The 60948-nt window shown below is 50.2% G+C and overlaps 1 protein-coding gene across 2 annotated transcripts; it reads left to right on the top strand.

Annotated features, from left to right (window-relative positions):
* The first annotated feature begins 3852 nt into the window (after positions 1–3852).
* On the top strand, positions 3853–54526 carry LZTS1 (leucine zipper tumor suppressor 1). 2 transcript variants are annotated; one of them, XM_054690047.1, is made up of 4 exons: positions 3853–4016; positions 45668–46006; positions 47594–48397; positions 50818–54526. In XM_054690047.1, the coding sequence occupies exons 2-4, from the start codon at positions 45800–45802 to the stop codon at positions 51469–51471; spliced, it is 1665 nt and encodes a 554-aa protein (XP_054546022.1). In that variant the 5' UTR covers positions 3853–4016; positions 45668–45799; the 3' UTR covers positions 51472–54526. The 2 variants fall into 2 exon arrangements, with proteins under 2 accessions (XP_054546022.1, XP_037351656.1); XM_037495759.2 differs by having other exon boundaries at positions 45668–46144.
* The last annotated feature ends 6422 nt before the right edge of the window (positions 54527–60948 follow it).

Raw genomic sequence — 60948 nt, 5'->3', positions numbered from 1 at the left:
GAGCCCACATTCCTGAGGCTTTTATGAACACACACACACACACACACACACACACACACACACACACATAAACACACACTATTCCATCACTCTCCCCACTCCTTACTTCCTTACCTCCACCCCCACTCTCAACACACCCTACTTTATCTCTGATGTATCCCTTGCACAGGGTGTTTCTGTTGTTTTTATGCTGCATCCCAGTTCCACCCTGCACACATCCACTAACACACTGACCACACCCTTTGCCTAATCAGTCATTATAGAAGAACTGTATGTCAAGTCCAACCTTCTACCTAGAATGCTTCTGACAGAGATCACAGTATGTCAGTACTGAAGATGATCCTTAAAGATATCTTATCAAAATTACCCACTTTGCAGGTAAGAAAACTGAGGGCTGGCCAGAGTCATGGTTTTTCAAAAAACATATAAAGAGCCAGTGGTAGAACCAGAGCCAGGAGCTGTCCTGAAGCTCCTTTTGCCCCTCCCTATAATTCACATCTAAAGACACAAAGATGAGATGAATGGTCTGGAGCCCAATTGACCCCTGACTCTACCTCCCAGGAATCCATCTTTTCTGGGATGTTTGCTTTATGTTAACCGTTCATCAAATATTTCTGGGAAACTTCTCCCATCATGGAGATAGAGGTACAGCATACTTACTGACCCCAGGGAGCTCACAACTTAAAGAAAGATAAACCTGCAGTCACAGTCACAAGCAAACATCTACATGCTGTGTCAGTGGAGGGGGATGCAGGGAAAAGCATGGGGCTGAAAGAAGAGTCACCACCCCACCTGGATGATCAGAGAAGGAATTGTTAGGGGGTAAGGATGTCCTGAGCTAATCCCGTGCAGGCTTTGTGGACTCCACCCCCACTCTAGACCAAAGCCTTCAAGACATTGGGAAAGACAAATCCCATCACCACCAAAGGGAAGGTTGCTGGGATCTGAGGGTGGAGTTAAGCAGCCAGGTTTGGTATAAAAACCAGACACGTGGGCCTTGGGGTGGCTCTCGCCTCTTGGCTTCACGGCTCTTGGCTCACCGCCAGCTCTCAGAGTGCCATTTGGGATTCCAGGTCGGCAATGGGTAGGATGCATTTAAGACTTTATCTCCCTTTTTTTCTCCCTGAGTTGTACATTTCCTCATTTCCCCTTCCCTTGTAAATAAACCTTTCATTAATCTTTTGTGTGTGCCTGTAGTGGAGTATTAATAAGTCCCTTTTAAGCACACGGATGAAGACCCACAGTCAGGCAACCCGTTTTATATCAGGGCTGCCCTGTAACAGTGTGAGTACAGGTTGCACTTTAGGTCTCAATTTTTTTAAAGGAGAGAAAGGCTTCTCAAACTAAGTGATAAGTATATATGAAGATGGAAAAAAAAGAGGTGATATTCAGAGAAGGTTGAGTAGCCTCTGGGGTTGACACATAAAAAGTCACAGTATTATTTTTTTAAGAACTACCAAGTGTGGGCCTCTCTGGTGGCGCAGCGGTTGAGCGCTGGGTTGCAAAGCTGCCCACAGCCTCTGCAGCACCAGCCAGCTGCGAGGGTCCTGCATGGCACGCAGACCTCTCCAGGCACCCGCTGCTCCCCCCAGCAGTGTACTTCGTCATTCTGCCTGCTCTGCTCTCCACTCTGGCTCTGGTGAATTCTCTCACCCTCCTGCGCTTCTGACTGTTCCCATTGCTTGTATAAATAAATAAATAAATCATTAAAAAAAAAAAAAAGAACTACCAAGTGATGTCAGGAATTCTCACTTAACCCTCAAAGCAAATCTATAAACCAGGAATTCATTTGTTTAACAAGTATTTATTGAGTGCAAACTATGGGCCATTTCTAGGTGTTGAGGACACTTCTGTGAACAAAACAGACCAAGTTGCTTAACAATGAACAAAAGAGAACAAGTCCTTTCCCTCAGGGAGTTTACATTGTGGAAACTGTTACCCCATTTTATAAATGAATGAATTAGGACATAAGGAAGCTAAGGTATTGACTCAGGGTCACACAGAGCCTATTTGTGCTCTTAAATCCCATGCTGTGCTGCCTTCCAGGCAGCCTGGAATTGAGAATCAGAGTGTTTTAGGATCAATACCTGGGGTGGTAAAGGTCCCTTCAGGGCTTTGAACAGGGGAGTGACAGAATGTGGCTGCTCCCCTTTGTGCTGTCTTCCCCAGTTCCACTTATAATCAAAGGTCAGTCACCTTAATCTTCCCCTGTCCTCACACAGACACCATTTATGGCAGAGGCTGACTGACACTGGGGAGAGCCATGCCTGATTTTAGTGGATTTGCCTCAGTGCACCCCCAGGACCTGAGCCTCATGAACATTTGGCACCCCACTCACTGAACTGGTCCTTTGTCAGACCAAAGCTTGTAAGCTTCGTCCCTCTGCTACCTGGGTTGCTAGAAGTTGAAAGTGAGGGTGGTAGAGAAAATAATAGTGTTAGCAAGAACTAGGTGAGATGAATAGCTATAAACTTGAAACACGCCTTAGCTTTCACCTGAAACTCAGTCTCTGGGAGGGAACTGGGAAAGTTTGCCTTTGAAATGTCTTGGGAGTGGGAATGTCCCTGCTCGGGGCTCAGGTCTGCAATCCTGGCATGGGGAAGCTCTGCCCCCTAGGCTGCTGGATTTTTTTTTTTTGTATATTTTTTTACATCATTTTTCATTTTTGCACAATGTATGCATTTTCATCTTGATTATATTCCCCACACAATTCCCACCCCCCTTATTTTGACCCTAATCCCCCTCACCCCCCCAGTGTGTTTCTAGTTTATAGATGCTTGTTGATTTTGATTTTTACTTTATTATAATTAGTCTTTTTCCTGGTCTCTTATTTAGGTTTTCTAAATTCCTGCTATGAGTGAGACCATCCGGTATATTTCTTTTTCTTTCTGGCTTATTTCACTGAACATGATCCCTTCCAGCTCCATCCATGTTGCAAACTGGTCCAACCACTATGGAGAGCTGTGTGGAGATTCCTCAACCTGCTAAAGATGGAGCTTCCATATGATCCAGCAATTCCACTCCTAGGTATTTACCCAAAGGACACAAAATCATGAATTCAAAAGGGCACCTGCACCCCTATGTTTATAGCAGCACTATTTACAACAGCTAAGCTATGGAAACAACCCAAATGCCCAAATGCCCAAAAATAGATGACTAGATCAAGAAGATGTGGTACATATACACAATGGAATATTACCCAGCAATCAAAAAAGATAAACTCATGCAATTTGCAGCTGCTGGATTTTTGATCCTAGAAACCATCCTTTCTGCCGGCGTGGGGGTTGGAGGGGGTTATAACACTGGGCAAAAGAAACCAGTAAGAAGAAGGGGTGACAAAGAACGGGGAACTCTGGGGAAAAGGAGAGTGAGAGGGAAAGGTTAAAGGAAAAAAAATAAAAACCTAAGGAGTAAGAACAGAGTAAACGCAATGGAGAGAAAGATTGGACAGTCAGAGGAAGGCAAGAGGAGGGAGAGACAGGCTGAGCAGCCAGGGCAGTCCGTCAGGGTCCGCTGGAAGTGAAAGCAGAGAGACGGAGCCTGGACCCCGCTCGGCCCGGGCCAATGGAGCGCAGCAGCCAGGAGGTCGCGAGCAGCCCAAGCTGTCAGCCGGGAACAAAGGCCTCGGAGCGGCAGGGACCAGGCTTAGGCCGAGCCCCGGCCAATGAGCGGCGCCGGTGGTGGCCCCGCCCACCTATCCCCGCCCCTCCGGCCCCGCCCCGCCCCGCCCTAGCCAATGAGCGGGGCCGCGCTGGCCCCGCCTCGCCCTCCTGCCCCGCCCGCGGCTCGGGACCCGCGCAGAGGCCGGCGCGCCAGGAGCGGGCGGGCTGGCTGGCTGCGGACCGGCGCCGAGGCCGAAAGTTTCTCTGCCCGCCTCGCCCTGCGAGTCCGACCCGGGAGGGGCCGGGGCGCCGCGGCACCCACCTGGCCCGCCAGCTCTGGAGAGGAGACAGGAATGCAGCGCCAGACACACTGAGAAATAAATTCCCAAGTCAGCCCGAGGCGCCGGGGGCCAGGTAAGGTGCGGTGGACGACGAGCCTGCTCCCTCCTGAGTGTCTGCCGCCCGGGCACCCGCGCCCACGCTCCGGGCAGGCTGCGCTCCCCGTGGCGTGCGGTGCGTCCGCGAGTCTGTCGGTCTTTGTCTGTGTCAGAGTCTCTCTAGGTGTCTTTGTCTCTGCATGTAACTGTTAGGGTCCCCCCCTCTGCGGGGTGGGTGCTGATGATCGGGTGGGTGCCGGCACCCGGGAAGGCTGGTGCTTCTGTCCTTCTGTCTTTGTCTGTCTCCTGCAGATGAGGTTTTTCTGCTCGCAGCCCCGATGGGTCTGGATGGATATAACTGTTCGGTGACACTGATGAGCAGGGGGTGTGCGTGAAGCCAGAGTGGTCCTGGTGCCAGACAGAGGGTCTGACAGCTGGGGGTCTGGCCACTGAACTTTGCCGGCAGCAACTTTGGAAACCGGCCATGTCCACAGTGGTGGTGAGGACACAGATGCAGTTAGGGATTGGGAATGTTTCACTGACAGAATGTGTTACAGCAGATGAGGTAGCAGGGGATAATGAACCGGAGTATTTAACTGGCCCCCTGGAGCTGCAGTCTTCAGGGTCAGCCATAGATACACAATTCAGTCAGAGCAACACACACACCCTTTGCATGCTTAACTCCGGCTTTTAGCACTCACAACTCGGTAGCAATAGGCAATGAAACACCAAGGGGCAGGTGATGTTTCTCATTCCTGCTTAATTCCTGGAAAGGATTGAATTGTCCAGGTAATGAGTGTTCTGCTTGCTCAGGAGTATGTCAGGCCTAGGAAAGTGCTCCAGACTTGTTAGCCCTCAATGTCCCAAAAACAAGGAATGCTTAGGGAGCTGAGCATCTAAGATTCTGGATCCTTCCTCTTCCATTCTAGTCACACCTCCTTGGCCATCAGCCCTTCTGCTCTGGTCTTGGGTGCTGGCAAACTAGTAGGGAGGCCCTGAGTTCTAGAGAGGTCCTGGCAGGATAAGGGTCCTGTACCAGATAAGGGTCTCCTGCTCTGTTGGAAGTGAAGCCTAATTGTAATCGTGGGCGCCCAGCCACAGAGATGAGCTGTCTGCTTGGCAATCATTCCTACACCAGAGACCCTGGAGAAGAGTCTGTGGGTAAGGCTAAGAGAATGTTTGTATCCCGAGCTTCCTCTAAGTTCAAAAACAATTTTCTCTGAGTATGATGGGGAAAATGAAAGTGTTGAGAATGTATGTGTGTGTGTGTGTGTATATATATATGTGTGTACACACATGAAAATGGGTGTTAGAGTGAGCATTATAGAAGGGAAGGGTGTTTGTGTTCGAGGGTGGAGAAGAACAGAGTGTGGGTGGAAGTCTGTGGGCAGAGGCATACACACTAATCAGGCGGGGCATTTACACCTTGTATTTATCCAGCGCCTTTCTTCTGAGGTGCTTTCTGCACATCACAGACGTTATCTCATTTGCTATCTCCTTTAGCTTCACAACATAACTACTGGGTTGGCGTGAAGCAAGGTTAACTCTCTGTTCTACCAGTGAAGAAGCCAAGGCCCCAGAAGGGTGCCGTCATCCAGCTAATAGGAGCAAAAGTAGACTTAGAAGCAGGGTGTTCAGGTGTGAGGCCTCAGCTAGGTAGATGTGAGTATGGGGCACTCACTCTGCTTGAGGTGAGAAGAAAATCAGGCGGAAAAAGTAGGGTGTCTCTCCAAGGTTTCTCTGAGTGAGCAAGAAGGGAGATGGGACATTTGAGATAATTGTTGTTTAATATTCATAGTAGCCTCGTGAAGTAAAACCTATTCCTACAACTCAGTTTGTGCATTGTATGTCTGCAGGTAGTGCCTGCATCTGTCTGTATGTGCTCCAGTAGATGTGTGTCGGGATGGCCACCGTGTTATGTGTGCTGGGAGATCCAGCGTAGTGGGAGTATGTGAGGGACAGATTTGCCAGGCAGTTTTGGGAAGCATACGTCTGCCTGTATGGGTGAAGTGGTAGATGGACTCCTGCGGCATTAAAACAGCTTTCTAATTCTGGAAACTTATTTATATACCTTTGCACTTATTCAGCATTTATTTAATAAATATTCATTGATTGCCTACAATGTACAAGGCTCTGGGAAAGGCAGTAAGACCACAAAGATGAATAAGGTAATGCTGGCAAACCTATGATTAAGCAGCTTATAGACTAGTGTAATGGGTAATATTTAACAACATTTAATGCCACTTACTAAGTGCACTGTGTGCCCAGTACATTTTATTCATTATCTCATTTAATTCTCAGTGCAACCCTGCAGGGTATTTATGATTATATTACATACAAGGAGGTTAATAATACAGCTGGGATATAAAATGGAGCAAGATTTGAACTCAACCCATGTCAGCCCTTGGTTCTTTCCACTGTCTTTTGCTACCTTTGGACATAGAAATACAGGTTTTTGTGTACAATATTCTTGCCCTAATCCCCTCTTCCATCTAACTAGCTCCTGCTTACCATAAGGACCAACTCTTCCAAGAAACCTTCCCCTCTCCTTTTCTTAATTTTAAACTGGGTCACATGCCTTCCTCTGAGCCCTACTATCAGTCCGTGCTGGTCCCTTTACCTACTGGCTCCCGAAGACTTGCTAGACACAGAAAGTATGTCTGACTTCCCGGTTTAGAATAAAGTGTTTAGTTACTAGGAGTGGCCCTTGGCAAGTGCTGTTTAATAAAGTGATGGGAAGGAAAAGAGCTGTCAGAGAGCTTTTACACGGAGCACTTTTTCTACCAGTGGGTTTCTGCGGGGGCAGACTTTGCTGATGTGGTCTCTGACTTTCCTGGCCCTATTATTGGGCTGTCCATCCCAGTTCCTGTCTCTCTTGACGCGGGAGCTTAAGGAAAACCTAGCCCACCCTGTCAACCTATGCACTCTCTCTAGGTCAACCCACTGACAGGTACAATTATGCAAATGGGAGGCACAGGTCATGACCTAGACTTGGGGTTTTTAAATCTTGCACCAGGAACCCCTAGGGCCAGGGCAATGATGAGATCTTTCTGGGGTTTTGCCAATAAAGAAGTCTCCAATGACCTTGGGTATCTTTAAGTGATTCATGTTAGGCCTTTGAGTTATTGAATAGATCTTTGTGCTGCTGTAGTTTGGAAATCTTAAGTGGACACTTGGGATGGTGAATTGCTGCAGTGTTTGGGGAGGTGGTAGGACCATGATTTCCCCAAGTCATGATAAGGGTTTGGTGACTCCTTCTCATGCCCTATGCACCACCTCATATCTTCTCTTAGCAGAGTTGCCATATGCCTTCTTAAGGCGGTGATGATTTTAGTTTTCCTTTCAAGTTTGAGTTTAACAAACTTGAGTTTGCTTGACCCGTGGGAGGCACCAAGAAAACGCGGGATTTAAAAAATGGCTAAATAATTATTTGAGACTAACATCTGTGATGAGACTTGGGAAGAAGAACAAGCAAACATGAATCAATGACAAGTGCATTAAAAATTGGTTGAGCTAACTTTGAACACAACATCTGTTCTGGATGAGGGAGGTGAACTAGAAGATGCCAGGGAAGAGGAGCTTGTAAACCAAAGCTTGAACTTGGGCCAAAGTAGGGTATAATGAGATTAGACTTAGCAACAGCCAAGGTCATAGCTCCAAGGTGCTAACTGAGAACGAAGGAGATGGGATTTCTCTTCCAAGGGGAACCCTGGCTAAAGCCTGTCACCTCTTTCTATGCAAGTTGACCCGCCCCAGTAGAGCAGACAGTGGGGAATGAAGGATGGGCAGGAACTCACCTCTTACAGCTGCCTCCAGCGGAGCGGAGATTGCCACGGATCTCCTCCTCCAAGGATTTAGAGAAGTGGAGAAGTAGGTGTCAGCCAAAGTCAAGAAAGTGTGTGTTGGGCTTCCGGGCAGGTGCCCTTTGGCTGGGCAGCTCTGTGTTTGAGGTTTTCATCTGCTTTTCTCACTTTTTTGCTTGGGCCTTGCACCAGCTGGCCTACCCCTTCACTAGGCTCCTTGGAATAGGGATTTTAATAGCCCTTTTCATATGTATGGGAATTTGCACTTTGAAAGAGAATTATTTTTATTGTTGTTATTTACAATTATGTGAAAAGATTTCACCCAAAAAAAAAAAAAAAAGATTAGAAAATTGAGAGAGTCTGTCAGAGTGGATGGAATCTACCCAGTATTTTTTTTTTTTGAAAGTTCAAACTTAGGGTACACTGTAAAGAATCTTATTTATTTATTTATTTATTTAAATTAATATTTTATTTTATATAATTCTTACATCATTTTTCATTTTTGCACAATGTATGCATTTTCATTTTGGTTATATTCCCCATACAATTCCCCCCCCTTATTTTAACCCTAGTCCTTCTTCTCCTCTTTTCTCCCCTCCCTTTACCCAGTATTTTAAATAGAATGCACAGAATTGAATCCAGTCATCCTAACTCCTGATCTGAGGCTATAACCATCCAAACATTGAGTATCATTAATTAAACAAAGTTCACTGAATTGTTGATAAGTGTTTAAAATGCAGGGGGGAAATGCACCCCCCAGTTCCTAAGCGCTTGCTATGCATATACATTCAACTCAACAAGCAATAAACTTGCAAGTATCTAGACTAAGTAGATACTTGGGACTAAACTTGGGACTGCAAGGAATGATATTTGTCACGTCAGTCATTTCCTCATTGCTCGTTATGTCATCAGGTTGGTCCACTCCTTGTTGAGATTATAGTAACTTTTGCCTTCATAGAGTCAGAATTAATGACTTTTCATTGGAATGCCAACCTTATTCCATAATGTATTTCAATGTTTCCACCTTAGCCATAAGCAAGTTCCAAACTAAAACAGGATAGCCAACTCTTTGCCATAACATAATCAGTATTGGAAACCAGACTTAGGAGAGTCTGAAGCTAAATTGCCCCACAGATGAGGAAAGACTTGGGCAAAGTGTAAGTAGGGAAGAAGATTCAGTGGGTAGTGGAGGCCAGGTGGAAGAAAGAGGACAAACCTCTGTGTGTGTGTGTGTGTGTGTGTGTGTGTGTGTGTGTGTGTTAATTAACAGTTAAACTAATTGTAGTAATCAATCCAACAGAGAGGTAATTTTTCCTGTTAAGTGATAAGTCAAATTAATGTCTGCACAGATGTGAGGTGGGTTTCACCAGTACCTGGAACAAAGGCAGTAAAGAACTTTCCTATTCAAATCACCTATAGATTGCTTTCATGTTAGTTAATCACTGTGGGAGAAAATACTGCCTTTAGGATGGTGGCCAACACACACACACACACACACACACACACACACACTCATTCACCCATTCTCATAATCTCGCCCTTGTGACATATTCTCCTCTGACCCCACACTCACAGGCACATTCCATAACATGAATCCTCAGATGGTAGGAAGAGCCGCACCTCACCTCTTTCTACCTGGCCTGGACTAGGTGGCCCAATCTGAAGTGTGACACCACAGAAACTCAGTGTCTGCCCTGCCCAGAACAGGCTTTGGGGTCCCCCTCAGCACTAAGAGCTGTAGATGCTTCCAGATCACAGTGTCCACCAGAAGAGGAGGAAGCACTAGTTTAAACAAAACTTCCAGCCCTGGGGTCCAGCTCCAGGCTGTACAAGGCCAGGCATCCCTCAGAGATGTCAACATGGAGCTGAGGTGTGCGATGGGAGGTCAGTGCCTAAGGATACCTCTCTGCCCTGCGCTGAGTCTAACTGCTCCCTGGTGGCAGTGGCAATCCCCATCCAGTCACTCTGGTGGTACGCTTTGCTCGCTGGCCTGAGGGTTCTGGGGGGCATCTTCACTTTCTTTCTGTTGCAAAGCCATTTGCTGCTAAATCACCCTCCTCCTGGCACCCTGGACTGCTAAATTGGTCTCAACTTGCTGTACTTCCACCCACCACCTTAGTCATTATTCGCTGGCAGCATTCAGAGAGTGGGTGTAAAGCAGCCGAACATTATATTCCTGCTGAAAAGAGACAGAATTGAGTATAGGCATGCAAGGAAAGGGGAGAGGGAAGGAGGTAGGGGAAAGCAAAGGAGGCAGGAAAACAAAGCTCGGGGGTTGCCAGCACCTTTCCCCTGGGACCCCAGTTATACTGGATGGTGGGATGGTGGACCATAGATGAGTGGGTCCTAGCACTGTAGGAACACAGACCTTCTAGGATGAGGGGGCACTACCTCTAATGGCCCATGCCTGCCTGGTCTGGGGAGAGGAAAGGACATCAGCTGTGGGGAGAGAAAGGCCCCACCCCAATCCGCTCCCTGTTCCTTAAATTCTCCAGTATGTACTGCCACGCCTGTTGAGCATCTGTTCCCATGTATTAATATTTAGCTATTTATCTCCATCCTTCCTCTCTGTCTATATTACAAACCCCTTGAAAGAGAAAGTGTGTCATGCCTAGCACCTAGATGTATTCCAGACCCTGGCACATGGCTGGGGTGGTAGCCCTTCCTACCCAGCCATTTCAGATCTCCCCATGCAGCCCAAGGACCCCAAAGTCCAGGAGCCCAGGCAAGAAGAGAAGGAATAATAAAGGAGGTTTAAGGGCTTGGTGCACCTTCTCAGCGGGGAAGTTTCAGGGAGAAAGGGCTTACACCACAGGACAGACCCGCTAGGGAAACAGAAGCTTAGGGACCTTCTGTCCTGGTGCAAAAACCTCCCCATGATGTGTAGTCAATGAATAGGGCTCTTGGATAGCTCCTCCAGTGCCAGGGCTTTGCTTTCGGTTGGCAGGAGCAGAGAAGTGTTGGTTCTCATGTCAGACAAAGACAGCATCAGACAGATCACAGTGACCTTGACCGTAGGTTCTCTGAGTCACTGATAACATGTTTGGTCTCCCAGGGAGAGGTTAGAAGGGGGTCACAGCACCAACCCAAGCTGATTTGGAACCCCGGGTCTCCTCCCCACCCTCTTCACAAGGAAATTAATGGGAAAACCCTGAGAACAGAAGCCTCCACACATTTAGGGAGGCAGGGTCATTGAAGAACCACACTGAAAATATCGAGGGGCAGAAGTCTGGGGAATGAGCCTTGACCCTCTGCCAATTGCTAAGCGGCAGTCCTTGCCAAGAAGCTCTAGGATGCCTGTGCTGGGTTCACCCTACCACCTCAGCTTGGAGGTCAGGGCAGCAGGGTTTCAAAAGGGTACTAAGCATTCTGGGCTCCCCCCTTCTTTATGCAAACTTCAGACACTCCAACTTTAGCTCCTTTCTCCCCTCCCCCTGGAAGGGCATTAGCAGGGCCTGAGGAGGAGGGAGTGGAGGATTAGACCCTGCTCACATCTTAAGGAGACAACCTCCCCCTCCTTGCTGATCAAATTCCCCAAGCTTTGCTGTCTCGGTGGCGCCAGCAGACTAACCGCACTGCAGGCAGGTGGGGAAAACAGACGCCAGACGGAGCCCCCAGCTTCCACCTGCACTGAAGAGGGACGTACTCACAGCTGCCTGCTCTGCTCTTCTCCCTGACCTACAGCTGCCCCTGCCCACAGGCTCGGCACTGGCTGGGGGCAGGTCTAGGCTGGGAGCCTGGCTTTTTTGCACAGAGGACAATGCCTCATCTATGAGGTGACAAGGGACACCAGGCCCTGAGCCTCAGGGCCTTCTAGCAGCTCTCAGGCATCTGAACTGTGGAAACTCCTGATGCTGGAGTTTCTTCTATGCGGGACATACAACAGGGCCTCCAGGTCCAGGATTCTAAGATTTATCAGGAAACTCAAGAGCCTGTGAAGAAGAATTGGTTCTCATTCTGCATTGGAATACAAAATCTCAGGGTTGAAACGATCCTTGAATTCCAATCTACAGACTCCCTCCACCCCCCCAAAACCTTTCCCCCCAATTGTCTTTGGTCTCCTCCAAGTACTCCTGTGTGGCCCCAGGAGCCCAGTTCTTTCTCTTATAGTCCCATTCTTTTAAAATCATAGATTGCTGGGTGCATGGAAGCCCTCTGCCCGAATCTGGGATGAGCACAGAGTCACTAAATAGAGATCCTGTCACAAGGAACTGCAGGCCTGGTATGGGAAGAGGAGACAGATGCATTTTTAAAAATCACTACAAAGCCAAATGGGTCTAAATAGCCTTCATGGAAAATACAGAACTTGAGAAGGGCCCTGTGGGCTGGTGTGATTTTGAAGATGGAAGAAGGAGGTAACAAAGATAGGGACAGCAAGTGGTTGGGAAACAAATCTAGAAAAATTAGTTGGATCATTTGGGGAACTTTTTGTAGCTCTCTTAGGAGTTTGCATGTTGTTTGTTACACAGTGGAGAGTCACTGAAATAAAAGGCAGAGGAATGGCATACAGTTGTCATTGGTTTAGGAAGTTAATCTGGCAATAGAATGTAGAATAGATTTGCGGGTGGAGAGATATCTTTCTAGAAATAGCATTGGCTATTAGAAAGCCCATCCTCTTTCCTAGTAAATAGCACATGTTCCCGGGACTTCGCACAGCCTGAAAATACATGTGTTACTGTGAGGCTTCAAGGAGAGGGAGGTTTCTAGTCCAAGATCAAAGGTCAGGGGTCAATGTGCTGACTTAGCACTTATTTATTACAAGATACATGGCTAACATGTCCTCACTTTGCCCCAGGGGACTTGTGAGAACTTAACAGTGAGATGTTCTCCCAGCCCAAGTGAAGGGCGTCCCTGGGCTTCAGTGACAGTGTTATAGAGCAACCCCGATATTAAACGGGTTCCTGGCTGTGGGTCCTCACCCGCGCGCTTTAAAGGGACTTATGAATACTCTACTACAGACACACACAAAAGGTTAATAAAAGGTTTATTTACAAGAGAAAAGGAAATAAGGAAAATGTACAACTCAGGGGGGAAATAAAGTCTTTAATGCGTCCTACCCGATCCGACGACCTGGAAACCCAAAGTCACTCTCAGAGCTGGCCGGACGCTGCGAGCTGGCCGAGAGCCAAAAATGGGGGATCCCCAAAGCCCACGTGTCTGCCTTTTGTATCCACCTGGCTGCTTAACCCCACCCTCAGGTCCCAGCCACCTTCCCTTTGGTGGTGATGGGATTTGGAGTTCCCAGTGTCTTTGGCTTTGACCTGGGGTGGGGGTGGAGTCCACAAAGCCTGTATGGAATTAGCTTTGGGACATCCTTTTCCCCCTAATAACAGCTTATGCCCCCGCCCCCCAGTGTTCTTTCCTGTCACTTTCTTGTCTTTCTAGGTGCTTTGGATGTTTTCTTTCCTTCTGTTGCTCTGTTTTCTTCTTTGTTCTAAGGGCTCTGCAAAGCTCCCAACTAACGTGACAATAAAGGCTACCAGAGCAGGTGCTACCATTCGGCACCTTTCACACCTGAAAACCAAGTTCTCTGCCTCTGTCTCACGTGTGCACGTGAGTGCAAGTTTAAGCCAAACTTGAACAGAGCAGGAGGGTTATGGGTGCCAGTCAGCTGGGCTGCCCTGAGCACTAAAGCCACGTGGGGAGAGACCCCCAGACAGGAGGCAGGTGGGTGTGTATCCCGACGGTGGGAGAGGCGGGTCTCATCAGATGGGGGCCTTCTTCAATCTCAGAAGAACGGAGCTCCAGGGTCCCCTGCCCACATCTGGGACATGCGCAGAACACCATTTCCCATCTTCTTCTACCTGGTACTTACTCAAGACCTTCCTTCTTGCTTGCTAACAACTCGACAGCCGGAGAAAGGTGAGGCTGTGGCAGTGTCCTATGGAGCCTCCTGGGGCAGGGCCTTCCTCAAGGAATACCTCAGTCCATGCCAGCCTTCTGATGTCCTGGAGGAGGCCTCTTGCCTGCAACAGCAACCTACAGCCCTATAGAAGGAGCAGTGAGTCCTGAAGGCGAGGCATGTGCTTTTCCGTGTGTTAAACCTGTGGGCAGGATTGGGAGTGGAAAGCAGAAAGAGCATGAGTTCATCCAGCGGTGTTCCCATCCTCACTCTGCCAGGAGCTGGGCATTGGGCTAGTCACGCAGCCTCTCTGAACCTCGGTTTCCTCACTGTAAACGGTGTTGTGTCCCATGTAGAGTTTTTCTGAGAACTACATGAGCTAATTTAAGTAAAAGCACATGAAACACAGTGGGAGCCCCTGTCCCATCAGCTCCAATAAAACAAAACCAGGTCTGAGGCTGAGTTGTTTATGCAGGAAGGTCATGAGCCCTTGTACAGGCTGGTGTTGGGGGCCAGGGGAGAGCCACTGGGGCTCTGGCAGTGCTGCCTGTGATGACTACCTTCTTATTTGCTTACTCTGGCTAAGGAGGTGGTTGTAACTGAAAACAATGAGAGGAATCACTTCCACCTTTGTCAGTCTGTATCTCTAGGTACAGTGTTAATTTGACTAAATTAAAATTGGCTTATGAAACTGTGGGACAGATGAGTGTGACAACACTGAATGTCCTGGGGTGAGACCGGGTCCTGAAAGCAGATCTCTTACTTGCACTGGCTTATGCCAACTGTATGTGAAAGGCAGGAGGAGACAGGGGAGGGCTTGGAGACCCTCTGAGTCATCTGGTGTCCCTCTGTTAGGGGAAAAAGGATGTCCCAAAGCAAATTCCATATAGGCTTTGTGGACTCCACCCCCACCCCAGGTCAAAGCCAAAGACACCGGGATCTCCAAATCCCATCACCACCAAAGGGAAGGTGGCTGGGACCTGAGGGTGGGGTTAAGAAGCCAGGTGGATACAAAAGGCAGACACGTGGGCTTTGGGGGCTCTCTCCAGTTTGGCTCTCGGCCAGCTCGCAGCGTCCGGCCAGCTCTGGGAGTGACTTTGGGTTTCCAGGTCGTCGGATCGGGTAGGACGCATTAAAGACTTTATTTCCCTATTTTCTCCCTGAGTTGTACATTTTCCTTATTTCTTTTTCTCTTGTAAATAAACCTTTTATTAACCCTTTTGTGTGTGTCTGTAGTAGAGTATTCATAAGTCTCTTTAAAGCGCGCGGGTGAGGACCCACAGCCAGGAACCTGTTTAATATCGGGGTTGCTCTATAACACTTCCACCTTAAGAGGACCCCCCAGTGCCATCCTGAGCCCTTGGGGGGAACAGCAGAGTGAAGGAAGATTTTGCCCCAAGGTGAACGGCTAGAAAGAAGGGGTTTGTACTGCATCTCTTTCATCCTTCCTTCATTGTGCCTCTTGCTTCAAAACCACTGTCTTTCCCATCCTGATCCTTTTGTAAATTATGTAGCACATAAAGTCAGGAAAGAGGAAGAAAAAAAAAATAGTATGAAACTTCTCTGTGAAACCATTTGATGGGAGACACACAGGTAGGAGAGGGCCCGGGTATCGCTGAGTCACGTAGGGCCCCACAGAAGACTGAAGAGGCTAGTGGAAATCAGAGAAACACTTATTCTGCCTACATGACATCAAACAAGATGGGGTGGCAGCGTGAGTCAGTCAAGGAGGAGCTCTCCGGTGTGGACACATGTTCCCCACCAAGGACACAGACATAAACCCTTCCACATGAAAGAGCCTGCCTTCTCTTCCTGTGTCTTGTTTTGTTTTTAGTGGAGGAAACTTTTCCACACAATGCTATGACCCAGAGTTGAGGCATCTTCTTCTGAGGCCCGCAGCTATTAGGTCTCTGACAGTAAAGCCTGTGTCTTGGGCCCAGGGATTTCTCCATTCTAGCATGTCGAGAGGTCCACTAGGGAGAAGACAGTGCTGCTTTCTCCATCATGGGCTCACAAAATTCTCAGAAGGGGGGGGGCTCTCCCCCTGCTCCTTTGCAGGGCCCTCCTATTCTATTCTAAGATACGAGAGCCTGAAGAGCTCTGAGAACAAAGGAGGCCATGGGACTAGCCTCAGGGCAGTCTGCCCTCCCCCTCTAAATTAGGCAGGTGGGATCCTCCCACTGAGGGCCTGAGAGACAGTTCAAAGCACTGCCCTCTGAGCAGTCCCCTGACCACAGCTATTAAACTCCCACTTGACTGTGCTTCATGGATTTCGAAGCTGAGGTGTCAAACTTGTTAGAGAAACACGAGGCAGCCCAAAATTAGACCTTACTGTCATGGGCATAAGTAGTTTTGAGGAGCCTCGACCCAGTAGGGCCCTCGGGAGTTATGTCCCAGGACAGGAGAACAGGGTGAAGAGTTGACAACCCTCTACCTCACCTTTTTTCTCCTGCCAGAATCTGGGGATCCAGTTTCATGCCTGACCCCAGAGCAGCAACTGAGGGATGGGTCAGGGAGATGGGCAAGGATTTCTGGGAGCCACAGATTGTAGATCTCCCTGCCTCACCGGATCTACACTGGCTGCAGGGTGTTCCTGAGGCAGCTGGGACAGCCTTCTGCAGGATGAGAGAGGTAGGAGCACCCCGGGTCAGCTCCTGCTGAGGACCAGAAAAGGCTTTGAGGATCTGAATCACTGCAGGTGCCTGTTTCTACATTTAGAGATAGAAGGCCTGAGGCAGGGTGATGACCCTGCCAGAAAGCCATGGGGTATTTGGTGTAAACCAGATCCAATAGAGACAGAGTGTCGTTTGCTCCAAACCAGCCCCTTGGTGTCGTTTAGTGTCCACATCCCTGTCCGAGCCATCTGCTGAGTGGAGAGGCCAGATTCCCCCCTCAGCCCTCCCTGGCCCTCCCTGGACTCGGGTGAAAGGATTCCCACAGCTGCTCCTGTTCAGTCTTCTGCAGCGAGATGGTGGAGGAAGTGTGGACTGAACAGGAAGGAAAGAGACTGGAGGAGCCAAAAATCACTGAGCTGCTGCTGCAGCAGCCCTAGAGGGTGATAGCCCAGACCCCAGCGATGGCCCCAGGGAAGACCAAGGCCGTCTTATCTACCCACACCCCAGGGCTAGCTGCTGCTAGCCTCTATGAGTCAGAGCAGTGTAGGAGGAGGGGATGCCCCGACTGACCCTGGCCCCTCAGCTTCTAACCCTCTGTCTTAGTGGGGTGAGCCGTGGGGCTGTGGCTCCTGCAAGGAAGGCCCCTTTCCTTGAGAGCCCTGGGTTCTCACCTGGTAGACTCTGTGCCAGACCCCGGGGGATACTGCCTTGGAGAAGATGGTGAAGCAGATGGTGAGGGAGAGGACTAGCAGGACAGGATCTGCCCCAGGGAGTTTGCTATTTCTTAGATCAGCTAAGCACTTTAACAGCTTCCTGCAAACAACTGATAGATGATTCCTTGCCTTTAAAAAAACATCTAATCTCTAAAAGCCCCAAATGGAAATGGCCCCAGTTTTTCAGATAAGAAATAGAGTAGAGGGACTTGGAAAGTTGGAGAAAAAAAGGTCAAGAGTTCAAGCTCAGGGTTATTGCTTAGCAGTGTTTTGAGTCACCAAATTCCATGTTGGGGGAAAAAAAAACAAAAGTTAGATGCCAATTGATGAACTTTCAATTATATTCTAGTTCCTTTATAAATGAAGTTTCCCCCAATACACAACAGGAGCCCTGAGGTAGGTACTCGTTAGCTCCGATTACAGATAAAGTCATACTTGGAGGGGCTGTGCCCAAGACTAGGGGTGAAAGGGGAAGGGGTGGTCAGGGTCCTGTTGAGGTCTGGAAGAGCAGGCAAGCCTGGTAGGGGTTGCGAGAGGGTAGAGGAAACACTGCTGCATCTGTCAGATGGGATTTAATAGAGCCCCGCCCCTCCCACCTTGGGATTGGGATGCAACTTGCACAACCCTGTCCGGAGAGAGTGCTTAGTCCAATACCTGAGGAAATGCTCAGCAGATGGGCGCTGGAGAGGAAGTCTGTGCTGGACGTCCTAGGGACCAGATTCTGCAGACAGCATGGGCATCTGTCTCCAGCCTGAGGGGAGGAGGGAACACAATCTGTCTCCCCACAGGCTGTCAGGGTAGCAGTGGAGACCCCCTTCCTGAGTCCCTAGGAGGCTGGCCATCAGCCTCTTCAGAGGAGGCTCCTGAAAGCATCCAGGTCTCCTTTCTTTGGAATCTCCAGCTGTGTGGGGGAGGTGGAGGCAGCGGGAAGGAAGCCCTGCTCAGCCATCTGCCAACACAGGACAGCCCCCTCCCTTTTCTCCTGCAGGAGCCAGAGCTGTGAGGCTGAGGCAGAGAGGAAGCAGTTAGAGCTGAGCCCTGGGGGCAGGGAGTGGGGGCTGAGCTGACACTACAGTGCAGCCCCCTCTGACCCCTAGAGAACTCTCCAGGATCCCCCTGAGTTGGGGAGACAAGGCCAGGGCATCTTTCTCCTCCATGCCCCTCCCTTCCTTCCTCTTGGACCATGTTCTGGGAGCACCAGAAGCCACCCTGCCAGCCCTGGTCTAACATGGAGGGCACTGCCAAGTAGGTGGGGGGGGGGAGGGGCAGTCAAAAACCAGGCAGGCTCAAGAACGGGGAAGAAAAGTGAGTTTATGGACATAGCTTTGTGTCCTTCTTACTGAGTAATTTAGCTCAGGCTGCTAACAAAAATATACCTTAGCCTGAGTGGCTTAAGCAATAAACATTCAAAGTATTGGAGTCTGGAAGGTCTAAGATCAAGGTGCTGGCAGATTTGGCATCTGATGAGGGCTGATTCCTAGTTTGGAACTGCCTCCTTGCTGTGTCTTCATGAGGCAGAGAGTGGATTCTGGTCTCTTCCCCTTCTTAAAAGGGGACATAGTTTGTCATAAGGCCCCACCTAAAATGAACCACTTCCCAAAGGCCCCACCTCCAATTACCATACACTGGTACATAAATTTGGGGGAACAGAAACATCATAGCCCAGAGTGTCTGTAGGACTGCAGTGTCCAGTCCTGTGCTGACGACAAAGTCCCAAAAGGCAGCGAGGATCCAGGGCCCTGCCTCCGAGAGCACAGAGCAGCAGGGAAGGCGTCCCTGGAAGAGAGGGAAGGGCACCTCATTGCAGTCAGAGACGGTGTTCGGGAAGGCACAGAGGATGGGTTTGAACTCTCCTCTGCCTCTCACATCCAGAGGACACAGGGCCCGTGCCTCAACTCCTCTGAGCCTCGTCCTTTCACTGCTGAATGGTGAAGAACCACCTGTGGGGTTATCTTTGGAAATTTTTTTTATGTAAACTTATTGTGATGTAAAACACACATGGAAATGTACACAAATGAGCAGCTACATGAATTTTCAAAATTTTCATATAGATAAAACTTCAGTTAAAGGGTGGAACGTTAATAGTACCGCAGAAACCGCTCTTGTTCCCCAACACTCCTGTCCCTCACCCAGCACTTAATGTTTGACCTCCCCCTAAACTCCGCATTAAAAGGTTCAGTTCACATTCCTTTGTGAGTGATGGGGTGGCCATGTATCTCAGTAGTTCCAGCATTCTTGCTGCTCCCAGATGTGGTACCCTGTGAATGTGCCACACTGATTTCTTCTACTCTGGAGAGGCACTTCGGTGTTCAGGTGTAGGGTACATAAAGATTGGTCAGGCTTTTGCGCCGCTGGCTTGTGTGGCTATCACCTGCGGCCTTGATTTGCTAATGCAAGAGGCACTTGGGAGCATGGGCTCGGGGCACATAGGCCTGATGGTGGCACCTGGAGTGTGGTATGGGTCTGCAGAAGTGGGCACACTTGAGCCTGAGGGCTGAGGCTATAAGGGTGGTGGAAAACGGGGTACCACTGTGGAGAATGGTGGAGAGCGGTTAGAGGGGACAATTGATGGCTGTACGAGGAATGCCAGAGGAAAGCGTGTATACAGATTCACGGCGGGGCCCAAGTTGCTGTCTCCCTGCTGGCTTGTTTCCCCTAACCTGTGAGGATGATGCCAAGGGTGCCAAGGCTCTCTCTTAAGCTGCCTGAACCGACGGTGAACCTAGGTCTTTTAGTAAACATGTGACCGTTTCTGCTGGGCATGCATCTAGCAGTGGAATTGTTGGTGTAAGGTATGCATTTGTCCCTGAATAGATACTTCTGTTCATCTTGCCAACCATCTGGCCAGTGTGGTTGAGCATATCTGTGCTCCCATCAGCGGTGTGTGGGCCTCATTGTCTTCACATTCTCACCAACACTTGGTGGTGTTGGGCATTTCCATGCCGCCATCCTAGTGGCTGTTTAGTGGTATTTGTTATTTGAATTTGAATTTTTCTGATGCCTGCTCATAGGACCATGCTTGGCCATTTGCATATTCTACTTTATGAAGCACCTAATTCATATCTTTGGTTCCTATTTTACTTGGTTTCTGTCTCTTTATTAGAGCTTTACAATGGGAATCCTTTGTCAGATATATGTATTGTAATTATCTCCTGCCACTGTCTTGCTTGTCTTTCCTTCTCAATGGAAATCTTTGATAAAGAGAAATTCTTCTTTTTTTTTTAAATGACTATCCTGCTAGAAATGATGTACAAATTTATTTATTTATTTTTAAAGATTTATTTATTTATACAATAGCTGGGGTACAGGCCAGAGGCATGAGAGGGTGAGAGGATTCACCAGAGACAGAGTGGGGAGCAGAACAGGCAGACGGACCGAAAGTACTGTTGAGGGGAGCAGCGGGCGAGACAGGAGATGTCTGCTGCACCATGTAGGAATCTCCCTGGCTGGCCAGGAATCAAACCCGCACTGCAGAGGTTGAGGATAGCTTCACAGCGCTGCACTCAACCCACTGCACCACCAGGGAGGCCCAATGAAGAGAAATTTTTTATCAATGTTTATCCTTTATGGCTTATGTCCTGGTTAATAATTGTTCACCAACCTAGAAGCCAAGAAGTCATTGTTCTATGTTTTCTTCTGGAAGTTTTATTGTCTTACCTTTAGTATTTATATCTAGAATTCGTCTAGAATTGTTTGTGTGTAGTGGTGAAGCGGGAATCAGGATTCACCCATTTTTTAAGTGGGTACCAGTTGATACAGTAGCAATGAAAAAAAAAAAAAAAAAAGAACCTTATGGTCCCACTGCTCTGCACAGCCCTTTTGTCATAAGTCAAGTCACCACATATGTGTTTCTGGTTTTGTTCCATTGGTCAATTTATCCTTCTTTGGGTCAATATTACATTGTCTTAATTACTGGTACTTCATAAAAAATCTTAATCTAGTAACATATACCTTCCAGCTTTTTTTCTTTTTAACGTCTAGGCACTTGGCTTTTTATTATATCAGCTGCTGGAATTCTGATTGGAATTGTATTGACTCTAGATTAATTTGAAGGAAATTAAAATATTTAGGATATTAAGTCTTCCAATATAGAAACTTCACCTCTGCATTTTAGATTTTCTTTTATCACATAATTCTTCATAGTTATTGGCATAGAGATGATATGCAACTTCAGTTATTCCCAGGCATATATGTATTTTAATAAATGGCATTTTTTAAATTTATTTTTCTATTAACATGTTGCTAGTGTATAGAAGTGCAATTGGGTTTTGTATACCAATTTTGTCTTAGAGACTTTGCCACATTTATCTAAAAGAATAAATGTGATAAGGAGTCAACTCCAGGCAGGAGTTTCACTAACTCTTGTATGTATGCAAAAGAAGTGAAGCGTGCTCAGGGTAGCAGACTCAACACTAAGGATGTGGTGAGTGATGGACGACATCAGAATGGGAAGCTCAGTGAGTTCAGAGGGTAGGATTTACCTGGTCAGTTAAACGCAGAAGACTCCCCATGTAGAGAAACAATGTGAGAACAATAAGAAAGCCATCCTGAATGGCTTAAAAGAGATTCAAGACACATGAATGGATTAAAATGTTGGTATTGCACTTTACAGTTTGTAGATCCCTTTCATATCCACTGATCCTCACTGTGCAACTATCAAGTCAGAACATGTAGGATATTTATGCCATTTCGTGAGCTAAGGAAAGGGGCTCAGAGAATCAAGAGGCTTGGCCAAGGTCTACCCGTGAGGAACTAAGAGTTAAGACAGGTTTCAAACACAAGCCTTTTGATTTCATCACTTAATGGAGAGGCTTTCTAAGACTATCAGATGGTAGCCTTGGTCTTAATGAGATAGCCCTGGGAGCAGGAGAAGGTTATCAGGTAGATAAGTGATGCAAGTGTTGCAGTCTGTCTTTAGAAGATCTTTGTGCAGATTGGTTAGCAGGAGAGGCAGGTGGGCCACCTTGAAATTTGTTGCCACTTTCTAGGCATGAGATGATGCAGGCCCTCTGGTAGGGAGGACAGAGCAAGTATAGAGTGAGGAACCACCAAACGGCCTAGGTACAGCTAGGACAGGTACACACTTCCTCACAGATAACACATATAAGTGAGGAATGCTCCACTGGGGTGTTTTTTCTCAATTTGTTGATGCAACTTGCATCTTTTTTAATTCTTTCTTAGCCAATCTTATGATTTAAACCAAACCAACCAAGAGACTATACTCTGTCTCCTTATCTGCCCTGCTGACTTCCTCTCCCAGCCAAAGACTAGATTTTGAGCTCCTGTTTCACACTGACCTATTTACTCTCCAGAAAGCAGCTCTATTCTGGCCTCCCAGGTGTGGCCTGCCTTGGTCTGTGCTCATTCTGTTCACTTAGTCCCTCACCCAGTCAGTCCCTGGTGTGCCCTGCACTCCCTCAGTTGAAGGTAAACTTGCTGATGGAGGTTCACTTATAATCCTTCTCAAACCATCTTGGTTATTGATCTCACTAGAACCTTTCAAACTGTCTGCATCAGAGAGAGCAGTTAGGATCCTGTCAAAGGGTGCATTATTAAAGGGATCCCCAGAGAGAACAACTCATTCAAGACAACACAACTAACTAGTCGGAGGAGCATACAAGTAGTTTCAAGGCCCTGGTCCATTGCCATTTTATTTCTACCATAAAAACAAAAACAGGTCATAGGGTTTGGGGTCTCTATAATTTGAGCAACTCTGAGATTCCCTATCTTGGATCAGTTTTTCCTCTCACAGAAGCCCAGTTGTGAACTTGGAAGATTTCCAGGGATCATAGTCTTGAGGAAAGCAAGCCTCTCTACTTTCTCTGTCTTCCCTTCCCAGTGGCCGACTTGGCAGCTGCGACAGCCAGAGGCTGAGGGCAAGATAGGCTGGAACTCACCTATGGGGTCTGTGGTGACAGCCAGCACACTCCAAGTCTGTCCTGCCCCAGCCAAGCTAGTGTCTCAGCAGCGTCTTCCACACTCTGCATAAGCTGGAGTCCCTTGTCTAGAATGGGCATGGCTCCCAGGACAACCAGGTAGGGAGAAGGAATTGAAGCAGAAATGGGCTGCCTGCTTGGAAGTAGTTCTCCATACAAACTACTAAACTGGCTTCCCGCTCTGGGCCTCCAGAAACACCACCCCTTGCCCATCAGACACCTGAGAGACCATGAAATGCCTCCTCTTTTCAGTCCTGAGACTAGTGAGCCCTCTGGAGAGGTTGTTGGGCTGAGACACTTTCGACCAAGTTCTTTTCTAGAGCCATCCCTGTTCCACCCCACCTCGAAGCCCCTAGGAACATCCCGTAGGAGGTGAGGATGGAAGAAAAAAAGGGACAAATTCTACTTAATATATCAAATGGGCTAACATTTCTCGAACACCTATCCTATGCTAGCTTCTATGCCAGACACCTTATGTATGCTACCACCTCATCATGTCTTCAAGCAATCACAGGATGTTCATCTGTGGTTTTCAATGGGGAAGATTTCACCCCCCAGGGACATTTGGCAAAGTCTAAGACATGTTTAATTGTCACAACTGAATGGGGACTGGGATGGAGAGTGGGTGCAATTGGCCTGGTATCTGGAGGCCAGGGGTGTGGATAATTGTCCTACATCACAAAATAAAATCCTAACAAAGAATTATCTGAGCCCAATTTGTCAGTAATGGCTGAGAAACCCAGTACCAATCCTGGCTTCCCCACTGCTTGCAGCTAGCCAGTAGTGCTACCTTGCAGTCCACTGTCTATCTGGAAAGTCTGTGCTTTTTTGGCTACAAAACATGCCCATTCAAGAGCAACTGCCTACCAGGTCATATGTATCTTGGGAGAGAGCAAGTGCCATCGCTTCCCGCCAGTGAAGCAAACACCTGTGTGCTGGGATGAAAGCTGGGTGAGCTCAGGGAGGAGCTGCCAATATGTAGGCTTTTCCCACGGGAGGGAGGGGGGTTCTGGAGAGTTACAGAGGTATGAGCCCCACCTCTTCCCCCCAGGAATTTGGATCTCATCGGAGTAGTTATGATTCTCGCACATGCAGGGCCTTTTGAGGGTGTTGCCAGGAAGCCCCTGGGCATTGGGACTGGAGCCCCAGTGGTGTTCAGGGATGCTTTCCTCCTGGAAGGGCGGGTTCCAGTGGGTCTTAGAAGGCCTGGTAGTGGGATTTAAGTTCTCAGAAGAGTTTAGGTCCTAAATTCAGGGAGAAATGAGCCTGATTTCTGGGGCTAGGTCTAAGAAGAATAAGGGGAGATAGGACCACAGTTTGGCAGGGCGTGAGGGACTAGACCATAGTAAGATTACCACCTTTCACTTACTCTTGTCTCTTGTTTCACCCTGTTCTAACTCATATATTTCTTCAATTTCTTTAAAAATATGCATGCACAATTTTGGAAGTCACACACAGAAATGATTAAAAATTTTGTAAGGAATCCCTCCAACACAGAATTCCTTAATGCCCAATCAGAAGCATAACTGGTGGTAGAAATGACAAACTACCCAACCCATTGACACTAGTCATCCAATGGACAGATATCCCAGGTGCATTGGCCCTTTGTAGTGTGACAAGCTCAGACTGGGGCTGGGCACAGAGCCAGCCTCCAAGACTTCTGAGCCATCTGAGGTAAGTCCTCCCTAGTCTCTGAGGCAGTGCTGCACCACAGCTGTCTGACCAATTGCTGGCCAATTCTTATCTGTGTTTCCCATTCCGTGGTCTTACTTTTGCTCTCCTTCCCGCACTGATGTTCTTCATCGCCCTAACCATCATCTTGTTAAGTGCTATCTGATAAAATCTAGGAAATTTTTTGCTGTGTTGCTGAGGTTGACTAACTGTTCCTTCTGCAACTGCCTGGTCCCTAAGCAGTGATTGGAAAGACTACATAAGCAAAGCATGAGCTACAGATCAAAGTCACAGACCTGACTGGTGGGAGTAGAATTCAGTGCAGGAAAGAAGGAACAAGTAAGTCTGGAAGTACTTGAGGGCCATCTTCTGGAGATGGCAAAGAGGATCTCCAGAACACACTGGTTCTGGGAAGAGAGGGATGGAAAAGCAGGATCTGGCCAGCAGTGAATTGGTTGACAGTGGTTCTGAAAGGGAGCTGCCCCACCTCTGCAGACACCACCAATTCTCCTGGTGCTGCTTGAAACATTAGCGCAGTGACTCCCCAACTGTTAGATGGGGAGGAAGCTCCCCTTTCAGGCACGCTGCTGCCCTTTATTTCAAGCATCCTCTCTGATAATGGGACATAGGTCTGAATGCATGTGCACGTGCCTCTGCGCTTGTGGCAGCAGGAGGAATTATTCCAGTGAATGCCAATGAATGGATAGGGACAATGGGGTGCGGTGAATGAGCCAGTTGTAAGGGGCCTTTCATGCGCCTGAATGACAATCGATCTCACAAGGACTGGTGCCAGTGGGAACAGTATCCACACCCAGAAAATTAGAGAGGACTTTTATGCCTGACAGAACAAGGCTACCAGGAAACTGAAGTTCCTCCAATTAGCACTATTACAGGGCAGATTAAAGCAGGAGAAAGGCTTACCCTTACTGTGGGCTGCTAAGATCAGGGCCCATTCTTTGAAAGAAAGAACTGAGAAAAGGAGGGAAATCTGTCATCCTCTCTCTGAGGAAAGGGGGGTGGGGTGCCTGAAGGGCATGAGCATGTCAAGGAGCTTTGTAGGAGGATGGCCCGGGGCTCTTCGTGGCTTTTCTCTGTCACTTCTGCTTCTTGGGATAAAAGCTGAGTTGCATGAGAGAATTCAGTGCCGATAACAGCAATTTCTGAGATAAACAGCTAAGTGGCTGCCCTTTTTTATTTTTCCAACCCCACCTGTAGGGGCAGGAATGGGCACAGTGCAGGTTTTCTGATCCAGCAGACTGGGTAAAGGAGGAGTCAGAGTCCTCAGTGGCTCTTGCAGGTCTTTTATTTAGGTTGACCAGGCATATGGCAGGCAGGGGTGCTGGGGGGCCGGGAGGCAGTCCTCCCAGCCCCCAGCAAATCCTCACTCTATCTGGGCTCTCTGGCGTTCTCTCTGCTTCTCTGCTTCTCTACTTCTCTCAGCTTCTGCTCATTCTTAGCTTCTGCTGGCGTCCCCGTGACACCGCCCTTATAAACTCAGTCTCTCAGCCCACGTGCACCCACTTCAGGTGCCCGCCATCAGGCATGCATTCAGGACTGCAGGGTTCCCTCATCTATCCTAATGGCTGGAGGGCAGAAAAGCCTGATACTTTTTACCTTACCCTACACCACCCCGCTAACATTTCTACTTCCAACATCAAGACTTTCTGGCTTCCTTTCCCCTTCCCTTAAGGTCATTCACCTGAGTGTATGGACACAAACCAAACATGTTAGTCTTCAAAAGCCCAGACACTAGTGCAGGGTAGAGACAGGTACAGAGCAAGCTACTCAGAGAGGATGCAATCAGCGCTGCGATACCTTCGCGCCCCTTGGCCTAAGAGGACAAAGCAGCAAGGGAGACCTAGGAAGACTTCGCAGAGGAAGGGGCATTCTAGTGGGAACTTGAAGAGCAGGTTATCACAGGCGGAAGTGTAACAGGGTGGTCCCCAGGAAAGGGGGAGGTTCCAGCTTCCCTGCCCCACCCAAGGAAGGGTGGAGCTGAGCAGGGAGAGAAGAAGCTGCAGAAGAGACTGAGGAAGGAAGGAGCAGGATGGAGCCAGGAGACCTGGAGGAGGTGCATGGAGCCTAGAGACACGTGAAGAAACTGTGCTTGTCTTTTGGTCGTGGACGGGGTGACACAGATGTGGGTGAGACCCGTGGGGAGGTGACCATGGCAGCTTTTATCTGGATGTTGATTTTGCTCTTTTCCTTCCGGGCTTGTCCAGTTGTTTGTGACCCTTTTCTGTGGGTCCCCACTGGAAGATGCTTTAGACTTGTGGCAGGCTTTGGGGCCTTGCTCTGGGCCAATCCCATTTGGATGGACTTTTACCCACGAGGGGATGGGTAACTTTAGGTGCTTCATTTAGAAACTAGACTCTTTGCCTTACCTGTATTGTTTCCTAGTTTTATTAAAGTTCCTTCCCATTAAAGTCTCCTATGTTTTGTGTTGATGCGGCGGATGGCAGAACCCATTTAGAATAGGCAGGTTTGCGGGGCTTGGGCTGCCCCTCTCCCTGTCCTATAACAGAAGGATGCCATCATCGGAAACATTGTAAAGGAGTCTTGGTTAAGCCAACAGCCTGAGCAAGGCTATGAGGGTCTTCATCACTGATCAGTATTTCAAAGAAACTGTGGAACTAGTAGAGGATGATGGAGGAATGGAACAGAAAATGGTGACTGGCACCTGGGTTACATCTGGTCATGAATGCCCTACACATGCCAGTCTCTGAGGAAAGAAATTAAGATGGTTATTCCAAAGGAGAGACTGAAAAGGACTCAACCTGAAGCCATAAGTTCTGTGTTTTAAGGAGGTAACTACTAAAAATTGCTGGGATGTGGAAGATCTATTCGATAGGAGAAACCCACAGCAGGAAGTTCATTCATTCACTCCTTCATTTAATGAACTCCAGCTGTGTGCGGGTGGTGAGGGAGAGCTCTGAGGGTCTCACCATTGAGGAGGTTATTTCTAAGCTTCTTTGGGGGCACACCAGGACCCTCCTGGCTGCAAGGAGGACTCTGGTTGCCGGCTCCCCTTCAGTCCAAGAATCCCCCAACTCTGCACCAAGCCAGAATTGGCAATAGACAGAGATAACCCCTCTGGGAAATTGTCAGATGCTGACAAATCTTGTTGTTTGGGATCTTGCGTGAGCTTCTTGGCTGTGTGATGGGTAGAAACAGAGAAAAGGGTTCTTTCAGGACAGTTTGTCCACTGGGATGTTCTGGCACTTCCCTGCCTCCCTTCCACTCAGAGAGCAACCTCCATGGTGAAAAGCCTAGTTATGAAACCATTTTTACTTGGTTTTGTTCTGTTACAATCAATTCCAGCATTACATACTCACCTTCACTCTTGGTGTCCAGTGTTAGGAATACCTTTAAGAGTTACTGTTCCTGGGCCTCCCCTGGTGGTGCAGCGGTTGAGCGCTGGGTTGAGCAGTTGAGCGCTGGGTGCAGCGCTGGTTCTATTCCCGGCCACTGGCTAGAGTCCTACATGGCGCGACAGACTTCTGCCGCCCGCTGCTCCCCTCAGCAGTGTACTTCGTCAGTCTGCCTATTCTGCTCCCCATTCTGGCTCTGGTGAATTCTCTCACCCTCCCACACTTCTGACTGTACCCAGTGCTTGTATAAATAAATAAATAAATAAATAAATCTTTAAAAAAAAAAAAAAAGAGTTACTGTCCCTTAAAGTCATTGTACTTACAACGAAGTAAATCTATCCCAGGATTATATTAATTCTTAATAACCTGCAGGTTTCTTATACTTTTTTTTTATTATAATAGTCATGGCAGTAATGGGAGAGGGTTCAGTAGAAGTAGCTTTACAGATTTCTCTTCCTGTTAAAATGTGCTCCAGTTCCTGAAAGCCACCTTCATTTCTGCAGATTACTTGATTCTTCTACCACACTAAGATGCACTCCACCACACACCTCCTTGCTGCCGAACCCTGACTTCTTTTAGTTAATAACAGCTCACCCCGCCTGTGACATCTGCACAAAAGAAATCAGATCTCCATAACCAGCAACTATGATATAATCTCTACATTCATCTCCACTGCTTTTTTTTGCATCGCACCCCCACACTCCTGACACTGCTTCCCTCCTCCCTAGTCAGTCCATTTTCATCACAATGAAGGCCCTCTCCACTGCTGAAGCCCAGTCAGGCCCCTCCCTCTGCTGCTATCAATCTGAACCACCAGCATTTTCCAGCTTCCTCCCTCCTCCTCTGCTGTACACTCTTCTCCCCTCCCCCAGCCTTCCTTTCACCCTTTTGGATCCCCCTTATCCTCTTAGACCTCCTCCAGCTCCCTGCTCACTGTTCTCTCTGGGGTCTGCTGGAAAGATTCCTGGTCAGGGAAAAGTGGAGATGGGTCTATCCAATATGCTCAATTCTTCCCACCCCAACCAAATGATTACCCCCTCCCTTCCACACGCCCTCTTCTTTGCTCCTCTTTGGCCCTACAGATACTTCTCTCCATGAGCCCAAGGTCAGACTCCTGATAAGGCCACCCCTATTGCACACATGCAGCCACTATATCTTTGCTTTCTACTCCCTCACCCCAGGAGCCTCTCAGTGAAGGACATAGGGTCAAGTGTCACCAAGGACTAACTCAATCTTCTGGATCCTGACCCCATATCCCTGACTAGATAAAGCCACCAATTCCTGGTTTTACTGGGACTTTTCTCATTTTAATACTGAAGTCTCTCATGCCAGGAATTCCCACAATCCCAGTCTGTGAATCATGGATTCTCTTCAAATGGAACTTGGAGTGCAGATGGCTGGGGACAACCCAACAGTATAGACCCGCTGAATCCCGGGCACACATCTGTGTGCTGCCAAGAGCCATTTGACCATGCTTAGAGTGTCTGGAAGGTCTAACACGTGGGCCCACTGCCTCCAGTACCCTCACAGGAGGGGGCCACCCCCAGAGAAGCCTTCTCTAGTGCACACTGGGGGAGCTGTCAGAGCCCTGCTCCAGTCTACATGGTGCCTTCAAAGTTGCCTCCCAGGATGGGGGTCAGAGATGAAAACATTTATAAACCCCCACCATGTAGTGTTTTGGGGTGTTGGGTCCCACATACAGCAAGAGAATATGATTTTATCTTTTTAAAGATTTATTTATTTATGCATACAAGAACTGGGGTATAGGCCAGAGATGTGGGGGGTGAGAGCATTCACCAGAGACAGACTGGGGAACAGAACAGGCAGACTGACTGAAGTACACTGCTGAGGGGAGCAGCAGGCAAGACAGGAAAGGTCTGCTGTGCCATGTGGGTTTCTCCCTGGCCTCCAGGGATTGAAGTGATGCTGCAAAGGCTGCAGATTGCTTCATAGTGTGGTGCTTAACTCCTTGCGCTACCAGGGAGACCCAGAATATGATTTTTAATTGCAAGTGTGTGCGTTCAACAAGCATTTGTTGAGTTCTGGGCCAGGAACTATGTTCTAAGTTAGAGTACAATGTTGAATAAAACACAGTTTTAAAGGCAATTGAGAAAGAGGTATGAATAAAGAGTGAATGAATTGCACTGCAGTGCAATTTATGCTGTTAAAAAAACCAAGCAGAGAGTGTGCTGAAGACAAATGGAAAGGAAGGCCTCATAACGGAAGCCCTGTCTCAGCAGCATCCCCGGGGCGTAGGCATAGGGAGCAGCATGGGGACACCTGGGAGAGACTCAGAAAAGAGAACTGCACATATACTGGGGTACTGGAAGGGGGGTTCCTCTGACTGTCAGATGCCACCTCCAGTGGCAGTGGTCCTGTGACTGGGATTTAGGTGGGGTTAAATGTACAGGATCTTACATGCAAGCTGGATTATCCTTTTCTGACATGGTTCTACGTGTCCATAAAGGTAGATTCTGTTCTGCTCACTGCAATGTTGACAGGGCCTTGCAGTGACTGCACAGAGTAAATGCTCAGCAAATGCTGTGAATGTTGAACAAAGACATGGACGCTCCTAGCAGCTCCCTGCTGCAGTGAGTGCTGATTCAGGTACTAGAAGGTGACAGGTACCTGTGCCTCCCTTTCTGTCCAGCTTTCACCTTGCTTTCCTCATGACTGTACTGTGTGAGGCGATGGTTGCACTCTGGTCAATGAGCCAGAAGTCCTGGGTGATAGAATCAGCTCTTCTGTGCTCCCGGGGAACGCTGCTTGCCGTACCTGTCCAGGGTTGTTGTGAGGGCAGATGATGTGAAGAGCCAGTGAGAAAATGCTTGAAATGTAAAGTACACGGTGCCACCACATTTAACTCAAAACACCTGGTAAGTGATCCATTTAGCTGGACTCACTTCTTCTAGTTGCTTCCTGTTATTTATTCCTTGTAGTCAACAGAACACTAAGTGATATGAGTGAAGAAAAAGCAGGAAGAGAGGAAGGAAAGGAGAGAGGGAGGAAGGAAGGACTTATATGAAGTGGTGGCCTCGTCAGGACAGGCACTGGCATGCTCCCTGAACTTTTTCCACCTCCCCTTCTCCCACACCTTCCTCCTCCTGGAGCAGCAAGTGCCTTTTGCTGTAAGATCTCCCTCTTCCATTCTCAAAGCAGAGCTTGCCCAGGGGTCTTGAAGGAGGTGAAGGACTTTCAATTCTGTTTGTTTCTTTCCACCGTCTTGCTACCTCTGCCCCCCTGCCACACCCTCACACCGTCCAAAGTTATGAGCTCCAGTTTTCCATTCGGTTTTCATGGAAAGTTACCACTTAACAGGAGGCCTTAACCCCTGTTTATGGATCGTGATGACACATGACATTACGTGCTGGAATGTAGGATGGATGGGATGGGGGAATGGACTTTTTTTTTTTTAAAGATTTATTTATTTATTTTATTTATATAAGCACTGGGTACAGTCAGAAGCGTGGGACAGTGAGAGAATTCACCAGAGCCAGAGCGGGGAACAGAACAGGCAGACTGATGAAATACACTGCTAAGTGGAGCAGCGGGCGCAGCAGGAGAGGTCTGCACGCCATGTGGGACCCTCACCGGTGGCCGGGGATCGAACCAGCGCTGCAGAGGCTGCGGGCAGCTTCGCAGCCCAGCACTCAACCGCTGTGCCACCGGGGGAGGCCTGGAATGGACTATTTTGATCTGAGTAATTTTAAAGTGGTACCTCTCAGCACAGAATGGTATTTCCACATCAGTCCTTCCTTCTCGTTAGAGAAACATGTAAGTGGAGGAACAATGGTTGGGACCCAGGAGCCCAGGTTTGTAGACCTAGTGCTGCTCCCATGTGCCTTGCTGTATGACCTCCGACCAGTCACCCACCCTCTTTGGGCCTCAGGGGCCTCTTCAGTGGAACACTAGAGCAGCAACTCTGGACTTCGAAAGCTTTCTTCCATTTCTATTCCATCTATTTTCTGACGCCAACTTGTTTCTCATCCCACTGGCTACCCCCAGGCTCTTCCCACTGAGGAAGGCCTCATGTATAGGTGGGATAATTAGGTGACTGTCCCTGTGATGCCATTGTAGGGGTCCTTGCCCTTTTCCTGATGAGGTGACATAGCACTAATGAGAGGCTTCCTTGCCAACTCCCCCTCCCTGGCTGCTGAGATGAAGCAGAAGGTGAGGTGCCTCATCTTTTGCATTTTCTTCTGACCGAGCAATGTGATGTGAAGAGTAAGGAAGGGTGAAGGGAGGGTCAAGGTTGAAGAGAGGGAGCCACAGTCAGATACCGCACTGCCAACGTGCGCTATCTCCTTCCACTTGGAGATGCGGGGTTCTCTGACTTGCCAGGCTCGGAGTGTCATGTAGCTGACGTGTGTTAAACTCCCCTTTCCCAAGCCTATAGCCCGCATTGCTAGTGTAACAGATTCTTTAGATTCTTCCCTACTGAACCTAAACCTGACCTCAGAATACTTCAGGCAGAATTTGACAATGGCAAACAGGTAAAACACATCCTTCACTTTTCCTGTCCAAGATCCTGTTGGTTCTGTCAGTCATTCAGATTCAGACCTGGGGTCACCTCCCAGGAGGTGCTGCCCTCAGTCTGCAGGTCAATGGCCTTCTGCCCCCCGCCCCCCCCCCCCCCCCCCGCACTCTGGCCTCCAAAGTCTTAAAAGGTCCTAGTTTCCTTATCTCCAGCCAGAGAGATGGGAAGATGTCTAGCAAGACTCCAGCTTCCTCCGGACAGGTCCCCTAGTCCCCTAAGATCTGAGTCACAGATCATTAGTTGCTGCCCCCTTGCCAGCAGGAGGCAAAGTGGAAAAGTGACTCCCAGCTGCCCCATCCTGGTGCCCTGTGGCACCCGAATCATGAATGTGGATGAGCCTCGCCTGCCTTCTGTTCCCTCACGTGGGCGCAGCTCTGCACCAACAGCAGTAGGGTTAAATTTGCATGAGCTTTGCATGTAACTGTGGCTTTATTTTTGGAAGGGGGAAGGGCAGGTTGGGATTGGTGGGTAATCATGTTCCCGAGGAGAAGTGTCACTCAGCACAGCTAAGACACAAGCTGCCCACTGGGACAGAGAGGCACAGCTAGCAGCTGAACACTGAGGACCTGCACACAAAAGGCTGCTGGGCAGAATGGCTTTTGCGTCCTCCTAGCAGTGGGAAGCCGAATTGCTTCCGATTGTTCACCCCGTGGAGTGACTCAGCCTGCCAGCGAGTTCTCTTTCACTTTCTGCCTTTCCATGGAATCCAAGTGCACTTAATTGAGAGCTGCGTGGGCCCCTGCACCCCCATAGCACCTCAGCTCCCTCGGCTTCTCCTCACTCTGCCCACGCTCCACACCTCCCCTCTCCTCCATTTTCACCTCTTCTTCATTCATCCGTTTACTCAGAACATATGTATTGAGCTTTGCGCATGAAGCCCGACAGGCACCAGCAAAGCAAGCATTGGGCTGAGATGTTTTATTAGCTCACAGGTTCACGCCTGCCCCAGTTCTGCACCCCCCAACCCCCCCACCACCTTCATCTAGAGAAGCAAATGGGCAGAGAGTTCAAGGACAAGAATACAGGGCCTCCCTGGTGGCGCAGGGGGTTAAGCACCCCACTATGAAGCAAAAACCCAGCCTCTGCAGCACAAGTTCAGTCCCAGCTGGCCAGAGAGAAACCCACATGGCACAGCAGACCTCTCTTGTCTCGCCCTCTGCTCCCCTCAGCAGGGTATTTCAGCCAGTCTGCCTGTTCTGTTCCCCTCTCTGTCTCTGGTGGATCCTCTCACCCCCCGCATGTCTGGCCTGTACCCCAGCTCTTGTATGCATAAATAAATCAATCTTTAAAAAAAAAAAAAAAGGACAAGAATATGAACACTGGAATTCCAGATAAGGAAACTGAATCAGGCAAGGGGCAGTAAGCCAGAAGGGTAAGGGGAGAGGCATCTTGAACGAGGAGTCCATTAACATGACTCAGTCAGGACCCCAGCTTTCACTAGTAAATGCATGCGGCTGCTCTGCCCTCCTGGAGACAGAGATACAGGTCTGGCTATCCAAATCCCCAAGTCCCCAATTCTCTTTCAGTTCAGTGCATGGAGACTACAGTAGTCCTTCCCTAAAGACTTGCTCTTCTCTTCACACTGCTTTATACTTTCACTTTATACTTGGTTTAAATGACCCAGTAAGTACTGGGTCAAGCATTTTCATATAAGTGATTTTCTTTCTTCCTGACTGTTGCTTTCAAAGGTAGATGTTAGCTGCGCTGATCTGACGTAAGAAAATGGAGGTGCTGAAAGATTAAATCTCATGTCAGATGACAGGACAAATCCATCAGCCTGGATCCTTTGTGGAGGGCCCAATGCGGTAGAGCAGGTGGCAGGTGGGCAGTTATGTGCAGGAGCCTGATGAGTGACACCTGGCGGATCCCTCTGGTGGAACCCTGTCGGTGCAGGCACAGCCCTGCCCTTGGGGTGCTCACCTTCAGGAGCAAATAAGTCACAGCAGGCGGGCCCTGAAAGTGAACTGACTTGTTGTCCCCAGCAGGTGTGCAGAACCAGAATCTGAGCTCATCCCCTCTAACTTTCTGCCAAGAATCTTACCACTATAGGTGTCTCCACAAAGAATAGAGGATCTGACCACTTTCGAGCTATCAGCACTATGTGGACAGTCAGGAGGGAAGAATACAAAGACCACTGCAGAAGCAGGATGACTGACAGTTCAGACAGCATCTTCTACCAGGGTGCCTGGGGAGGGGCTCAGCAAAATAACAGACTGGGACTTAAAAGTTCTCACAGTTCTGGAGGCTGGAAGTCCAAGATCTGAGTGCCCAGTCTGATGTCTACAGAGACATCAGAGACTTCTCCTCTTGGCTTGTAGACAGATACTTGTTGCTGCATCCTCACAATTTGGGAGAATAAGGGAGAGAAAAGGAAATGCCTCTGAAGCAGAAGTCTCAGTGAATGAAGGTCTGAAGTCATCTGAAGCCCTGCTTGTATCCCCTTCAGGGTGCCTGCCTTTCAAACCTGATGGGCCTGTTTTCAAAATGGTACCACTTCTGAGACCTGAATGGCAGCAGTGAGCTCAAACCTGATTGGTTCATTTTGAAAACTCTGTAGGTCTCAAAACCTGAATGGCACTGGCCAGGTTCAAACTTCACTGGTATCTTTTTAAAACAGTTCTGGCTTTAAAACCAGCTCCCCACCAGTGTGCCAGAATCTGCCTTGTGTGTGTCAGCCCTCTCACACTGGTACACAGTAGGACCCGGCAAGTTTGATGCATCTCTAAATGGGGAGCCATGGGGCCCCTTTAAGACCCAGGCCATGCAGACTGAGGCCCACAGATAGCAACTGTGGGCCCAAAGAAGGAACTTCCCATGTCCATAGAGCTTTCCAGAACTTTCTTTCAAAAGGAAGCTGAGGTTTCACTACCAGATTCAAGTTTTTTTGTGAAAGGCATTGACTTTTTTCTCTGTTTGCATGAGCATACCCTGAAGGACAAGAGGAATTAATAATGTTGAGTCTGAAGTTCTTCAAGTTCCATAGAAGGACCTGAATATGAAAATGCAAAGACGTGGTTCCTATAGCCATCGTAGAGATCTGGACTGGTGATGCCCCCAGAGGGAAGGAAACAGCTGCCCCAGAGCTCTCGTCCCAACAGCCACCAGTCATTCCTGGAGGCAAGTCAGCTCCCCCACCAATGGCTGTGGCCTCTCAAAGCCTGATGAAGCTTCTTCTACCTTCAGCCAATCATGTCTGAATGGAGCAACACCCCAGTCCCAAAGAATGGAGTCCTATGTGTATCAGACACCACAACAACACACACACACCCCCTTAACACATGTGGCCTAAGGAAAGCGGGGAGCTCTGTTTTTCTACAATCTGCGAAGTAGAATGTGGGTATCCTGTCTTGTTGGTAAATTGGAAAAGATAGTGGTTTTGAATCAAGAGTTTGTGATGTGACCTGGGCAAGGCCCTTCCCTGTAGCTTCCCTGTAGTGCAAGAATTGGGGTAAAATTTCTCTCTGGTAAGTATTAGGCAGCTTTGCCCATGGAAGTTGCTGCACTTAGTGTCCAGGCTGCCCCCAGCAGGGAGGGCCACTGTCACCTGCAGCAGGATGACCTGTCTGACAATTTCCTTCACCCCTCCCTGGCACAGGGCTCCTCCATCCTGGTCTGCTTTGCTGACGTAAACAAAATGTTGTTAATATTAATTTTTTTTTTAAGATTTTTTTTTTAAAGATTTATTTATTTATTTATACAAGTACTGGGTACAGTCAGAAGCGCAGGAGGGCGAGAGAATTCACCAGAGCCAGAGTGGGGAGTAGAGCAGACAGAGGGACCGAAGTACACTGCTGGGGGGAGCAGCGGGCGGCAGGAGAGGTCTGCGCGCCATGTGGGACCCTTCTCAGGTGGCCGGGGAGCAGCCGGGGATCGAACTGGCGCTGCAGAGGCTGCGGGCAGCTTCGCAACCCAGCTCTCAACCGCTGCGCCACAGGAGAGGCCCAGTTAATATTAATTATTAATAGCAACATCTGTGTGCCCTCCCCACCCTGGGTGACATGGTGCAGTGTGACCTGGATGGGAGGGTTCTGCTCTTCCCAAACTTCTTTTGTATTATCCAATTGGGTTTCAGATGCCACCTCTCCTTGGAAGTTTCAACTTAAGGGAAAGGGTCTTTTGAAAATTAGATCTCTTCCAAGACTCAAAGGAAATAAATATTAGAAATTCTAATTCTCACACATGTGGAGGAGTGATCACATACAAGAGGATACTGGAGACATCTAAATTAGAAATGGGAAGCAAATGTGGGGAGCACGACTAGGGAGCAGGGGAAAGAAGGAACCAAGATTAGGGCCTCCCCGGTGGCGCAGCGGTTGAGCGCTGGGTTGTGAAGCTGCCCGCAGCCTCTGCAGCGCTGGTTCGATCCCCAGCCACCAGGCGAGGGTCCCACACCGCGCACAAACCTCTCCTGCTGCCCGCTGCTCCCCTCAGCAGTGTACTTCGTTGGTCTACCTGTTCTACTTTCCGCTCTGGCTCTGGTGAACTCTCTCACCCTCCTGCGCTTCTGACTGTACCCAGTGCTTGTATAAATAAATTAATTAATTTAAAAAAAAAAAAAAGAAGGAACCAAGATTGGTCCCCAGTAGGAAATGCTGGCTGAAATAATCAAGGTTGTTGAATGATGCATGTCCTTTGTCCTTTATATAAAGTAAAAAACACAAAGCAATGCATATAGTATTCTTACATGTTAAAATTATGTTTAAAGATCAAAAGGTGTTCCCACAAAAATAATAGGTGTCCCCCTGGGAGAAGAACTGGGAGAGAAGAGAAGGAATAGGGAGTGGGGATTTCTACTTTGAGATGTTTTATTTCTGAAACAAATAAGACAGCGTGTTAACAAGTGTCAATCTGGATGAGTTACTTAGGTTATTTTTATAGTATTTTAATATTTTTGAAATTGATGAAAATTAAATAGAGGGAGGCTCTCACGTGGCGTGTCAGGAAACCAGCGTTGGTGATGCCTGGGCACCATGGAGGTAGTCCCCTCACTACCAGGCCCTTTCACCTACCACCCCCTTTGAAGAAGGTGGGAAGGCTGTCTGAGTCCTGGAAAATAGGGCCGCCATGCCTGGGGCCTGAGTATGGGGGAGGTCTGTGGGGATGACACGCGTTTTCTTCTACTTCACTTCCTCTCCCCAGGCCCACCACCCAGGCTCTGAAGACATGCAGGGAGCAATCAAGTTAAGTCAACAACCTAAGACCCAAGTGATTTGTTCCTATCCAGAGCCCCAAACTCCCATGATCCCCGGAGCAGGAAATAGTAATCTTTTTAAACTGGGTCAATTGAAGGGCTTGTCACTGGTCCCATTTTGAACCAACCCTCTTTGGCTAGACACTTTGGGCATTTCATTAGGAAAGTATCATTCTTTCGCTTCTCTCTCTATGCTATGCACACTAATTCTATTAAAGTTCTTTTCTTTCTTTTTCTAAAAAGATTTATTTATTTATTTATTTATTTATTTATTTACATAAGCACTGGGTACAGTCAGAAGCGCGGGAGGGTGAGAGAATTCACCAGAGCCAGAGCGGGGAGCAGAGCAGGCAGAAGGACCGAAGTACACTGCTGAGGGGAGCAGCGGGCGGCAGGAGAGGTCTGCGCGCCATGTGGGACCCTCCTCCGGTGGCCAGGGAGCAGCCAGGGATCGAACCGGCGCTGCAGAGGCTGCGGGCAGCTTCACAACCCAGTGCTCAACTGCTGCGCCACCAGGGAGGCCCTAAACTTCTTTTCTTTTTTTTTTTTTTATAGAGGCATGTTTTTATTTATTTATTTATTTATTATTTTATTTGCTTGTTTTTGTTTATACATGCACTGGGTACAGTCAGAAGCGCGGGAGGGTGAGAGAATTCACCAGAGCCAGAGCGAGGAGCAGAGCAGGCAGAAGGACCGAAGTACACTGCTGAGGGGAGCAGCGGGCGGCAGGAGAGGTCTGCGCGCCATGTGGGACCCTCCTCTGGTGGCCGGGGAGCAGCCGGGGATCGAACCGGCGCCGCAGAGGCCGCGGGCAGCTTCGCAACCCAGCGCTCAACCGCTGCGCCACCGGGGAGGCCCAAACTTCTTTTCTATTGAAGGAAAAAAAAGAAAAAATTGAGGGCCTATTGGGGTCGAGGAACCCTTTGAAGCCAAAACCAAAATGTTGGAGGGGGCCATTTTTGTTGTGGTTGGAAACTGAGCTCCTGGAGGCTGAGATCTGTAGCAGTGGAGGGAAGGATTGTATCTTGCATTCTGGCCCATCTGCTCCCAAGTTCAGGGGCTCATGGGCTAAGTAGCAGGACTGCTAGCTCTGTGACCAGGCCAGGCTCTATCCTGGGAATGTGGCCCTGGGTGCTTCACAAATAAACTTTCTATTATATAACTGACTATTTTGGAGAAGGTTCCTGAAAAATAGAAACAATACTAATACTACCCAGTGTTAAATCAGTACTGGTGATTTTCCCAAATACTTTCTGAACTCTCGCTTTCTTTCATGTTGGCGATGAAACCACATGCAGACAGGCCCAGTTACTTCACTTTACCAATGAAGAAACGGAGGCACAGAGAGTGTCAGCCACTTGCTCAAAGTCTTACTAAGAGTCAATGGCAACACCGAGGTTCTAAACTCACTAGATACTTGATGGCTTGGGCTAGATAATTCTTTGTCGTGGGGTCCATCCTGGGTTCTGCTTAGTAGATGTCAGTAGCACCGCCAGGCATGATAGTTAAAAAACATCTTATCTGCAGATATTGCCAAGTCACCCCCATGAGAACTACCGCCCTACAATACCAGTGCACACAATGCCTACCTCAGGGCCTTTGCACTTGCCATTCTGAGGGACTGTTTTACTTCATCAGTTGTCTTTTCTTGAATGGCATCTTCCCAGAGGTTTTTCCTAGTCACTGCAACTAAAGCAGTAGTCACACAAGACACACACACAGACACGCACACACGCAGACACGCACGCACAAGACACATGACACAGACATGCACACACACACGTCCCTCTCCATCTCTTTGGCATTTTGTCCTTTTCTCCTATGCACTTACCTGTCTCCTTCCTTTTCCTCCCCCCTAGTCTTTGGATGTCAGATGCTGAGTAAATAATTGTTGAAAAATTAACTAAATGAACCCCACACCACTGCAGCCAGCTGGAACCAAGCCAACAGGTGATTCTGTGCTGCAGTTACTGGGGACACCCTTGTCGGTGGGCTGTCGAGTGGGCAGTGACTGGCCTGCTTTGAGTGCTGGGGTAGGCTGCTGGGAGGGGGCAGACACAGCCTTCCCCAAGCTCCAAAGGCGGCAACAGTGTGTCTTTACTGGTGTGACTGGGGCAGCACAGGCCCCAAGCAGAGCTCAGAGAGGCTCAGAGCCCAGCAGCCTCCTGCCAGCCCTCCTGCCAGGACCACCCAGAAGAGGAGGAGATGGTAGATGGGGAGGGGTAAAGCAGGAAGAGGAAGGGAGCAGGCCGGGAAACACCCTGACTGAGGAGGGAGGTGGAAAAGGAGGGGGTGGCTGGAAGCTGAACATCGCAAGCTTGTGGGTAAGAGGAGAGAATGTGGAAGCTCATTCTCCAGCCTGAAGTCTGGATTGGCAGCGGCTCAGCCAGAGCTGCTTTGCCCAAGGTGGGAGGGGAAGTCATATTATTTCTCACCTTCCTGAGTGCAAACACTCCATCTCTATCTACATAGTCTCGAAAGGGCCATCAGGAATATGTCACTCTGGTGTGAGCTCTTGTTTCCTTTGTGGGGGAGAGTGCAGTGTAAGGTTGTGGGGGAGGGGAAGGAGGTGCAGCTGTGGTCGTTGCAGAAGAAGCTCAAGCCAAGGGGACCCCCCAGGAGGGCCATTGCCTGTCCTGGTCTGGCCACCACTCTGGTGGTGGGTGATGGGGCTGGGATATGAGGCCTGGTTCTGGGTTGGGAGAAGCCTCCTGAATTCCCCGGGACACATTCTAAGTGGGGTGGAGGGGGGTGTTCCTTTCCCACCAGCTGTTTTTGATTGTTCTTCTCTTTTCCTCTCTTCTAAGACTTGAGGTTCAGTTCTCATGGATTCCTTCTTTGAAATCAGTAGCAGGTCCTGCAAGAGGAGGTTACCAGGACAGGCTCGTCAATGGATTCTATGATTTCTTCACCTTTTCTCTCCAATTCTTCTTCCCTCTTCCTTTCCCTCCGTGTGATTGCTTATTTTCACCCCAAGGAGCAACTTCCGGTCAGTGCACATTTGTGTCTGAGGAAAAATATGTGCCCCCTTTATCTTGGCTTTCCTGAGGGCAGGGGCGTCAAGTCTGCAGGTTGGGGATAGGTTTGGAACTGGGATGGGTCACAGCAAAGCTTGCTGTGAAGTTCACTCCAAGTTGAAAATGGAACAAGTCCAGGGCCTCCCTGGTGGCACAAGGGGTTAAGTCTCAGCACTATGAAGCTGTCCGCAGCCACTGTAGCATCCCAGGCCAGGGAGCTAACCCATCCCCAATGGGTTAACCCACATAGCACAGCAGACCTCTCCTGTCTCCCCGCTGCTCCCGTCAGTGTATTTCTTTTTTTTTTTTTTTTTTTTTTTTATAGAGGCATGTTTTATTTATTTATTTGTTTGTTTGTTTTGTTCATACATGCACTGGGTACAGTCAGAAGCGCGGGAGGGTGAGAGAATTCACCAGAGCCAGAGCCGGGAGCAGAGCAGGCAGAAGGACCAAAGTACACTGCTGAGGGGAGCAGCGGGCGGCAGGAGAGGTCTGCGCGCCATGTGGGACCCTCCTCTGGTGGCCGGGGAGCAGCCGGGGATCGAACCAGCGCCGCTGAGGCCGCGGGCAGCTTCGCAACCCAGCGCTCAACCGCTGCGCCACCGGGGAGGCCCCCCTCAGTGTATTTCAGTCTGCCTGTTCTGTTCCCCACTCTGTCTCTGGTGAATCCTCTCACTCCCCACATATCAGGCCTGTACCCCAATTCTTGTATGCATGAATAAATAAAATAAATTTAAAAAAACAAAGCAAATGGAACAAGTCCAGATACTTTAGATGATTCATTTTGCTTCAAAGTCCTATGTTGAAGGACTTTGTGTGTTGAGGCCTGGGGAGTGCAGGGTGCTTATCTGGGGCTTACACTTTGGACAGAGACACCAACTTCACCCGCTCCTCTCCTTTGCGCCTCTCCACCCTTAGGGCCTAGCACAGTGCTTGGCAGCACGGTCATCCAGGCTGCTGCTTGGGTGGACCAAGTTGCTTACCTGCACCCAAAACCTTGGCATCAACCCCATAGGGAATGAAGCTCTGGTGACTGGCCATGGCCCTTGCTCGATCCTCTTGGCTTTCTCTCCCCCAGCCAGGGAGACATTTTGCTGTTCAGGATAGACCCTTCACATTGCTGAGCCTTCCCTGCAGTCCCAGCAGGTTGCTGAAGCTAAGGAATTTGGGTCTAGCTTCAAATCCCACCTTGGTCACTGGCCAGTTGAAAGACAAGGGCCACATCCTCTGACCTCTCCAAGGTCACTTTGTCCTCACTTTTATTCTCAAAGCTGTACATACAAAGTCTTTGCTCTCAGAGAGCTTATGTTCTGGTGCAGATATACACAATCAAATTAAAAAATAAGATTATTACATGTTAAGACAGGTGTTACGAAGGAAATTAACAGTTTGTAAAACAGAGTAATGGGGGAGAAGGGCTTTTCCAAGGGTAACTGGAGAAAAACATCTTGTGGAGGTGATAGATGAAGCGAGAACTATGGAGGAGAAGGCAATCAGTGTGAAGAGAACTGTGGGCAGAGGCAACAGCAGGAGGGCGAGCTCTTGGAGGGGGCGTGGGGACGACTTGGTGTATTCAGTTAACCTGAAAGAAACCCGGGAGGCTATCATTGCATATGTGAGCAAGGCAAGAATGGGAGGTGGGATTGGAGAGCTGGGCCAACCAGCACCGACTCGGGCCTTGGAGGACAGGTAGGGAGGCTGCTCTGCCTCAAGAGCAGTGGGGAATCATGAAGGCTTTTCACCAGGGAGTGTGAATGTGACACTTCAGATGCTTAGGGTGAACAGATAGGGCCAAGATGAATCTCAAGGTCTGGGTAAAAAGGGGAGACAGTGGAGCAGGAGAGTCATAAATTCATGGGGCACGTCTGCCCCAAGTTATACTTACACATGGACCCTGTCATATGCCTCTTGACAGCCACACCTGGCCCTGTGCTGCTGCTGATCACACACATGCCAGAGCTTCGTCACGTCTGTAGGGCCACCACATGGGTCTGCCTGCCAAGCCTTGCATCTGGCTCCTGTTAGTGTGTTTCCTGGTCCTATGAAATTAGTCAATATTTCCATTTTGTAAGTGAAGAAATCTCAGCAAGGTGAATTTTCAAATCTAAATCTGTCTGATGCTGATCCAATGGCCTCATTTCTACAGTGCTGTCTAAGATGCTCCTAAGTGTATGTCGGCTGGACAAGAAGTGAGTCATCAGCAGTCCAGGTGGTGTAATTACAGTGAGCAGCGGAGTCTTTTGGCCAAAATAGCTTCCCCTGCATATGGAGCATAGTAGGGTTTTTGCTGTATAGGACTTGAAAAGCAAGAGATAGATGACCCAGGGGATAAAAACACACTTTGTCATCGGCAACTGTTCAATTAACAGAGGAACACCATACTCCTGAGTAGCACTTGGAATAAGGGATGCAGGAAAGTTGTATTTGGAAGGGGGTACATTAGTTCTGGAAAGTGTGATGGGGCATTAAAGATAGTTTTGGTTTTGGGAAAATGGATGCTGAGAAAACAAGAATAATAATCTAGTAAGTACCAATGCAAACACCTACCATTTTTGTCTTCTCTGTACTGGACATACTATAATGTAGCAAACCCGTCAGCTTATAGTAGAGTCTCAGAAAGTTCACAAAACTCTCTAATGAGGTAGGTGTTACTGTGTTTCCTTCATTCTATGAGAACATCAATTTAATAGAAGTTTTTCATAGAAAAAATATGCCTGAAGATTACACAATGGTGTTTCATTGTATCATGATTTTGCTAATGGAATAGAAAGTGTTTATTCATAATATAACCATTTTATTCTGAGGATAACAATGCAAATTTGAATCCACGCCTTCATACCGGAGGCTCCCTTCTGTTGTGCTCATCACTCTCCATCACCCACCTGGGGCTTGGCGAGTCCCTTTAGGATTGATAGTGTCATTTACAGCAGAATAAAGAACACGGTATTCCTTCTGCATTTCCTATCTTATTAAATGTGTAGCCCCTGCCTCTTAATTGGATCATCTATCTTTTGACTGAGAAAGATGCCTCACAATGCATAACACACAGCACTTGTAGCTTGGCAGATCAGGTGTCTGCAACCACAACTGTGCCAGCACTGCATGCCTCTGTCCACTCCTCTGCCCGGTGACTGGCACAGCTATTGTTTTAAGCACTGATTAAAAGATACATTCCTGGGCTTCCCTGGTGGCACAGGGGTAAGTCTCAGCACTATCATGCTATTGCCGCTTTGGCCTGAGTTCAATCCCCGGCCAGGGAGCTGACCCACATGGCACAACGGACCTCTCCTGTCTTGCCTGCTGCTCCCCTCAACAGTATGTTTCAGTCAATGTGCCTGTTCTGCTCCCCACTCTGTCTCTGATGAATCTTCTCACTCCCCTCGCCTCTGGCCTACACCCCAGTTTTTCTATGCATAAATAAATAAATAAATATTTTTTAAAAAGTTGCATTCCTGATACTTCTTAAAAATGTGTAAGGGTTTCCAAGAGTTGGTTTGTGCAACTGGAAGTTAAAAATGTTAAAGAGTTTGCCTCACATGTCAGAGCTGGTGGTGGCCACTATGGGAATGCAAGTCAAGCCTACCACATGGGTCAAGGTTCAAGGGTATGACTGTTCCCTCCCCCCACCCCCGAACCCTCTCTGGTGAGAGCGCTCTTTCCCCAAAAATCGCTCTTGTTGGCGTCACTAGGAAAAATCCACTGACCAGTCCTCACAGGACCTCACCTGAGCAGCTCTGACATTGTCCTCATGAGACAGTTTCCTCACTTGCTTCCTCTGGTCTCCTGCCTCTCTGCTGGAGCTTCTCCTCCTCCTTCCGCCTCTTGCCTTAACTTCTTTAGTGACCTCAGCTAGTCTCACAGCTGGTTTCTTCCCCTAACAACTTCATCATGGAAATCTGCAGCCCCCTCACCTCCCCATCCATCCTCCTGCCTACTCTGTATCACTCCTTAGATGTCGAATAGGCTTTGAAAACTTCATGTCTTTAACCAAACTCCTATTTTCCACCCCCACCTCCTCCAATCCCGGCTCCTTGTGTATTCTTTTGCATCTCAGCAAATGGCAGCCCTCTTCTTCTAGGTGGTTGCACAAAAACTTTCAAGTCATCTTTGATGTCTCTCTTTCCCACTCCCTGCATCCAAGCATTTAATGAATCCTATCAGTTTGGCCCTAAAATTACAATTTAAAATGTAATCCCTAGCTACTACCTTAGCCACGTTAGTCACTCACTACTGTAACTGGCTAACCACTTGCCCCCAAGCCCCTCAACAGCCTCCCGGCCACCCAGTAGCAGAGGCACCTCCACCTTCCATCTCCAAGGTCAGATCAGATTATCAGCTGCTTAGAGCCAGGCACTGCTCCCTCCCTGAGAGTGAAGCCAAAGCGCTTCTGGTCAGCCAGGCTCCGTGTGGCCTGTGGCCTGTGCTCTCTGACCTCTGCTTCTCACTCTTCTCCAGCCAGCTGCTATCCTTGCTGGTCTCACATATGCCAAGAGCACACCACTCCAGAGGCTCAGGACTTTTTGTTCTTGCACTTCTTCTGGACATTTTCCTTTGCCCCCAAAGTCCCACATGGCTTTTCCCTGATGTCTCTTCAGATGATACCCAAACAGAGTTCTCCCTTGTATAAAACAGCCACCTCCCAGAATTCCAGCCCATTCATTCTGCTTTACTATCCCCATTGTGCGTACAGCCCTGACATAGCGTCCATTGATTTGGCTATGGCCTGTCCACACTACACTAAACGTAAGCTGGTGAGTGCAACACTTGCAGCATTACTGCTTCCCAATGCTTAGAATAGTCTCTTAGTGAATGTTTATTGGACTAGCAGACAAAGGGAGAATGAGTGAATGGCCCTGATAACCAGGACAGGACTGAGCTGATGGATGTTTCCCCGCTACCCAGGTCCACCGGTCAGAAGAGCTAACCTTGGAGCGCCAGAACTGGCACAGTGACTGCCCCATCTCACTGACTTCTGTCTTGCCCTCCTTCTAGGTCTTCGGTTCTCCCAGGCTTTGTGAGGCCTTTGCTATGACTGCAGTCTCTCTTGGAGCCAGGCCTGCCTCTTGCTGCCACAGTCACACCAGGTGCCTGCTCTGCCCTGCGCGTCTTTGACCCTGAGCCACCATGGGCAGCGTCAGTAGCCTCATCTCTGGCCACAGCTTCCACAGCAAGCACTGCCGGGCTTCCCAGTACAAGCTGCGCAAGTCCTCCCACCTCAAGAAGCTCAACCGGTATTCTGATGGGCTGCTGAAATTTGGCTTCTCCCAGGACTCAGGTCATGGCAAATCCAGCTCCAAGATGGGCAAGAGTGAAGACTTCTTCTACATCAAGGTCAGCCAGAAGGCCCGGGGCTCCCACCACCCAGATTACACTGTGTTGTCCAGTGGGGACATGGGGGGCCAGGCCGGGCTGGACTTTGGCCCATCCACCCCACCCAAGCTCATTCCCTTCTCCAATCAGCTAGACATGGTAAGTGGTGGGTGGGGAGGTCTGGTGAAGGTGGTTGGGGTGGAGAAGCAGGAGAGAGCAGAAGTGGGTGGGGAGCATGGAGGCTGGGTGGGATGGCATGGTGGTCTGGACATTCAGATCTACAAGGACCAGAGTAGCAGTGGTAAGGACAGAGGTGCTGAGTCTTAACACCCAGACTGGAGTGTGGACAAGGGAACTGAAGCTCTGGTCAAGCCCTAGATCCAGAGGTCCTGGGTGAGCTCTTATGCAAAATGGCATAGGGGAAGTGCAAGCCTCTGAGTGCCACTGGGATGTACCTCTGAACTGTGCAGGCAGGATCAACAGCAACATTTTCAAATGCATGGAAAAGGGAGAGAGCTAGCAGATGCCCTCACTAGCACACTCATGGACGTGAGCCTTCCCTGAGAGGCTTTGCACTGTGTGAGGACTTTTGAGTTCACTGTCACAGTCAATTCAGTAGGGACGGAGGCAAAAGTCCTGTGTGCTCAGAGGTTCAGTCCTCGTGCCAGCTCCAACTCTCATGCAACCACCATGAAAACAATTTTCTTATTCAGTCCCTGGCCCCATCCTGAGGGAATGAATCCACGACTTTGACATATTTGAAAATGATCCCACTGTTTGCATAGATCATTAAGCTTTCCAAACTAAAGCACTTTATTTTTTTTTAAAGATTTATTTATTTATGCATATTAGAGCCAGGATACAGGCCAGAGATGAGGGGTGTGAGAGGATTCACCAGAGACAGAGTGGGGAACAGAACAGGCAGACTGACTGAAATACACTGCTGAGGGGAGCAGCGGGCGAGACAGAAGAGGTCTGCTGCGCCATGTGGGCTGCTCCGGGGATGGAACTCATGCTGCAGAGGCTGCAGATTGCTTCATAGTGCAGTGCTTAACCCCTTGAGCCACAGGGAGGCCCTCAGACTAAAGCACTTTAAATGTGCAAAGTACTCACCAATGCAAATGACACTTTCAGAAGAGCATTGTCATTTTTAGTGATCCTCCCAGCCCCTGGAGAAGGCCCTGGTCAGCATCCTCACTCCTGGTCTGCTGGGCAAAGGCATTGAAGATGAAAAGAGGTTTTTCTGCCGGGAAGCCATGAGTGTCCAGCCTCATGCCCTTACCCTACACCACAGAGACCCAGAGCTGGACCCCAGTACAGGGATTACTGAAAATGCTTGCAGCACTATTGCTGAAAATGCTGTTCAGGCAGGAGGACTAGGATGAGCGGGTGACAAGTGGGTAACTCATGGAATACGGTGCCTTGGTCATCATTAAGGTCATCTCTTGGTGCAGAAGACTTTCACCACATTCGCTGTTTCAGAGCCACAGGCCAGGTTGCCAGGAAGGAGACCCTGTGGCCAGCACACATATCTGGGCGGGGGGCGGAGGGAGGCTGAGGGAACTGTTGTGGGAGGGGCATAGGACCAATGGTTCTTTTTCTCCCCAGGGCTCAGAGAAGGGAGTGGTCAGGCCCACAGCTTTCAAGCCCGTGCTGCCCCGGTCAGGAACCATCCTCCACAACTCCCCGGAGAGCACCAGTCACCAGCTGCACCCTGCCCCGCCAGAGAAACCCAAGGAGCAGGAGCTGAAGCCTGGCCTGTGCTCCGGGGCCCTGTCTGACTCGGGCAGGAACTCCATGTCCAGCCTGCCCACTCACAGCACCACTAGCAGCTACCAGCTGGACCCGCTGGTCACCCCCGTGGGGCCCACCAGCCGTTTTGGAGGCTCCGCCCACAACATCACGCAGAGCATCCTCCTCCAGGACAGCAACATGATGAGCCTGAAGGCGCTGTCCTTCTCTGATGGGGGCAGCAAGCTGGCCCACCCAAGCAAAGTGGACAAGGGCTCCTCATGTGTCCGCTCCCCCATCTCCACCGATGAGTGCACCATCCAGGAGCTGGAGCAGAAGCTGCTGGAGAGGGAGGGGGAGTTGCAGAAGCTGCAGCGCAGCTTCGAGGAGAAGGAGCTGGCCTGCAGCCAGGTCTACGAGGAGCGGCAGAGGCGCTGCAAGGAGGAGCTGGACGGCCTGGAGCAGAAAAGCAGCGGCAGGCTGAAGCCTGCCTCCCAGAAGAGCCAGCGCACACAGCAGGTGCTGCACCTCCAGGTGCTGCAGCTCCAGCAGGAGAAGCGGCAGCTCAGGCAGGAGCTCGAGAGCCTCATGAAGGAGCAGGACCTGCTGGAGTCCAAGCTCAGGTCCTATGAGAAGGAGAAGACCAGCTTCGTACCCACGCTGGAGGAGACGCAGTGGGAGGTGAGGTCGATGGGGTGGGCGTGGCCGGTCAGGTGTTTGGTGCTAGCCCCCTCACCTCCAGGTTCTTACCAGTGGTGTGTGGGTGCAAATTACCCAGCAAATTGTGCGAAGAGGGCCTATTCAGCAATATTGGAGGTGTGCTTAGTCTGAGCTTCTGGTGCCGCCTTCCCTCAGAGGCTTGTGGACCAGGATCTGAGTTTACTGAGAAGCTGGAACCAAGTCCTGGCAGGGCTATCTGAGGGCCCTCACTTCTGCTTCTAGGGGCTTGAGAGATACATGAGCCCTGCTGAGTTCATGCTGGTCCGAGAGCTCAGGAGAGAGCATAGATGCTGTTTGTTGCTTTTGAGGGAAGGGCCTTCATCCACTAGTAAGAACAACCCCCTCGTGGCAGGCATCAGTGACTATTCTGCACACAAGTGTACATGGACCTTCTATCTGGTGAGCTGAGATGGAAACATAAGAGGAAGAAAAGGTTGCCACACTCACCTACACACTTAGACACACTCAACACACACAAACACTCTCAACATCACTGAGACACTCAGACATTTGGCAAAGAGACATCTGGGCCTGGCCTTGCTGGAGAGCAGCATAGCTTCCACATCCTGTTCACTGGAAAGTAGCTTTTCTCACCTTAGCCCATTTAGGGACCCCTGTCTTAGGGAGGGGTGAGCGTCACTGTCTGTTTAGACCATCACCACCCCGGGTTGGGGGCACACCCTCAGTGGCACGTTCTACCTGTTGGCACTTCCTGTGTTTCCCTGGATATTAGGGTGACCCACATTATTTGGAATAAGAAAGGAGTCTTTCTGTGGATGGAGGGGGGCGTTCAGGAAGTGAGGCAGCAGAGTACTTTCTATTTGCCAGGTTTCCCCGAAGTGGAAGGGATGTTAGCCATGGGGCTTTTCCCCCCTCCCTCGAAATTGGTAGAGACCCTGCCCCAGCCATGGTCTCTCAGCTGGGACTGGAGACCTCCTGGGGCATCTCAGAGATAGAAGCTAGTTCTGGTGTTCGGTGTTTGTCCTTGTATGTCTGGCCTGGAACGAAGCTGGACTTTGCTGTGACTCTGTCCCCAGGTTGTCCAGTCAGGCTTCATAGCAAAACAATACATACAATAAGTTAAATGATTGTAACAACACATAAACATATTACAAGCATATTTATAACAATAATTTATAGAAATATTTATTATTTCTAGATTCTCCTAGATTCTCTCATCAAACCTTTATTACACACCTATGAAATTGATACTGTTACTTATCCTCAATTTACAGTCAAAGAAACTAAGGCACAGAGATTATGATAGTAAATAGTGACCCACCCAAGGTCAAGGTCACCACATATAGAAAGTACTAGTATCTTTGGAGCCACCACTCATCCCAAATGGCCAAGACCCCAGAGACATATGGGTCTGATTCAGTGCCTTTGGTTTCCATCACTGTTCGTGGTCAATCTATTTTTTTTTTTTTTAATACACTGCTGAGGGGAGCAGCTGGCAAGGCAGGAGAGGTCTGCTGTGCCATGTGGTTTCTCTCCTGGCCAGCTGGGGATCGAACTCGTGCTGCAGTGGCTGTTGACAGCTTGAGAGCACTATCTCTAACCCTTGTGCCACAAGGGGGGCCCTCGTGGTCAATCTTTTTTTGTTTTGTTTTGTTTTGTTTAAAGATTTATTTATTTATGCATACAAGAGCTGGGATACAAATTTATTTATTTATGCATACAAGAGATGCAGAGATGCGGGGGGGGGTGGTGGTGAGAGGATTCACCAGAGACAGAGCGGGGAGCAGAACAGGCAGACTGTTTCATAGTGCATCACTTAACCCCTTAGGCCACCAGGGAGGCCCAAGTCAATCTTTGATGGAGAATAGGAGTAGAAATGGTGACAGACTGGGGTAGTAGCCTGCCATTTGGTAGACATCAGTTGGGCATTCCCTCTGAGGCAGGCATGGTGCGAGCCCTGGGGTGCAGCAGTGCATCCATGAACATGTATTCTCCCGGCAGTAAGGTGACGAGAGCTGGGTATGTGTAGGCTGATATCAGAGGGTGTGGGCATAAACACGAATGACAGAAATTTGGCAGATATGGAAAGGGATATCATTACTATTAAATGTGGATAACGGAGCTGCTGCAGTGGCAGATAAAACACTGATCTTTGACTTGCACACAGTCATGGGTTTGGGCACAGATTGAGATTTAGTCTCTGAATTAAGAGTGAAGCAGGTATGTGGACAGTCCAAATCAGACCAGAGGATAAAAGGAGCCTCAAAGGGAGACTTAGTCTTCACAGATGACCACTTGGAAATTCTCACAAGGCACCAGGTCATGCCAACCTAATTCCTCAGGCAATTAGGGTGTCTCCTCTCCTAGGGTGAGGCCCTCACCCTGTGGCACTCTCTCCTTCCCCACCCCCACCTTGACAGGTGTGCCAGAAATCAGGTGAGATCTCTCTCCTGAAGCAGCAACTGAAGGAGTCCCAAATGGAAGTGAATGCCAAGGCCAGTGAGATCCTCAGCCTGAAGGCACAACTGAAGGACACAAGGGCCAAGCTGGAGGGCCTGGAACTGAAGACACAGGATTTGGAGAGCGCACTGCGTACCAAGGGCCTCGAGCTGGAAGTCTGCGAGAATGAGCTGCAGCGCAAGAAGAACGAGTCCGAGCTCCTGAGAGAGAAGGTGAACCTGCTGGAACAGGAGCTGCTGGAGCTGCGGGCCCAGGCCAGCCTGCAGCGGGATAGGGATGCCGCGGGCCTGGGGCCTGCCTTCTCTGAGGACATCCCTGCCCTGCAGCGGGAGCTGGAGCGCCTGCGCGCTGAGCTGAAGGAGGAGCGGCAAGGTCACGACCAGATGTCCTCGGGCTTCCAGCATGAGCGGCTGGTGTGGAAGGAGGAGAAGGAGAAGGTGATCCAATACCAGAAGCAGCTACAGCAGAGTTATCTGGCCATGTACCAGCGGAACCAGCACCTAGAAAAAGCCCTTCAGCAAATGGCCCATGGGGATGGTGCAGGGGAGCCTTTTGAGATTGACCTTGAAGGGGCTGACATCCCCTATGAGGACATCATTGCTACAGAGATCTGAAGGGCCTCCCAAGAGAGGAAGAGACAGGAACCTGATATTGGGTTGTAGGGGTGCTGAGCCCTCCCCATATTCCTGCTCAGTAACTCAGGCCACTTGGAGAGAAGCCCCCACCCCCAGGGCACAGGCCTGGGAGCCACAAGGGAAGTGGAGGAGCTGCTATGGGGCCACTCCCCCCCTTTCTGATTTTCAGTGCTTATCGGCTCTGCAGCACCCCTAGATCTTAGGCTCTGACTCCAGTTTTCTTAAGAGATGAGCCCAGGGATCTTCATCGTTTGGTTAAGGGCTCCCTAAACCTTGGCTTTCGTTCAAAATACTTAGAGATGCCCTCTCCAGGTATGGTGCCATGAAGCCATGGCCCCCCCAAGGACAGAAACCCTCTCGTGTCTCTTCCCACAGCTTTTTCTCCCCTGGGTGCACTGAGATGCCTTGGCAATAGCAAGAAGCCACCAAGACTCTGGTGAGAAGAGTCTTGGGACCTGATCTCATCATCTATCTCCTGATCTGCTTTCCTCTGGCTGTGGGGGCTTGGGGTGGGCGTGGGAAGCCTGGCTCAGCTCTTGGACCTGCCCAGACCCCAGAACACCATAAAGCAAGGGGAGCACCAGGCGGCCCAGGCATGCTAGATCCTGTGGGACCCAGAGGGACCGGAGGGAGGCACCAGCAGGTGATGGCCCTACGAGCCGGAGGTGAGCCGCCTCAGGGGCTTCTGGCCTTCACCTCAGTGACCACCCTTTCAAAAGCCATGGACGATGAGGCGCTGGGGTGCGTGCTGGGAAGGGAAGATTGAAGCCACCTGGCCCAGGGAGACATGACTTGTCATTGTGCCGGGAAGCGCCTCCTGATCTTTCCATCAGGGCCAGAGTAGAGGTTTCCCTGCCTGACTCAAGTTGGCCAGTGGCTACTCGAAACTGGTTTTCTGGAATAACCTATGTCCATCAGGGATGTGCAGGCCACTCCCTTCCTCTGTCTGGGGTCACTCAGTGGCACAGTGGCATCTCCAGGGCTGAGTTCAGACGAGAGTGTAGGTCAGGAGGGGGCCCCAGTCTCTGGACAGGCAGAGAAGGAAGCTCAGGCACAGCCCCTAGCTCTGCACAGCCCCTGGCCCATGGCTGCCTCCTCCATCCTCTCATGAGCCCCTTTGTAAAGAATCTAGGGGCTGTAGCCCGGGGGGTCTGGGCAGCTCCTGGGCAAGGGAAGGACTCCTGAAGATGCGCAGAAGGAAAAGAGGCGTTTCTCAGTTGCTTGGTTCAGGGACTTTTCTTTCTTCTTTCTTGTCTTTTCAGAAGCAAGCCAGATCTAGCAGGCAGCCAGGCTGTTCCATGTTCTATTTTTGCTGTAGCCACAGCTGCTGTTCTTAGGACAGCCAGCCCTTGCTGGATGCCTGAGCCTCGTGCCTGCATGCCGAGAGGGGTGGTGAGGTAGGAGGGACGAGAAACTCTGGAAAGTTAGCATTTGGAGAACCAAAAAGGTTCTGCCTCCAGACCAGCCACCAGCCCTTACAGGAATCCAGCGTAGGCGCAGGGAGCCGCTTCTCGTCCCTTGTCTTCTCCCCACCATGTCCCCAGGGCCCACCACATTCCTTCCTGGAGCCTGGGCTGAGGGCAACCAGCTTCCCTTGTGGTTGTCTCGGTCGTGTGGTCCCTGCTGCCTTCACAGGACAGAGGAGGTGTTCTGGAATTTCAAGCCATTGTTTAGTGATAGGCTAGATTTGTACCTGAAATCAATGGGCCAAAAGCCCCTCCCCTTCCTGGGGGGCATTGCCTTCCCATGGGCTTAGTGCAGAACCCCCAAATCAAAGATGCCCCTTGTGCCACACGTTCCTTGTGCCACAGCCCTGGATCCCTCCATTTCCACCAGTCTGTGCCTTGTTGGAGTCCTTTCTGCCGGTGAACCTGCCCCATGGGCTAGCAAAAGGGGCTGCTTCTCCCTCCCCAGTCTCAAAATACCCCTTCCGACATCCTCCCTCCCAAAGAGTAGCCAAAAGCTCAGCGCTCTGCCCGCAAGACCTTCCTTGAGAAGAGGTGGGTGCTAAGCCCAGGGGAGGGTGCTCAGGTAAAAAAAACCTGGGACTCACCTCAGTGTGCCCCTGTTGTGACCCCACATCCCCATGGCCCTGAACCAGACCACCCCACAGAACCCCACTGACTGCCACCAGCCCAAGGCCTATGTAGCCTGGGGTGATGGCAGAGTGCAGCGGTATCCCGTGACGTAGTGACTTGCCACCATGTGGTTTTTCTCCCCTTCCCTGTGGAAAAACTTACTGTGCCTGGATGAGGCCAAACCCAGGATCTCTGGAAGAGGGCTCTGAAGAATGAGGTGGAGCAGGGAGCGGGCAGGCCGGGGGCCAGCATGAGCTCCCTGCCCCTCTGACCACGCATGCTGGCAGCTGCTCGCTCAGCCAGGCCACTCTGCTCCCCCGAGAGGGTCTGGCCCAGAAATGCTCCGGCTGTCTGCGGAGTGCCATTCAGCACCAGTGTCTAGTCACCAAGGAGGGGATTCTGCCTCAGGGCCTTGGGATGACCAGACCCTCGCAGGAGATCTGCAGGTATCTCTGCTGACTTTGGGCCCTTTGAGTGAACTGCTGGACACACTAGGTCCCATGAGCACTGAACTCTCTGAGGGCTGGGGGCGCTCTCCCCCCAGGCAAAGGCTTGTGGAGCCCTGACCCCTGCCAAGAATCTCCCTGCTCTCGGGGCTAAGCCAGGGTGGGGGCTATGGGAGCAGCAGCTGTGCGAGAGGCTTCCCTGTGGGCCCTCAGTCCTGAGATGGTGCTGCCATGCAGAGGCCACAGCCCTGCTTGCGTGGACACTCCTTGGCCTGTGTGGTCAGCCTTGGGGCTGCGTCTGTGGCAGGGCTGGAGCCCACCGGGGCTGGCTTCAGATGGTCTGGCATTGGAAGAATTGTATATGGTTTTTCCTCTTGGTTGTTTCTTGTTTGGTTTGCTTTACTTTTGACAGCTTTGTTTTATTTTTGATGCCCCTTTTTGCCATGTAAACTATTTCTGGTAATTTTATGTTTTTATTTATGAATAAAGAATGCCATTTCTCATGTTGTTTTTAGTTATATTTGTCTACCCAAGCTACCCTCCACCCCTGGCTATGGGTGATGTACCTGCCCTTGGCAAAGGAGGTGGGGACAGCCTCTCTGAGGGCATTATTGGCAGGAAAGCATGGGCCTTGGCACCAGGTAGACTTCAAGCTGGCCCCTGCCTCTCACCAACCCCATGGGCCCGGGGCTAACCCTGAGGAGAGTGAAAAGGGGACCGAGAGGCATGGCCGTCTGCAAAGACAGCTCAGGCCATGCACCCACAGCTGCTCACCTCCAAGCCAGCTCCTGGGCCACTTGGCAGGGGCCCAGAGCACCTGTTATGGCCTCTACCCGGGCCTCCCAGCTGGGAAGGTGCCATCATGACAGTGGCCATCTGGCCAGCCTTCTCGGTGCCAGCCTGCCCTGTTCACCTTGACAAGCATTCCCTACTGCTCTGGGCTCAGGGTCTAGGCTCACAGGGTTTCTACACAGATGGCAGAAGACAGAAGGAAAGTGTAAAGAGGAAATTGGAACGTGGGGCAGCCCTGGACGCATGACAATACTTCTGAGGTGGGAAAGATCAGTACAGGCTGGGGTGTCAGGAAAGTGGCAGGCAGAGAGGGCTTTCGGGGGGGACAGACAGGACACAAGAGGGGTGAGGGAGGAGGGAAAGACAAGCTACACCCCAGGGCAGGTCTTCGCCCCAGCAGAGGCTGGTTCCCCACCTGCACACATAGGGCCGGTGAGGGAAGAGACTGGAGAGACAGGAAGCCCCAGGAGGGCTGAGCCTCGGAGTACCCCGAAGGTCATCTGTGGAGTGACTGAGCTGGGACAGGAGTACATATCTGTGTAATTCCAAATTTGAGGCAAAGGAGTGGCTGGGAGGCTTCACGTAATGCCACTCACTGAAACATGCCTCCCCCTAATTGCCTCTCCACGATGCTCCCCTCTTTCAGTTCAGCACAGGCTCGGATTCACGCTTAGAAGGGTTGGCAGTTTCCAGTTTTATACTCTTGCGTCCACTTAGCTACCATGTAAGAAGCCCCCCTCATCTGCTGGACAGACTATGGAGCAAGAGGAGGCCTGTCACCAGGCTCCCACTGGAAGCAACAAATGATCCAGAGCCAGCCCCACGCAGAACAGACTTGTCCCCAACTTGCCCTTCCAGAATCCTGATCTAAGAACCATGAGCTCATTAAGCCACTGAGTCAGGGTGACTTAGGTGGCACAGAAATAGATAACTAAAATGCCCACCAGCGATACCCTTACTGGAAACTCCAACAGCCTTCTCCTCATCTAAGAACTGGGAACCCCAGAGAAGCAGGGCCCTGGGGAAGGAGAGGGGCTGGAAAGCCACAGCCAAGGTCCTCCCACCCCAATTCCTGTGAGTGCTGCCCGGGATGCAAGGCGTGGAGCCCTCTCAAACCTGCTTTTATTTTAGAAGAAAATAGCAAAATGGGAAATGAGAGAGAGAGAGAGAGAGAGAGAGACTCCTTCCCTCGCAAAGAGGCAGCTGGAGCATCAGCAGCCCCGGAGCCCGGTCTCAGGGTGTCTCACTGAGCTGCAGACGGCGCCTGTGAGGAGGCCAGACCACCTGTCGTCCCAACCAGCCTCTGCTGTAAGTGCCTTCTGAGTTATGTGAGGAGGGTCAGGCTGCCCCCAAATTTCTCTGAAGTTTGGTCATGTCCATCGTACACGCATGTTTTCATCCAGCAGGTATTTGTTGAGCTCCTACTTGAATATTAGAAAGACAGGTGAACGGCAGCCAGTGGCCTTTCTCCTTATGGAGCTCACATTCTGGAAGTAAACAATGAAGCTGATGACTTCCATTATTTTAAGTGTTATGAGGGAGCTCAACAAGGCGACAGCTGTGCAGAGCGCTGCTGTCTTGGGAGAGTGGGGAGGGGGCTGTGTGCAGGGAGAGCTGGAGAGCCACAAGTGAGCCCTCATGTCCATATTTTGGGAGACTCTGCCCAGGTTTGTCCTTTCCTAACTTGGACCCCCAAGTCTCGTTGGAAATCCTGTCCTCTCTCAGGCCTCAGCAGACACCCTCTTGATCAGCTCTGTCCGTCCTGCCCCCGAGCCTCTCTGCCCAAGGACTGTCCAGCCTGGCTTCGCTCTCCTCAGACAGGAGCGCCATGCTCTGCTTCCCTATGAAGGCCAGAGAAAAGTCTAAGTGTCAAATGCATTCTTCCACATGTAAAAATGACATGAATGTTGTGAGCTGCCACAATCCTTTCATGGATGCCAAAGTTAAAAAAGCTTCTTCCGGGCCTCCCCTGGTGGCGCAGCGGTTGAGCTCTGGGCTGCGAGGCTGGCCGCAGCCTCTGCAGCGCCGGTTCGTTCCCCGGCTGCTGGCGAGGGTCCCATTCAGCTTCAAGGAATTCATTCACATATACCTATTTTTTATGTTTGTGTGGGCGGGGCGGGTCAGCTTACTGTATAATGCAGACTGTTTCCCCAGGATATCGCCAGTGTTCCAATATCTGCTTGCGGTGTGGAGCCATCACACACCCCTGCCTTTCCATCATCCTCCCCAGCCAGTCAGATCTGAGAACCCATGGAAGCCACTCCTTAAAGCCCTCGCTGCCATTCTCTTTTCTTCCTCCTGCTGGCTCAGCTGAGGACATCAGAAGAATCACAGGATACCCCGGGAAATTGAAATTGGGAGCAATAAATGATCCAGAGCCAGCCCCTCGTGGAGCAGACTTGTCTCCAACTTGCCCTTCCAGAATCCTGAGAATCCTGATCTAAGAACCATGAGCTCATTAAGCCACTGAGTCAGGGTGACTTAGGTGGCACAGAAAGTGTGGCACTTAGGTGCCGCACAGCCAGCCCAAGCACACATGGGCACACACGCGCACACACGGTTCCCGCTGCATTTCCCCTTCTGCTCCAGCCCCCTCCCACCTCAATGATGGCTAATTGAAGTTAGGATACCCCTAATTTCAACCACCTCATCTCACAGATATCAAAAGAGAGGTCCAGAGAGGAGAGGACACAGTCAGCGAATGACAGACCAGTCACCCCAACAGCTCTAGTGGGCTCCACTCTCCGTTACATCCGGGGACGCACCACATCCAGCTCACCCTGACAGTGCCGTCTGTTGCATCGCTGCCTTCGCTGGCACTTCTGGGGTCCGCACTGACCTCAAGATAGATTTCAGTCCCTTTAACTGGCCCCCAGTTCTCTTTCCTTGATGGTCCCAGCACCAACCTTGGTAAGCGAATCTACCCACAGGCCGAGGCACGTTCCCTGGAACCTCACGGTGACCTTGCCTCTAAATTCAATAAAGGGCTTTCATGAGAAAACCCGCTGTGCCGCCCGGCTGAGCTCTGCCCTGAGCCACGAGCTGGCAGTGAGGCAGGGCCAGGTGTCTCACCTGCAGAGTCAGAGCTAGCTGAGTCCCTTCCAGAATCCACGCTGCTGAGCTGTGTGATGTTGGCTCGGTTCCCCAACCTCCCTGCGCTTCGGAGGGGTGTTGTGACAATTAGTTGAGATGATGTCCACTGAAAGCTAGCCGAAGTGCGCTACGACTTTTAGGGCACGACCCTAACTGTCTGTTGCCATACTGACGACTGTTCGCTAGCAGACTGTCACTGCTGCAAGCTGCCATCAGTGACTGTGGTGTCCCAGGTCGCAGCTGACTTTGTTCTGGGCAGCTGCCTCCCCGCCACTCCCGGCTTTTTCTCCAGGCCTCTGAACTCCAAAAGGCTGGCTTGTGGGGGAACACCCTTGAGAGAGAGGGCGCAGCTGTGGGAAGAAAGGAACAAAGAGGGATTTGCTAGGGGGTGTGGCGGAGCAGGCCGGGGAGGAACCGGCCTATGACATTGACCAAAAGCCAGTGCCAAAGGGGAGTCAGTTAGAATCCCATCCACCGCCTCCCTGAGTGCGGCCTCTCTGCTCCCACAGCGTCCACTCCCCCACCTGCCCCGCTTCAGCCCTGCCGCACAGCCAGCCCAAGCACGCATGAGCACACACACACGGGCACATGCACACACGGGCATACATATACACACACACACACACATGCACACGTTTCCCCCTGCATTTCCCCTTCTGCTCCAGCCCCCTCCCACCTCAATTATGGCTAATTGAGCTGTAAGTAGGCTCAGCAGCTTTTGTAATCGGTGACAGGTGAGGCAAATTAAATTCTTCAGACCAAAAATAACAAGACGATTTGCCTGCCACTATCCATCACCGGTGCTACTCTCTCCGGCTTCGGGGACCAAGACCGCCACAGCGCACACACAGCCCGGGGCTACAGGCCCAAGGCCCACTTTGCTTGACTGGCTTTTCCAGGCAGGAGGACAAGGCCACTGCAGAGCAGGCCAGGATGGGGTGTGGGGTGCTTCCCACACTGAGCAGAGTGTTCATGCTCACTGGGCTGGGGGCTGCAGGACCTGCCACACTTGTCTCTTGCATTCAATCCTCACTTTACATGTGGCCCAGCTGCAGCTCACAGAGGCCAGCTCCCCAGCTGCTGGGTGAGTTGTGAGTCGCAGTTCCAAGCCTGAGGTAGCCACAACACCTCCCTCCAGCCCCCATCCGCTGCCCCTTACTACCATTAAAGGCTGCCCTCTGAGCTCCGTACCTGCCCCCACACTGAGAGATGCTCCACTCCATCCTCAGTGCAGCCTGAAATTCCATCCTTAGAAACGCAAGCCGGGCCTCCCTTGGTGGCACAGCAGTTGAGCGCTGAGCTGCGAAGCTGCCCTCAGCCACTGCAGCGCAGGTTCGAACCCCAGCCACTGGCGAGGGTCCCACATGGTGCGCAGACCTCTCCTGCAGCGCCTGCTGCTCCCCTCAGCAGTGTACTTCGTCAGTCTGCCTGTTCTGCTCTCTGCTCTGGTGAATTCTCTCACCCTCCTGCGCTTCTGACTGTACCCAGTGCTTGTATTAATAAATAAATGCATCTTAAAAAAAAAAGTCTGCCAAAAAAATGCAGAACTTTATTCTAAAAAAAAAAAAAGAAAGAAACGCAAGCCTTTGGGTGGAGCTTTCAAAAGTGTGAGTAGACTTGGGAGAGATGACACTCAAGGAAGTGAATTGGTTTCTGAAGCATCTTCCAATCTGCAGAAAAACAGGGTTACAGAGATTACCTGACTGGGGGAGGGGGAGTGGGCACAGCAAGCGAGATGGGGTGAGTAAACAAATATGAATGTCACCACTTGGCCAAGGGGCCTTGCTGTGCTCCCCCAGTGCCCAGCATTGTGGTCACAGTGCTCCTGGGCCGCCTGCCTCCGGCGCTGCAAATTCCCCTCTGAGCAGCTCAGTACTTAGCCTGCTCTTGCCCCAACTTTGTTCACCCCCAGACTAGAGGGAGAGGGCCACCCACCCAGAGGTCACCCTGGAAGGAACCTCAGGGACCCCCATCCATGTCCTTCCAGTCTAGACAGGGAGCCCGGGAGGACTACACCCGCCCCAGGGAAAGAGATCAGGGGAGGGGCTGTGCTAGCCCCCCAACTCCACCAGCCCCCTGCACCAGCTTCCCTATCCTGCCCCTGTGAAAGCAAATGCTTTCCAGGGAAATTCTGGCTCCAGCTTCCAGCTGGCTGAGCCTCAAAGACTATACTTAGAAGGCGGGAGGGGCCCCAGCAATGCTATCTCTCTCCAAGCAGAGCTGGCACCACAGCACCACAGAGACACAGCCCGGGAAGCAGTCAGCCCCCGGGCCCAGCGCCCTGTTGATCCTCTGGTTACCACTTCCCTCCTCCTGCTGCCTGAGCCTGAGAAAAGCAAAAATGTTCTCAGGCTCAATTTCACACTGCCGTCTTTAAAATATCTTAGCTTGGTAGAATATTTTCCTACTTACAGATTCCCAAAGGCCACAATGATGTCAGAAAAGGAAAAAAAATCTATTAAGCCAATTTACTTTTCTTGTACACACACACACACACACACACACACACACACACACACACACACACACACCCAGTAAACCAGTGGGGAAAAGCAGCCCTCCTTTTCTCTAGTTTTTAAATATTTTTTTTAAGTTGATGTTTGTAGAGGCAGGAGGGGCACTGGGCAGATTCTCTATGACCCGAGCAGACGGGGTGAGGAGGAATCCTGGAGCCCTCGGTGGCTTTTCAGGCTTTTATTGAGATTTACCAGGCACACGGCAGGCAGGGGTCCTGGGGGGCCAGGAGGCTGGCAGGCCTCCCGGCCCCCAGCAAGTCTTCACTCTTTCTGGGCTCTCCGGCCTTCTCTCGTGGCCTTATTTTCTCTCTTGGTTCTCTTTCACTTTCTTTCGCTCTGCTGTTCCGCTCTGCTACTGGCGCCCTTATAAGCCCAGTCTCAGCGCCCAGGTGTGCCCACCTACGTAGGCCCACACCCTACTCCAGGTGCCCGCCATCAGGCATGCATTCAGGGCCACAGGGATCCATCATCTATCCTGATGTTGGGAGGGCAGAAAAGCCTGATACTTTTTTACCTTACCCTACAATGTTG

Source organism: Talpa occidentalis, unplaced genomic scaffold, assembly GCF_014898055.3.
Source record: "Talpa occidentalis isolate TD23 unplaced genomic scaffold, MPIMG_talOcc4v2.1 talOcc4.8, whole genome shotgun sequence".
Classification (NCBI taxonomy): Eukaryota; Metazoa; Chordata; class Mammalia; order Eulipotyphla; family Talpidae; genus Talpa; species Talpa occidentalis.
Note: the sequence above shows the minus strand (reverse complement) of the source record. Positions and strands in the feature narration are given on the sequence as shown.

What these genes read in the sequence shown, in the direction of transcription:
- LZTS1 (XM_037495759.2), top strand. Translation starts at nt 45,800, where the DNA reads ATGGGCAGCGTCAGTAGCCTCATCTCTGGCCACAGCTTCCACAGCAAG. An exon ending in TCTCCAATCAGCTAGACATG is followed by an intron (nt 46,145 to 47,593) that starts GTAAGTGGTGGG and finishes TTTTCTCCCCAG; the next exon opens with GGCTCAGAGAAGGGAGTGGT. An exon ending in TGGAGGAGACGCAGTGGGAG is followed by an intron (nt 48,398 to 50,817) that starts GTGAGGTCGATG and finishes CCACCTTGACAG; the next exon opens with GTGTGCCAGAAATCAGGTGA.